The following is a 72,089-nucleotide window of genomic DNA, read 5'->3' on the forward strand; positions in this document are numbered from 1 at the left end:
TCAACTATGATTACTGCTCCAAAATTGTCTAAACTTTCAAAATCAAGCTATGGTGGACTTTGACAACTGTCCTGTTAGAAGGACCAATGATACACAAACTTCAACTTTCTCACACAAGACCTGAGGTTTTCTTCTAGGATTGCAGCAAAACAACCCCACAGCATGATGCTGCCACCCCCATGTTTCACAGTTGGGGTGGTGTTCTTAGGCTTACAAGCTTCTCCCTTTTTACTCCAAACATAACCATGATCATTATGCCCAAAAAGTTACATTTTAGTTTCATCAGACCACAGGACATGTCTCCAAAAATTAAGTTCTTTGTTCCTGTGTGCCAGCATTAATCGGCCTTTTTTATGTTTCTTTTGGAGTAATGATTTCTTTCTGGCAGAGAGGCCTTTCAGCCCATGTTGATACAGTACTCGTTTCACTGTGGTTAATGACACAATCTTACCAGCTTCCGTTATCATCTTCACAAGGTCTTTTGCTTTTGTCCTTGGGTTGATATGCACATGTCGGACCAAAGCACGTTCATCTCTGGGACACAGAACCTGTCTCCTTCCTAAGCGGTATGATGGCTGGACATTCCCATCTTGCTTGTACTTGCATATAATTGTTTGTACAGATGAACGAGGCACCTTCAGGTATCTTGAAATTGTACCCAAGGATGAGCCAGACTTGTGCAAGTCCACAATTTTCTTCCTGATATCTTGACTGAATTCTTTATTCTTTCCCATGATGCTACACAAAGAAGCAGTGTGTTTCAGGTGTGCATTAAAATACATCCACAGGTGTTTCTCTAATTAACTCAGATGTTGCCAAGAAACCTACCAGAAGCTTCCAAACACATGACATCATCATATGGGCAGTCCAAAAGTGGCATAGTAATCTTAGTGTATGTAAACTTTTGACTTTGCAGTAAGTAATAAAAATGCCTTAAAACATTCTCTCTCTCTCATTATTCTTGCATTTGGAAAATATTAAAAATGCTAGTAATCCTAATTGGCCTAAAATGGGAAAGGTTTATTCTGATTTCATGTACTGTAGATATCCAAAATTTTTTCACAGCGTTTAAAAAAAACCTTGGAGTTAGTGGTGTAGGGGGTCAGCCCTTACTGGACATTGAATGACACTGTGGCTTTAAGATACCATGCTCCCCTTTGATTATTGCTCTTGTACTAGTCGCCTCCCCCACTTGTTGTATTTGTGTGTGCTGTTGAAGGGAAAAGAACCAGGAAGTGTGAGAGACCTCCTGTGTGTCTGAGGTGACAGGACGTTTGCCTGTGTCCTGATAAGGAGAGATAATAAGAGGACCTGATGTTCTCTGGGGAAAAGATAAATACTAGACTATTGCAAGCTAGGTTGTCAGGACTGTGTCCAGAAGTAAAGAGCTGCATTGCTCTTCCGGAACTGCTTCCCTGAAGATTTGTGACCTGAGTTAATAGATAACACAGTGTGTCAGCCATCCCTTGTCATTGAGAGGTGAATTAGACTTGTCTACTGGAAGAGAGAAAGAGACCAATTCTACAGAAGAAAGAACTCAAGCATAACTCATCCGGCTCAGCTACAACAGAACCAAGCAGCAGCTGCCTATCTATTCCTGAACTGCACAATCGTGAGTGAACCACCAGTACAGTACTGTGTGAGGGAGTAGCTCAGTTCTCTCTTTATTTAGGAAGGACACTGTAACAGCTTGGCCTGATTAGCAGAAAAGCCAGATAGTGAATTAGCCGAGAGTAGTTTGTAGACCTGATTTCTACTGTTTGTATTGTACTGTCATTGCCATAGCTGGAGTATAGTTTTGTGACCCACTTCAGCTATTTTATTCTTATATTCATGGTATTAACATCATTGTTCTTATAAAGACTGTTATTTATATCTTCTGGCTTATATCCTCTTTTACTTAATAAAGCTGGTGTTTTGTTTCTGCCTCCTCGTCTCTGTGCCATACTTGAATCCTGTCTTGCGGTGTTCTTTGGACACAACTACAATAGTATGAAGAATCTTGTAATACTGATCAATCGTTTAGGACAGGACAATGGCAGATGGTTTCAAAGATAATAAATATGAAGAATCTTGTGATGCTGATCAATCTTCTAGGACAGGATGGCTTCCAATATGTTGTCCGTCAAAGTCCGCACAGAAAGGATGAAGACCCATCACGGAATAATCACCACATCATGACTAGTGTAAAGCATAAAGAATACAGTTAAAAAACAATAAAATCATAATAAACAATCCCAAAAACCCACCCATAAAAGATACCCTACAGAAATGCATTAACGCCTAAAATTTTCATTGAGGCCACCAAGAGCAACCGTACCCAATCTGTAAATCCATTTACTTTCTAATCTTTCCAATTTTATGACAATATCTCCTCCTGCTTAAAATGACGGGGTGATGTTTTTAGGGAACTAAGGTCAGTGCTTGTTTTAGATTTCCTTGTTTTATTTTTTATTTCTAGTTTTGTCATGTATTATCATTTAATACAAGTTATTTAATAAAAGTTATATTTTAAGAGATTTGTATGCATCATTTTGGTTCTTGTGTTGGTAGTCTTCATTTTGGGTTCATCTCTAGCTATATTACTGTCACGGGTGTGTCAAAAGTGACAGGCAGTCTCCCTGCAGTTGTTTGCAGAAGATCTCTGATGACCCTGACTGAGTAGCAATAGCTGAGTCTAGGGTACGTCGCCTTCAGCAGGGGAATCGGTCAGTGGAGACGTAAAGTTCTGAATTTCATAGATGGGCAATGGAATCTAAATGGAATGACTCAGCCCGTAGAAGTTAATTTTGAAAGGTTGAAAGATGCTTTGGCAGTATATGAAACCCCTCAGTCCTTGGAGGCTGCCATGTCATTGGCCATACGTCTTGATAGATGTCTTCGGGATAGATGGGTGAGACCACCTTCTCCAGGGCCTTCTTGTCGGGGCTGTGTACCTCTGCCAAGGGAGCGGTCTGGCTGTGAACCTGTACTGGGGAAGACAGGGGAGCCCATGCAGTTAGGGGATGTCTTTACATCTTACGTTTCCCCGGAGATTTGTAAGAAAAAAGGCGTATTTTTTTTTGTGGGAAAAGGGACATTTTTTTGGGACCTGTCCTTCAATTCTTAAACAAAGGGAGACTCGATTAATTCTTGGTAGTCTAGAGTTGGATAAACAAGGGGTGCATTTGTTGCCAACCTGAAGTTCCCAGTTTGTCCTGACAGCTGAGGTGGTGCTAGAGAACAAAACCAAGAAAATTTCTGTGTTTGTTGACAGTGGAACTGGAGTCAGCATTGTTGATGCTGGGTTTCTGAAAGCTCATCGTCTTGCTTGCTGTACTTTAGCTAAACCTATTTCCATCTTTGCCATTGACTCGTTGCCACTTGCACAGAAAGCATTTACTCAGATTGTACATAATGTAAAAGTGAGGATGGGGTCAGTTCATTGTGAAATAATTTGTTGCTATGTTCTGGACAATCTTCCCACACCGATTGTCTTGGGTATATCTTGGCTTGTTAAACATAATCTGCTGGTGGATTGGCAAACTGGGGAGATTATTAAATGGGGAGATTACTGCCATGAGAACTGTTTAGAAATTTCCTTTGCTACTGTCTCTATGGAAATTTTACCTGCTTTTCTGTCTGGTTTTGAGGACGTTTTTTGTGAGAGGGGGTGTCAGGATTTGCCTCCTCATCGTGCTTATGACTGTCCTATTAACCTGACCCCTGGAGCTAAACTACCGAAGTCCAGACTGTATAATCTTTCTGGCCCTGAGAGACAAGCGATGAAGGATTTCATTGCGGAAAGTATGGAGAAGGGACACATCAGGCCCTCATCTTCGCCTGTGGCGGCAGGGTTCTTCTTTGTGAAGAAAAAAGATGGCAGTCTACGTCCCTGTTTAGATGTCCGGGAATTAAATCTAATAACCTTCCGTGATCCATACCCTCTTCCTCTGATTCCTGATTTGTTCAGCCAGGTTGTGGGAGCTAAGGTATTCTCCATGTTGGATTTAAGGGGAGCCTACAACCTGGTTAGAATCAGAGAAGGGGACTAATGGAAAACAGCGTTCAATACCCCAGAAGGACATTTCAAGAGTCTGGTTATGCCTTTTGGTTTGACCAATGCACCTGCGGTATTCCAGCATTTCATAAATGATATTTTCCATCATTTGATGGGGAGGTTTGTGATGGTCTATCTGGATGATATTTTGGTTTACTCACCTGATTTTGAGACTCATCGAGGGCATGTTAAGCAGGTGTTCCAGATATTAAGGGATAACAAACTTTATGTCAAACTGGAAAAATGTGTTTTTGCCGTTCAGGAGGTGCAGTTTTTGGGGTACTTGTTGCCATCTTCGGGTTTTCGGATGGATCCGGAGAAGATCCGTGCAGTCCTTGACTGGGAACGTCCAACGTCCCGAGAACCTGAAGGCTCTACAACGTTTTCTGGGCTTTACTAATTTTTATCGGAAATGTATCCAAAATTACTCTGTTATTGTGAAACCCCTTACTGACATGACTAAGAAGGGGTCTGATTTTTCCAAATGGTCCGATGCTTCCCTCCAGGCTTTTTCTTCCTTAAAAAATCATTTTGCCACTGCACCTATACTCATTCAACCCAATGTTTCTCAACCCTTTATTGTGGAGGTTGATGCATCGGATGTCGGGATTGGGGCTGTGTTGTCTCAGCGTTCATTCCATGCGCCTTCTTTTCTAAAAAATTGTCTTCGGCTGAGAGAAATTATGACGTGGGTAATAGGGAGCTTTTGGCAATCAAATTGGCGTTCGAGGAATGGCAACATTGGTTGGAGGAGGCGGTCGATCCTATTACTGTTATTACTGACCATAAGAACCTGTCATATCTCCAGTCAGCTAAATGCCTTAACCCTAGGCAAGCCAGGTGGTCCCTGTTTTTTACTAAGTTCAATTTTGTTGTCACTTTTCATCCAGGGGTCAAAAATGTCAAGGCTGATGCTTTGTCCCAGAGCTTCCCTGGTAGTGGTGACCATGAGAACTCTACCCCGATATTACATAAAGGGGTAGTCATTTCGGCACTTTGTCCTGAACTGGAGGTTGAGGTGTTAGAGGCACAGGGGGACGCACCTGTCTCCTGCCCTTCAGGAAGTTATTTGTACCATTTGATCCAGGTGGTAAGGCAACCGTGGATCTCCTCTCTCGTCGTTTTTGGTGGCTGGGTTTGCATCGGGATGTGATTGAACACGTAGCTGCTTGTAGTATTTGCGGGCGTTCTAAGGTTTTGCATACCCGTCCGTCTGGTACTCTTCTTCCGCTACCTATCCCTAGTAGGCCATGGACACACTTGTCCATGGATTTTATTACTGACCTACCGGTTTCTGCAGACAAAACAGTGGTTTTGGTGGTAGTAGATAGGTTCAGCAAAATGGTTCACTTCGTCGCATTACCTGCACCTCCAAATGCCAAGACACTTGCTCAGGTGTTCATAAATGAGATTGTGGAGCTTCACGGGGTTCCCTCCGATGTGGTGTCAGGTCTGGGGACCCAGTTTGTCTCCAAGTTCAGTAAGGCATTCTGTTCTCGACTGGGGGTGCAGCTGTCCTCTGCTTTCCACCCTCAGTCGAATGGTCAGACCGAGCGTGTCAATCAGAACTTGGAGACCTAACTCAGGTGTTTCATCTCTGAAAATCAGGAGGATTGATCATCCTACTTACCGCTGGCAGAATTTGCTATTAATAATCATCGGCAAGAATCCACTGGCAGGTCACCATTCTTCGGTGCATACGGTTATCACCCAAAGTTTGGTATCTTTAGTGGGGGAGGAGCTTCAGGAGTTCCTGAGGAGGAACGGTTTGCTTCATCGCTTTCCTGGGTATGCACTGTGTTCTGAGTAATTTAAAGATCATGGGAGACAGGTATAAACGTATGGCTGACAGAAAACGCTTGCCCGGTCCGGACCTGAATGTGAATGACTTTGTGTGGTTGCCTACCAGGAATATAAGATTGAAAGCTCCTTCTTGGAAGCTGGGACCTAGGTTTATTGGTCCCTATAAAATAACCGCCATCATTAACCCAGCAGTGTTTTGTCTTGAACTTCCTCAGACCCTTAAGGTCCACAATGTGTTCCAGAGGTCCTTACTCAAAAAGTATGTGGAACCTCTTGAGCCCTCACCTCTACCACCACTCCCAGTAATGTAATGGTTGATGGTAATCTGGAGTTCCAGATATTGAGTATTGTCGATTCTCGTCTCCAATGTCGTTCTTTACAATACTTGGTGCACTGGAAAGATTATGGTCCAAAGAAGAGGATGTGGGTTTCAGCGTCACAGGTGAATGCTCCCAGATTGGTTTGCTCATTCCACACCTCTTTTCCTGAGAAACCCGGTCCTGAGTGTCCAGAGGCCACTCGTAGAGGGGGGTACTGTTACGGGTGTGTCAGCGGTGACAGACAGTCGCCCTGCAGTTGGTTGCAGGAGATCTCTACGTTTGGCATTACAGACATCTTCTTAGGCTGTCTCTAGGACCTAGCGGCTACTTCCCTCTGGTAATTAGCTCCCTGGCCTGGGTGAATATATACCTGGTTTGTCTGAGAGGGAGGTGCCGGCTATATTCTACTTGTGAAGGCTTAGCAAGAGCAGTACTTTGTCCTCTCTGGAGTTGAGGCCGAGTTCGTATTTGTCTGGAGTCATCTAAAGCTAAGCATTCTCCCCTGTTTGTCTACCCTTGTTGTCTATAGAGTTTAGTGGAGATCGACTAGTGCTCATCTCCTCCTATCCCTAGCCTTAGCCATATGCCAGGGAAAGGCAGGGCGAGGCACGCGTGCGACGGTAGTTGAGACAGGGTGACACTAGACCAGACTAAGAGGTCTCCACTTCCCCTTTTCCCTAGTGTCTGAGCCCCCTTTCCCTCTTCCCTCTGTGTTGCACTAAGTCTTTCCCAAACCTGGCGTGACAGGTGGGCAGGTTTGTAGTGGTCTATATGGATGAAATTTTGGTTTACTTACCTGATTTTGAGACACATCGGGGGCATGTTAAACAGGTGCTCCAAATATTAAGGGATAACAAACTTTATGCCAAACTGAAAAAATGTGTTTTCGCCATTCAGGAGGTGCAATTTTGGGGTACTTGTTGTCATCTTCGGGTTTTCAGATGGATTTGGAGAAGATCCATGTAGTCCTTGATTGGGAAGGTTCTACAACATTTTCTGGGCTTTACTAATTTTTACCGGAAATTCATCCAAAATTACTCAGTAATTGTGAAACCCCTTACCGACATGACTAAGAAGGGGTCTGATTTTTCCAAATGGTCGGATGCCTCTCTCCAGGCTTTTTCTTCCTTAAAGAATTATTTTGCTACTTAACCTATACTCAGTCAACCCGATGTTTCCCAACCCTTTATTGTGTAAGTTGATGCGTCGGATGTGGGGATTGAGGCTGTGTTGTCTCAGGGTCCGTCCCATGGTAAATGGCATCCATGCGCCTTCTTTTCTAGGTTAAGTTTTGTTGTCACTTTTCGTCCAGGGGTCAAAAATGTCAAGGCTGACACTTTGTCCCGGAGCTTCCCTGGTGGCAGTGACCATGAGAACCCTGCCTCGATACTTCAGAAGGGTTTTGTCATTTCGGCATTATATCCTGAACTGGAGGGTGAGGTGGGGGATGTCCTTGCCTCCTGCCCTTCAGGAAGGTTATTTGTACCATGTAATCTGCACTGCAGAATAATTAAGGAACATCATAACTCTGTGCTTACTGGTCATCCTGGTGGTAAGGCAACCGCGGACCTCCTCTCTCGTTGTTTTGTTTTTGGTGGCCAGGATTGCATCGGGATGTGATTGAACACGTATAATAATAATAATAATAATAATATTTAATTATATAGCGCCAACATATTCCGCAGCAGTTTACAATTAAGTAGAGACATATGCAGACAATATAAACAATACAATATATCACATTTCAACAGTTACAGGAGAAGTGAGGGCCCTGCTCACAAGCTTACAATCTATATGAAAATGGGGGGACACAATAGGTAGAACATGGTCATTAGCCAGTATCTGTCTAAGAGCAGTTACTGTGTGCTATTTGGTGCATGGAGGATGTGGAGACAGATGAATAGGCAGGGGCAGAGTAAGATTAACATTTAGGAGGGGACAGGGGAGAGTTAGGTTGGTGAGTTGAGATGATAGGCTTGTCTAAACAGATGTATTTTTAAAGCGCATTTGAAGACATGGGGGCTAGATATCAGTAGGATCGTTTGGGGCAGTGCATTCCAGAAAACTGGCGTGGCATGAGAGAAGTCTTGGAGTCAGAGGTGTGAGGTTAGGATTAAGAAGGATGTTAGTCTTAGATCAGTAGCAGAAGAGAGGGCACGGGAGGGGAGATAGAAATGAGGGATGAGATATAGGGCGGTGCAGAACTGTGGAGAGATTTGTGGGTGACAGAGATGAGTTTGTATTGTATTATGTGGTAAATGGGTAACCAGTGAAATGACTGGCACAGGGTAGAGGCGTCGGTGAAGCGGCCTGATAGAAATACGAACCTGGCTGCTGCATTTAGAATGGATTGGAGAGGAGAAAATATGTTTAGTTGGAGACCGATTAGAAGAGAGTTGCAGTAGTCCAGACGAGAGTGAATAAGAGCGACAGGAAGAGTGTTTGCAGTATCAAAGGTGAGAAAAGGTCGGATTCTGGAGATATTTTTAAGGTGCCGGTGACATGAGCAAGTGAGTGATTGTATATGGGGAATAATGGAAAGTTGTGTGTCAAATATGACTCCAAGACAGCGAGCTTGCTGCTCGGGAGTTATGGTGGCGTCACCCAAGGAAATTGAAAAGTCAGGTATAGGTAGATTAGTAGAGGGAGGAAAATCAAGGAGTTCAGTTTTGGAGAGATTCAGATTCATATAGAGGGAGGACATGATGTTAGAGACAGTGGACAGACAATCACTGGTATTTTGTATTAGAGTGGGGTGATGTCAGGTGAAGAGGTGTAAAGTTGGGTGCCATCAGCATAGAGATGATACTGGAAACCAATTCTCCTGATGGTTTGTCCTATAGGGGCAGAGGAGAACAGAAGGGGACTTAGGACTGATCCTTATGGAACCCCGATAGTAAGGGGAAGATTAGAGGAAGAAGAGCCAGCAAAAGATACCATGAAGGAGCGGTCAGAAACATAGGAGGAGAACCAGGAGAGAGTGGTGTCCTTGAGGCCTATAGAGTGGAGCATAGTGAGGAGGAGCTGGTGATCCAGGGTCAAAAGCGGCAGAGAGATCAAGGAGAAACAGTAGGGAGTAGTGCCCATTAGATTTAGCTGTTAGTAGATCATTAGAGACTTTAGTGAGGGCAGTTTCAGTAGAGTGTGAGGTGCGGAAACTGGATTGTAAAGGGTCGAGACGAGCGTTATCTGAGATATAGCGGATTAGACAGGAGTGGACCGGGTATTCCTGGAGTTTAGAGATGAAGGGAAGATTAGAGACCGGTCTGTAATTAGCAGTGCAGTTCTGGTCCACGGATGGCTGTTTCAGTAAAGGGGTTATGATGGCATGTTTGAATGAAGAGGTTAAATATTTTAGTTAGGTGGGTAGTGACAGCTGGGGAAAGGAACTGAAGGAGGTGTGAGGGAATAGGGTCACTGTTGAAGGTTATAGGGCGGGAAGAAGTAAGGAGTCTGGTCACTTCTTCTTCTGTGATCGGCTCAAAGATGGAAAGTGAACTTGAGGTGCGAGAAGGAAGAGGATCCAGACTCTGAGGGGATTGTGTAAAAATGTCTTGACGAATTTGATTCATTTTTTGTAGGACATAAGTGGCCAGATCGTCAGCGCTTAGGTTTGTGACGGGGGTCTGTACTTTAGGGCTCAGGAGGGAGTGGAAGGTTTCAAAGAGTCGTTTAGGATTGTTGACTAGAGATGTGATGAGAGTGGTAAAGTAGACTTGTTTTTCCAGATGGAGAGCATAGTTATAAGTTTTGAGCATGAACTTATAGTGGATGAAGTCTTCTGCCGAAAATGATTTTCTCAACAGACGCTCATCGCACCTTGAGCAGCGCTGGAGAAAACGTGTTTGCATCGTGTGCCAGGGCTGCCGTCTATGCCGGGTCATTCTGCGTGTAGCAGGTGTTGCTTCATCCAGGACACTCTGCAATGTGTTGTTATAGTATGACAATGCTAAGTCTGGACAGGTGAGGGAGAGAATGGGGGCTAAAGATAGGTAGGTTGTTCAAAAGTTGTTTGGGTATTAATGGCACGTAGATTTCTGTGTGTATGGTAAGTGGGGGTGTCCTGGGTGAGGAGACCGTTCTGCTTGTAGTATTTGCACGCGTTGTAAGGTTTCGCATACCCGTCCTTCTAGTACTCTTCCTCTGCTACCTATCCCTAGTAGGCCATGGACACACTTGTCCATGGATTTTATTACTGAACTACTGGTTTCTGCAGGCAAAACAATGGTTTTGGTGGTTGTACATAGGTTCAGTAAAATGGTTTACTTTGTTGCATTACCTGCACCTCCAAATACCAAGACACTTGCTCAGGTGTTCATAAATGAGCTCATGAATCTTCACGGGTCCCCTCCGATGTGGTGTCAGATCGAGGGACCCAGTTTGTTTCCAAGTTCTGGAAGGCATTCTGTTCTCGACTGGGGGTGCAGCTGTCCTTTTCCTCTGCTTTCCACCCTCAGTCATTTGGTCAGACCGAGCATGTCAATCAGAATTTGGAGACCTACCTCAGGTGTTTCGTCACTTAAAATCCGGAGGATTGGATATCCTACTTACCGCTGGCAGAATTTGCCATTAATAAATATTATAATGATTATAATCATCGTCAAGAATCCGCTGGCAGGTCACCGTTCTTTGGTGCATACAGTTATCACCCACAATTTGGTACCTTTAGTAGGGGAGGAGCTTCAGGAGTTCCTGAGGAGAAACATTTTGCTTTGTCACTCTCCTCGGTGTGGCGGGGGTCCTAAGTAATTTAAAGATCATGGGAGACAGGTATAAACGTGTGGCTGACAGAAAACACTTGCCAGGTCCAGACCTGAATGTGAATGACTTTGTATGGTGATCTACCAGGAATATTACGTTGAAAGTCCCTTCTTGGAAGCAGGGACCTAGGTTTATTGGTTACTATAACCAGCCATGTTTTGTCTTGAACTTCCTCAGGCCCTTAAGGTCTACAATGTTTTCCACAGGTCCTTACTTAAGAAATGTGTGGAACCTCTTCAGCCCTCACCCTCCACTGCCTCAGTAATGGTTGATGGTAATCTTGAGTTTCAGATTTCGAGGATTGTAGATTCTCATCTCAAATGGCATTCCCTACAATACTTGGTGCACTGGAAGGGTTATGGTCCAGAAAAGAGGATGTGTGTTTCAGCATCAGAGGTGAACTCTCCCAGGTTGGTTCATTTATTTCACACCTCTTATCCTGAGAAACCTGGTCCTGAGTGTCCAGAGGCCACTCATAGAGTGAAGGGTACTGTCACGGTTGTGTCAGAAGTGACAGACAGTCTCCCAGCAGTTGGTTACAGAAGATGTCTTCATTTGACATTACAGACACCTTCTTAGCTGTCTCATTCTAGGACCCAGTGGCTACCTCCCTCTGGCTAACTGACACCCTGGCTGGGTGTTTAAATACTGGCTTTTGCCAGAGTGAGGTGCTGGTGATATTCACATGTGACCCCTTGTGAAGGCTTTGAGCTGTTGCAGTTTGCTTACTTCCTCCTGTAGCTGAGAGGACGTGTTGTAATCTCTCTGAAGCCGACTCAAGTTAAGCTACTTCCCCCATGTCTGTCTCCTCTTGCGATCTTTCGTGTTTAGTGGGGACTGACTAGCGCTCATCCCCCCTTCCCTATACAGGGCCAAGCGCTAGGGAAGCCCTGGGTTTAGGTTCACATGGGGCGATTGGTGAGGAACCGATATAGGGAGGTTAATGGAGACAGGGTGATTCAGATCAGCCTAGGAGGTCTTCACTTTCCCCTTTCCCTAGTGTCTGGGCTCCCTTTCCCCCTTCCCTTCATGTTGCACTCAGTCTTTTCTACACCTTGCGTGACAATTATTTATATATCTGACTGCTCTTCATGTTGGTCCTAATGCATTTCATAGTGACAGATCCCCTTTAAGCTGACCATATACGTGGGATAACTGTTGTCCAAATGTTAATTCGAAAGAAAGGTATCTCTCCCTACTTTCCCATGCACAGGAATGCTCAGCTCAGGCTAGCGTTGATGTGGTTTTAATGGAGAGACAGGAGAAAATTTACTGCCAGACTCTTCTGGCAGTGGCTTATCTGCCCTTAAAACAAAAGGATTGGCTGTGAACATTTCAATGGCCCAAACCCTTCTTTCCTCAACATTATCTGTTGGCAGAGAGCCAAGAGGCCTGCTTGCACAGCAAATGGTCAGACAGTCCCCACCAAATTGGCAGGTGTGGCTGTCTATCATTTAGTTTGTATGGTGGCCTTTACTCTTATTGTAGTGTTGAACCCCAGAATCTTCCTTTTTTATCATGACATGAAAAATATTTTATGTTGAATTTCTAGATCTCAGCCCTACATCAGGACTGCTCCTGCACAGCCCTTGAACTGCTAAATGTAACTTAGTATTTTCTGTATTGTTCCTAACCTTGTCTTTTCAGCACAGTAGAGAAGAAGTATCAAAACTGATGAAAAGGAAGAGTGGAATAGTTACTCTTGGCAACAAATCAGATTATTGCTTTAATTTTCTAAAAGCCCTCTGAAAAGTACGAATTGAAATCTTATTGGTTTGCATGAGTAACAATTCCACTTTTCTTCTGGACCAGTTTTACTAGTTTTTCCCAGTGGGTTCCTTGTAATCATACCTTCTGAAGACTTTAGTGCGCCAAACAGTTCTACGGAAAAACTACTTACATAAATGTTGTTAATTGCCGTTTACCCAATTAAACACTGGTTACACAAGCACAAACACTTTGACAACATGATAATTTAGATTTATGGTACAATTTTGTGTTGAATACTTATATACAATGTATAAATTAGTCTTTTACACTATGCAAGGTAGAGGAGACATTCTCACATGACACTGAGACATTAATCATTCAATATCCAATCCCAATGTATGGAATGGGTATTATGGGAAATGCTTGCCTTACAAATATTCCTCGAGGTCACAACAACAAGCAGTGTTGGATTCACGCTGAATGTAGTATTTAACCTGCCACAAGGAAGGAAACTCTGTTATACTAATTACTCATTGAGTACTGGAAAATGTACCGAGGTGGACTACACCCAATCTAAGCAGCTTTATCAACGCAGCTCCTGTTTTTCAGTGGCATAAAATGACTCTAGATTAAGTCTAATGATTATTTTCATTGCATGAACTGGTAGTAATTTTCCCTTAGTGTAAAATGGTAAACTTTGATTAATTACTACAGAGAAGTAATGAAGCTAAAGGGTATACTCTTTCAGTTCAGACATACTCAACATAACATAAACAAAAGGGAACAAAAAATAAACTGCACAGAACTGCATAGAAATTAATTATACTGAATTCCTGAAATGTGAAAGCTAAGCGGGAATTCACACATGACTATACACACACAGACGCTCGCACACACAAACATTTCCTTTTAGGTAACAATAAACGATAGTGTTACATTCCTGTTCATTAAGGCGCTCAGCAAACCAAAGAGTATGGTATTACATAAATATTGACGATAAAAATCAAATCCCCACGGAATACAATTGGGTTATTGCAGTACAGTGGTGGAGAAGGCCGACATAGATGTACTGGTAGTAATGCTGGGAGAACCAATCACATCATTTAGTTGGCCATATTAGCACAGTATATCTTAATTCATGTATTGTACCATGAACTATTGTACTTTAATATAATTATGTGCATGTAATGGGCACTTGTCACAGCTGCCACAAACTCGTAGTAAAACATACATATTAGACAGCTGTCGACCTAATGACTGTTTGGCCATTTGTTGGCTGGCAGCCATCTTTGGCTTTCTTATACACAGGAGTAGTTGTTTGGTTGAGCGCTCTTGTGTTCTTTATGAGAGAGTCGCCGCCATACATGTCTGGTGGCGTCTTCTCTCCGGGATAACATAAGGTTTGTCAGACTGAAATTGGACATGCCAGATCCTTAATTGTCAGACAATCAATTATCCGGGACCCCCATACATAATAGACAGTCAGCTTGATATCAGTGGGTTCAGGTGACATTAGTCTAATATATGTGGTAATAGCTTCAGTGTTAGTCAGTGTTAGTCAACTGGCACAGAGATCTTGTTGTAGGAAATGATGTCATTAGGTAGCAAACTTACATAGCTACAGAGTTGTATAGGTTTAAAATAGACATAAATCTATAAGTTCAAGCCACTTGTTTGCCCCTAAAGATATCTTATCCACATCCTTTTGTAATGTTATACTGTCAAGTTCAATTTTTTTTATATTACATAGTTTTGTGTCATCAGTAAATATTAACATTTTACTTCCAGTCCCATCCATAAGATCATTAATAAAAAAGATTAAAAAGAATTGTGCCTAAAACAGATCCTTGTGGTACCCCACTGCTGGCCATATTTCATTTAGACATATTACTATTTAGAACGACTCTTTGCTTCCTGACTCTTAACCTGTTTTTTTTTCATGTGCATATAGTGTCCTCTAGTCCTTGCTTCTGGAGCTTCAGTATAAGGCTGTTATGTGGTACAGTATCAAATGCCTTTGCAGATTCCAGTTATATTACATTGGACGCATGACTAATATCCAGATTTGCATTTACCTCCTTATAGAAGTCAGCAAGTTGGTTAGACACAACTTATCTTTCATTAATTCATATTGGTTGTCAATTATTATATTATTCTCAACAATATATTTTTGCTATTTCTGTTTTAACACATTCAAAAATTTTGCGCACCAATGATATCAGACTTACCGGAGGGTAGTTGGATCCACTTTTTTACATTTCCTAAATATAGATACCTCCTCATCCATCCTCCAATCTTGTGGCACAAACCCTGTCATAGAGAGTCTAAAGAAGATGAAATGAAACTGTTTGTCAATCACTGCTCAGATGCCGCCAGACTACTTTCTGTGTTAATTTAGTTATATTGAGTGGTGAACTTTGATTTCTGCCATGCTGAATGATCCATGGCTGAGGCAATTCACTGAACACCAATGAAAAGTACACGTTTAATAACTCAGCCTTCTCTTTGTCCTCTTCTATATTAATATGATCATCTTTAAGCAGCCGATGGCATCAGGTCTTTTTTTCTTTTATTGTAATGTTGCTGGCGATTTGTTTCTCTGTAACCAACTTTATTAGCTTGATTTTTTTTACATTTCCTATTGAGATTTTTATTGTCTACATTGATCAATGAGACATTTGCCATTTTTTGCAATCTTTTGTATCTTCACAGTAAAGCCTTATCCAATTAACGTACCATCTGTGAAGACCATCTCCTATTTTATTTTAAGAAAAAGGACAGGTTGTTTCCATTGCCAGGAGATTTTCTATGTGGCAATATGGGGTTTCTCCCCAATAGAGAAACTAATTCTTGCTCAAACAGTTGGTTCATAGAATAGGTCTGTTTATACACAATGTTGCAGTCAACCAACAATTAACAAGAACTATGAAACCATTCTTAGAGAATTGCTACTTCACTGTCTTGTGCTGACAAAGTGAAACCTTCAGGGTTCTGTTCTCATGAAGTTAATTTGGTTTAGCGTCATGTTGAGCAGAAGTCACATTCCTCATTTTTACATGGAAAAAAAGCTCTGATGTTATGCAATTGTTTGTATACTTTGAAGGGAATGATCCTATGACAATATAGATGACCCTGTGCGTAGTACTAGCATCCTCTGTTAAGATACTGTATTGTTATCAAAAATGGCCTATGTCCAGTTTTCATACTCTGTGAAAAAAGCAAACAATAGAGATAAATTTAGCCACTGCTGGGAAAAAGAATCCACTTCACTGTCCATCCAGCCCTTTAAAGACGCGCCAGAGAAATACTTCCCTGCATCTTCCTCAGGGATATTTAGTTACAGGGGTGAATATTGAATTCTACTTAAGAACTGTGTGGTCAATCTTATGCGTACATTTTATCAGCAAAATAAATGGAATAAGGAACAGACTTTACATGGCTTCTAAGTATCATATCAAATATTATGTGTCATGTTTTTTTAATCTATTCAAATATGATAAGAATTGCAAATAAGTTTCAACAGTACAATTCCGATTTTGTATTTTAGTCACCTAAAACAAAAGATTATTCCTTTGAGGCTATGTGCCCACGATGCAGAAATGCTGCATATTTTTTCCGCTTCTCCCTGGCAGGAAAAACACATGCGGTTTTTACATGAGTTTTTCCTGCCAGATAGAAGCATTTGTCAAGCGTTCTTCACATGCATTTTCGCATGCGTGTTATCCAGTGCTTTTGCAAGCGATTTTCAGCATCACTTGGAAAAGTGCTTGACAAGTTGGTCACACTATATAAATCCATGCAACCGGCATGGATTTATATAGTGTGACCAAGTAATAGTTAAAAAAAAGAATAAGAATGGTAAAAATAAAAAATAAATAAAGCGGAGAAAACACCGGGGGCCATCGGAAGGTAAGTATAATCTTTATTTTTTATTTTAAATTATTTTTTTAACAGGTTCTATGGTACCCAGGTCTGGAGGAGAGTCTCCTCTTCTCCAGACTCGGGTACCATCTGCACATTAAATCGTATAATATCCGCTTGTGCACATGTGCTCATGCGGATACTATGCAATTCAATGCAAGTCAACGGCGGCAATTACGCTGCTTTTCCGCAAAATTAATGGACATGCTGTGTATTTTTCCGCAATGATAATCCGCAGCACATGCGGATTATCATTGGGGACCATGGGGCACGTATTACCAAGCGTTTTTTAAGCGTTTTTGCTGCGGAAATTCCACAGCAAAAATGCTTGAAAAATGCATAGTGGGCACTCAGCGTTACAGAAAGTGATGGAATTTTGATAGGATGAGACCACACTTTCCAAGTTCCAACTTCCCAATTTTGAGGAACCAGGATCCTGGGTTTGAAGAGGCTGCAGCGTAGTGACCTCTTCAATTCCAAGAAAAAGTGATAATTTATTCTAGAAATCTACCAATATTTACTGTTATTAGATAAACTAATTAAGATAATATTGGGATCTCATTTTTTATGGTCCACACATAATGTATATGGTGACATTCAATATCAAATCTATCAAGTATGCAATGCATGTCCCCATATATGCAATGCATGTCCCCATCTATTACATTTATATAACTAGCCCTTTCAAGCTTAAAAATATAAAGAAAACCTAATTATATTTGAACTATTCTTTTTCTCCCATGCTCCGAAATCTATATGTGTAATTTGCCAACCTCGTTAAAGGGTTTTTCCCATGAGAAAAGTACATTTGAATCAATAGTTATTGGAATAAAAATATGTACCATAATTGGATGTGTTAAAATAATGTTCCTGTGCTGAGATAATCTTATAAATGTGTCCATGCTGTGTACTGTGTAATGGCTGTGTCTGACAAAGCTCCAGGGCAGGGGAGGAAGGACAAGAATAAACAGACAGGACAGCAGGAGATCACAGCTGCTTTCTGTGAGGTATAAAATTTCTCTGCCTGTTTAAAAATAAGCAGCAAATGTTTTACCTCACAAAAAGAATCAGCTGCTTCCCCTGCTGTAATGTCTGTATACTCTTTTCCTTCCTCCCCTGCCCAGGAGCTGTGGTATGATCAGACCGTGTTCCGTACATGGTCAGACACAGCCATTACACAGTACACAGCAGGGACACATTTATAAGATTATCGCAGCACAGGAACATTTTTTTTAACACATCCAATTGTGGTACTTATTTTTATTCCAAGATCTATAGGTTAAAATGAACTTTGCGGAAAAAAAACCCTTTAACTACAGGATATGATCATATATTTCTCAAGAATGGCATATGATCTTTATGGCCAGAGATCATCTGCAGTTGTCACATGTCTTTACAACACGTTATCACTTCTGCAATGTAGGTATCGACCACAGGGAAAAGCTGAAGCTGCAAGGGATTTAAGCGGTGAGTATGTGCGTTTTTTGTTATGTTATGCCATCAGTAGCTGACAGATGTTTTTTTACACCCTTTGACAGCACGATTTTGTGATATTTTTTTTGTACCTTGATTTCCTAATTTCTACATCCGTATTTCTGACCTTTGTATTACAGTTTACAATGTAATAATAAACACATATATGGAGGAATTCTCTTGAAGTGGCTTTGCTTTGTTCTTGTTTTCTTTTTCCCTGAATCAACTATTGAGACATGTGGGTAAGTCAGAATTTCATTGTCTTGTGACTCCATGAATATTGTAATTGTAATTTCCTTTATTAATAATTCTAACCTTTATTCCTTACTTCCCTTCCTCCCGACCTCTGGACTTTGGAGCCTCCTACACTTGTCATCTATTTTTGTAAAAACTGCTGGCATAGACCTTATACCAATTGTTCATTTTAGGACTATGAATTATGAAAAGGGCAATGGGTACAGTTTTCTGATTACTAATCTCTTTAAACAATGGACCTCACATACAATTGACTAATTCCCAGGTCCATTTTTCTAACTATATTCTACATTAAGTCAAAATCAATTTTTCAGCTACTGCCTTAAGAAATTGGTTGTGTATGCGAATGATCGGGCAGTCAGCCAAGAAATAAGATCTCATTCTCGGTAAAGGAAGAACATTGTTCACTAAAATAGATTGTCTTTGTATGCCAAAGGAAATCAAATTGTAATCAAGGGCTGAGAATCCACTGCAGTCATAGAGACTGTCTTGCTTCTGTGTTTGGCAGCTTTACATGTTCCCAGGCATATTAAATATAATTTAGGTTTTCATGAGAAATTAACTTTATTATATTCAAATATAAATTGACCTCGATTTGTATTTCACACAATCTAAAAGTGTGATACAAGTGTGTTCACAGATGGCAAAGTTGAATTATGTAATAGGCATTCCTCTGTTTTTCTAAAACTTTTAGTATCTTTCCACTTCTGACCTCTCTTACTGCTAGGTGTTTTTTTTCGGCGCCATAATTCAAGTACCCCAACAGTTCATGTTTTGAGCATTTCCCAAATAGGAAACACCTCTTGTTACTGATAACATAAATGATGTAGTATTAATTAAATTCCGGAAAAATATCAGTTGGGTTTTTGTAAGGACTGCAGGATAAAACATCATGATCTGGATGTTTTCTTCTGGTCAGACTTTAAAGGAATATGAAAATATATCTTAGCCTAAGGGATGAATGATACCTTATAAGTCATTTATATTTCAGCAGTAGAGATGAGCGTTGTTCTACTCGAACTGTTCGCCAATCTCAAATTCGAGCTGTTTTGGGCGGTGTTCGAGCCGTTCGGCGAACACGAACAATTTGAGAAAAATTCGGCTGTTCGAGGTTATGTTCGATAACTGTTCGTGCACCAAAATCATAACTGGATTTTTTCTCAGTAATGATGAAAATTAATGTTAATACGCAGTTTGAGTGTACAGCGGGGTGGGGGGAGGGGCAGGGGATGGATCTCTGCAGGAACAATGAAGATCTCCATTTTTTTTTCTCTTTCCCGCATTTACAGTGGGGAGGTGCAATCTGTCAGCCTATCAGCAGCGCACACATGGAGCGAAGTGCTTTTTTTCACACAAGCAAGGGCATGTGTCATTGGCAGTGTATGTCACATGTCCTTGCCCTATAAGACCAAGCCATTTTCCCCGTCGCCACCATTTTCTCACTGCTGCAGCTGCGTGTTAGACGGCACCGCTGTTGCTGTGTGCGCTATACCTTGTTAATTTCAAGCCAATTTTCGCACAAATCTACAGATAGCTTGGGAGTAGGGAATAGTTGTGATTGCAGTCCTTTTAAGGACTAGGTTACAGCATTTCCTACGACTTTTATCAGGCAGGTCTGTGCTCTTAAATAGATAGATTGTGGGAGTAAAGACTAATTGTAATTGGAGTCCTTTTCAGGACTAGGTTACATCAGTTCCTATCAGTTTTTGGCAGGCAGGTCTGTGCCAGTGCTGTGCAAGTTTTTTTCACAGCATTTGGCTGAATCTAGCAAAGCTAATCCTTTTTGGCCTATTGCAGAGTGTGTTAGTCAGTGGAGTAGCCTATCTGTGTTGCAAGATATACCACCTGTGTATAGAATACCAATTTTTTTACTGCACCTAGTGAAGTAAAATCTTTTGGGCAGAGCATCATTCTATTAGTCCATCTATACTGACCTCCATCAGGTTGCAAATTGAATATAATTTTTTTCTGCATCTAGCTCTGAAAAAATATTGGGCTTCTAGCTGTGTGTGGGACTTGTTGTATTAGTCCATCTATACTGACCTCCATCAGGTTGCAAACTGCATATATTTTTTTCTTCATCTACCTCTGAAAAAATATTGGGCTTCTAGCTGTGTGTGGGACGTGTTCTATTAATCCATCTATACAGACCTCCATCAGGTTGCAAACTGAATATATTTTTTTCTGCATCTACCTCTGAAAAAATATTGGGCTTCTAGCTGTGTGTGGGACTTGTTGTATTAGTCCATCTATACTGACCTCCATCAGGTTGCAAACTGAATATATTTTTTTCTGCATCTACCTCTGAAAAAATATTGGGCTTCTAGCTGTGTGTGGGACTTGTTGTATTAGTCCATCTATACAGACCTCCATCAGGTTGCAAACTGAATATATTTTTTTCTGCATCTACCTCTGAAAAAATATTGGGCTTCTAGCTGTGTGTGGGACTTGTTGTATTAGTCCATCTATACTGACCTCCATCAGGTTGCAAACTGAATATATTTTTTTCTGCATCTACCTCTGAAAAAATATTGGGCTTCTAGCTGTGTGTGGGACTTGTTCTATTAATCCATCTATACAGACCTCCATCAGGTTGCAAACTGAATATATTTTTTTCTGCATCTAGCTCTGAAAAAATATTTGGCCTTCTAGCAGTGTGTGGGACTTTCTCTATTAGTCCATCTATACTGACCTCCATCAGGTTGCAAATTGAATATAATTTTTTTCTGCATCTAACCCAGCCAATAGTTTTGGCCTAATACCACAGTTTGGCCACTCAGCTATGCTCGGTTCCCATCCATTGTTTTTTTGTGCAAACAACTCCAGAGTTGTTAATTAGTTAACCACCAAAATGAGTGGAAAAAGGCCTGCTGCTGGTGGAAAGGGGAATAGGCGTGTTGGGAAGGGGAAAAAAGGTTGTGTCCGTGGGGTAGGTGTTAAAGCAACAGTAACATCTGCAGAAGAAAGACCATCTTCCAGCCAAACTAAAATGTCTACTTCTTTTAGCGGACAATGTGATAAGATCCCTTTCTTACGGCCACGCCAATCGCTACAAATTCCAGATGAGGCACAAAAACAGCAGGTGCTTCAACGGATATCAAGTGCTCCTTTAAGTGGGCTCTCCTCCACATCAACTTCAACATCACAAATACTCCAGTCCTCAAAGGTGTCACCCCAATCGCACTTGCTTCCTCACAGCTCCCAAATCTCCAGCTGCCCGTCTGAGTATGAGGTAGAACAGATGGTTGAGTCTGCAGAGCTGTTTACTCATACTATAGCCTGGGAATCAGAGGTCGACTCCAGCGCTTCTGTGAATCCAGACGAGGAAATGATCTGCACTGATGCCCAGAATCTTTATGAGTCGGATCCAGGACCAGACGCAGAAGGTTCTGACCATAATGTAGACCCTCATTCCCAAACTGTAACTCCTGTTGGTGGAGACAATGAGGAAGACGATGATAAGACTCAAATACCTGATTGGAGCGACAACTTTAGTTTTTTGTCAGGGCAGGAACAGGTTGGCTCTGAGGACGACGGGTGTGATAACGCACAGGGTAATGATGATGAGGTTGGAGATCCCACTTACTGTCAACCCACAGTCAGCCAAGAGATGAGGTCAGCAGAGGAGGTGGAGGAAGATGCTAGTGACGACGAGGTCAGGTTGCGCCTTCCTGGACAGAGACGTAGTACTGGAAGCACGTCAACAACTGCATCCTCAAACACAACTCTGCCTCTCACCACAAGTCGTGGTGGCTCTTCAGGTCGCATGGGTGCTAAGCCTTGCATAGCCTGGGCATTTTTTCAGATCGATAAAGATGACCCAACTCGTGTTATCTGTAACATTTGTGAGCAAAAGCTAAGTAGAGGCCAAAAAATACATAGTTTGAGTACTTCATGCATGAACCGGCACATGGACATGAAGCATAAGTTGCAGTGGGAAGCTCAGTGTGCTACAATGCGGCCTAGCCGGCCGGGCCAACCACCGTCTGCCATATCTTGTGCATCCGCGGCCTCTTCATCCTCTGTGACTGGGGGGACAGCAGTCACACTTGTTTTGGGGCGCAGACCTGCCACCTCTTTACCCGCAACAGCCAGCGTGATTGGCAGGTCATCATTTTCTTTGGAGGTGGTAACACCAGCTGGTGTTGAGCGCTGTCCGACATCGATAGCACCACCTTTGGATCAAGGCAACCTAACATGTCCGCCTGCATCTTCCTCACAGACCGGCAGTTTGCCGGGGACACCCTTATCAACCCCGTCTAAGCACAATAGCCAGCCCTCGGTCCCTCAGATGTGGACAAGTAAAAGACCATTTCCTCCTAGCCATGAGAAAGCTAAGAGGTTGAATTTCACCATCTGCAAGTTCTTGGCTACAGAAATGCTGCCTTTCCGCCTGGTGGACACAGAGGATTTTCGAGACCTTATGTCCGTCGCAGTGCCCCAGTACCAGATGCCCAGTCGGCACTACTTCTCAAAGAAAGGTGTGCCTGCGCTCCACCAGCATGTCGCACACAACATCACCGCTTCTTTGAGAAACTCTGTGTGTGACAGGGTGCATTTCACCACAGACACTTGGACGAGTAGGCATGGACAGGGGCGTTACATGTCGCTGACTGGGCACTGGGTAACTATGGTGACAGCAGGACAAGGGGCTGCTGTCCAAGTCTTGCCGTCCCCACGAGTTGTGCGTCAATCCTCTTTATGTCAAAGTTCCTCCACTGCTTCTGCCTCCTCAACCTCCTCTCGGTCTTCCACCTGCACCCAAAGCCTGTCTGGTCATGCCACAAGCTTTCTAACTGCGCAGAAGGGATCCTGCACACCTCCTTACTATGCTGGCAGTAGGGCTCAACGTCATCAGGCGGTTTTTACATTGAAATATCTGGGAAATGTGAGTCACACAGCTGAGGAGTTGTGGTCAGCTCTGGAGAACCAATTTCATGAATGGTTGTCTCCACTGGACCTGAAACCAGGGAAGGCCGTGTGCGACAATGCTGCAAACCTGGGTGCGGCCCTTCGCCGGGGCAATGTCACACACGTGCCTTGTATGGCTCACGTGTTGAACCTGGTTGTCCAGCAATTTTTAGCCCACTATCCCAGACTAGATGACCTTCTGCAGAGGGCACGGTCGCTGTGTGCTCACTTTCGCCGTTCGCATCCTGCAGCTCAGCGACTTACATCTCTACAGAAGTCGTTGGGCCTGCCACTTCACCGGCTAAAATGCGATGTGCCTACCCGGTGGAATTCAACTCTGCACATGTTGCAGCGACTGTGGCAGCACCGACAAGCCCTGGTGCAATACGTTCTGACGTATAGCCTGGGCCAACGAGATCCAGAGGTGGGGCAAATCACGCTGGAGGAGTGGTCTCAGATCAGGGACCTATGCACCCTTCTGCACAGTTTTGAAATGGCGACGAAGATGTTTAGTGCTGACGATGCCATTATCAGCATGACTATTCCGGTGATTTACATGCTGGAGCACATGTTAAACAGAATTCGGAGTCAGGTGGTGGCACAAGAGGAGGTGGAGGAAGTAGAGGAGGAGGAGTTGTATGCGGAAGGGCTAACATCTGCAAGGTCCAGACGGTCGGCAGCACCAAGGCGGCAGGCATGTGAGGGTGGGGGAGATGGTTTTACCAGGGCGCATGGTAGCAGCCAAACTAGTGAGGAAGGTGCAGGAGCCCAGGAAGAAGTGGAGGACGAACTGATGGAAGACTCATCAGATGAGGGAGACCTTGATCACATTTCTGTTGTGCGAGGTTGGGGGGAGAGGACAGAGGAAGGAAGCATGATTGTTACCTCGCCACCAACACAACAGGGACTTGGTGCTCCTGGATGTGCAACACACATGAGTGCCTTCTTGCTGCACTACCTGCAACATGACCCTCGAATTGTGAGAATTAGAAATAATCCTGACTACTGGGTTGCCACACTGTTAGATCCCCGGTACAAAAGTAAATTTGCAGAAATTATTCCTGCCATAGAAAGGGATGCACGCATGCAGGAGTATCAGCAGAGACTGTTGCAGAATCTTACATGTGCTTTTCCACAAAATACCAGTGGTGCACGTAGTGAATCTCACAGTTCCAACTTGCCAACCGTGGGACCGTCAAGTGTTCAGCACTCAAACCGTAACAGAACCACAGTATCTGCTGGTAACATCAATTTTGCAGAATCATTTCACCACTTTTTTAGCCCATCCTTTGCAAGGCCACAGGAGACAAGAAGTCTGACACATAGTCAACGCCTACAGACGATGGTACAGGAGTATCTCCAAGTAAACATTGAAGCCACGACTGTGTCACTGGACCCTTGCTCTTTTTGGGCTTCCAATCTGGATTAATGGCCGGAGCTAGCCACTTACGCCTTGGAGATCTTGTCATGCCCCGCAGCCAGCGTTCTGTCTGAACGTGTGTTCAGCGCTGCTGGTGGTGTGCTGACAAATAAGCGCACGCGGCTCTCCACTGATAATGTAGACAGACTCACGTTCATAAAGATGAACAAATCATGGATCTGAAACGACTTTTCTACCCCTGTGTCATCCTGGGGAGAGTAAAAGCTTGATGATTGGTTAAAATCACCCTACCAACCGTTTTAAGCTTTCAAATTACTAATCATGTTTATCTGTATCTTGGCTGGAAAATAATTTGGGCTTTGTAGCAGTGTGCAGCACTGATTCTATTAGGCCATCTATAATAAGCTCCACCAGATTTAAAATTACTAATCATGTTTATCTGTATCTTGACTGGAAAATAATTCGGGCTTTGTAGCAGTGTGCAGCACTGATCTTATTAGGCCATCTATACTAAAGCTTCACCAGATTTAAAATTAATAATAATTTTTAGCTGCATCTAGCCCGGAAAATAATTTTGGGGCTCCGAGATGCGCAAGACACATAAGTGCCTTCTTGCTGCACTACCTGCAGCATGACCCTCATATTGTCAGAATTCGAAGTAATCATGACTACTGGGTTGCCACACTCTTAGATCCCCCAAACTTTTCGATCAACCTTTTCATTTTAATAAAGACCAAAAAAATGGTCATTTTTGAAATTATAAGCATTAGCAGGTTGTTAGAAACTGAAATCAATCAGTTTTCAACTCAAAACTTTATTCTAGGTGATGTTACATTTTCACATAGGACCCCTTGTTCGAAAGGAGCTTCTGAACTCTCTCGTCCATTGAATTTGTCAGGTTTTGGATGGTTTCTGCTTCAATTGTTTTGCATGAGGACAGAATACCCTCCCAGAGCTGTTGCTTAGATGTGAACTGCCTCCCGCCATCATAGACACTCCTTTTAATGATGCTCCAAAGGTTCTGAATGGGGGAGAGGTCAGGGGAGCATGGGGGTCATACCATAAGTTTGTCCCCTTTTATGCCCATATCAGCCAGAGATGCAGATGTTTTATGTGCAGCATGAGATGGTGCATTATCATGCAGAAAAATGATCTTGCTGTGAAATACACGGTTCTTCTTCTTGAACCATGGCAGGAAGTGCTGTTTGAGAAAATCCACATACATTATGGAGTTCATCTTTAGCGCCTTCAGGGATCCTAAAGGGGCCGACAATCTCTCTCCCCATGATTCCAGCCCAAAACATTACTCCACCTCCTCCTTGTTGGCGCTGTAGCCGTGTTTGCGTGGGGTGTCCATCAACCAGCCATCCTCCACTCCATCCATCTGGACCATCGAGCGCTGCACGGCACTCATCCGTGAACAAAACAGTTTTGAAATCAGTCTTCATGTAATGTTTGGCCCACTGGAGCCGTTTCTGCTTGTGTGAAGTGGATAGAGGAGGTCGACAGGATGGCGTATGCACAGCTGCAAACCTCTGAAGGACCCTGCATCTTGTTGTTCGGGGGACGTTGGAGGCACAAGCAGCTTCAAAAACTTGTCTGCTGCTATGACAAGGCTTTTTTGCCGCTGCTCTTTCAACCTGACGGAATTGCCTGTAGGAAAGAGTCCTCAATTTGCCCTTATCAGCACGCACACGTGTGTACTGTGAATCAGCTACATACTTCTTGATTGCCAAGACACTTCATCCTGATCACCGCACAATGTTGATTGTAGTCATGCCTTGACCTAAACACTCCACAATTTGTTGCTTCTCAGCAGCCGACACATCCTTTTTCTTTCCCATTTTGGCAGAAAATGTAGGCTGCTTAATAATGTGAGACAGCCTTCTTAAGTAGTCTTGCCTTTCATTGGACACACCTGCCAAACTAATTAGCACAGGTGTCTGCAATTGCTTACAGTGATATAAAGAGCCCTGACACACATCACCATCAATGAGTTTAACTGACAAACAAACAAATTCTTCCCTTATCACTCCTAAACACTTTTTGCATAATAATTTGGAACACAGTGTACATGTGCTTTTCCACAAAACACCAGTGGTTCACGTAGTGAATCTTACAGTTCTAACTTGCCAACCGTGGTCTGTATGGAGTTGTTCAATAAAGGGCCCAAAATTAAGATAACATAGATGGGAGAGGTCTCTATGAATAGGAATTCCTAAGTATTTGATACCCTGTGAGGGCCAGGCAAAGGGAAAGTTGGACTGGATGGAATCCTATATGGATTTGGGGAGGGAGACATCGAGGGCCTCAGACTTCGCTGCATTGATTTTAAAATTTGACCATGTAACAAAGTGATCTATTTCAGCCATAACAGCATGGATGGATATATGTGATTGAGTGATATATACTAGGACATCATCAGCAAATAGAGAGCACTTGTACTCGGTGCCTCCCACCTCAATCCACCTAATATTGGGGTTATGGCGAATTGATGAGAGCAGGTGCTCCGTCACTAGGATGTATAAGAGAGGGGACAGAGAACATCCCTGCCTTGTCCCATTGGTGATTGTGAAAGGTGATGAAAATGTTCTGACGCGCCCCCTGGGCCTTGGGACACCCGGAGCTGGACCCTTTTTGGTGGATGCTGGTGGTTGTAGTCTCCGTGGCGGCAACCCGGTTCCGTGGCTCAGGGCGGTCAAACCAGTGGCGGAACTATTTATGTGGTTTTGATGTTTAAATGTCCGACTACGCCACCCGTGGATTGCGGTCAGAGTGAACCGCCGCTCCAGGGCAGACCGCTGAGGCTGGTGTTGTGGGTGCAGCAGAGCGTAGCATAACTCCCCACGGGAGGAGTATAGCCTCAGGGCAGTGTATGCGGAGGATGGGGGTGATGGTGCAGGGCAGCAGCAGTAATGACACGGAGTCAGTGATGCAGTCCAGGGCCTTTACTCACAGTTCTTATTATCTAGACCACGTCTGCAGGTAACGGCTGCCCACGTCGTACTGTGCTCACCAGGTGAGGAGCTCAGACAACTCCCAGATAACTTTGGAGTGCTTCACAGGACCCCCTTTGTGTGTCCTTTGTCTGGCCTTTCTTGCCAACCCTTCTGTCCGGCTGCCTCGGGCCTCCTCTTGGTAAACTTGGCGCCAGTTTCCCTGACCCTATGTGGTGCCTTCCTAGCGGGTGTAGCGAGGGGCTGCGCCACATAAAATGTCACAGCCTCCTGTTTCTAGCTGAGGGTCGTTTCCTGTCTCCACTAGTTTCGGGGACCGGTCTCCCCCTTTGGCCTGACCCCTCCACGCAGGTGGATTCGGGCGTGCGGTGGCGACTCGCCCGTCCGCACCCCTGAGATCCCTTCGTTCCTCGTTCCTGGAGCCTTCTCCGCTCCTCTTCCTTCCTTCTCCCTCTTCCAGGCCTGGGCCTCTGTTACTAGGCCCGCCTCCGGAGCAGAGCTCATGCAGAGCCCCTGCTCCCTGCACTTCTGCTCAGACTTCTCTGCACTGAACTAAGATGGTGCCCACCTTTTATACTCCCTTCTCAATGCACCCAGGAACTGCTTCCTCCCTGCTCCTGCACTACAGGGTTCCCCTTCCTCAGTGTTCCCTCCCCCCACTCCAGCCAGGGACAGGGACTGTCGTGCCCATCTCAGGGGCATATTGGTCGCCCTGCCCCACGGCAATGTGGTGCAATGCATGCAGGTGTCGGGTCCTGATCCACACTACATCCTTACCTGAGAGTGAGATATCACACCTCTGGGTGAGGTGCTATACCTCTGTAGCAACCGAGCCCTCGGGGTGCTACAGTTCCATTTATCTTCAGCCTAGGTGACGTATTGCGATACAGGGCCGTGATTTTGGCTATAAAAGGGTCCCCTAGACCCCTACCCCAAGCTTTTTAAGAGAATCATATATGGCGTGCCAGGAGACTCTATGGAATGCTTTCTCAGCATCCAACGAGAGTATCTAATTACAAATTTTTAACTGCATCTAGCCCAGGAAATACTTTGTGCCTAGTAGCAGGGCCTCCTAGTCAGCGGATTATCCCGGCTGTTAAGCAAACTACACCACCTGTAGTTTGGACACTTCATTTTTTCAAAGGAAATGCTTCGGGACCACGGGATACTCAGTGAAGAGCATCAGGAGGCAACCCAAGGCATAGGGGCTCGGACTGGCAGTAGGATGCCTTGCGGTGGACAGCCGAGCTCGATCCTTATAAAAGCTTTTTAACTGCAGCAGCTTTAGTGGACGCTACTGGAGCTGGAATTACGCGGCTGCTGGCATGAGACTTGCCCTCCAATAGATCCTTGTAAATGGATTTAAAGTGTATTTATTCAAATTAGAGAGACAATTTAAATTAAAAAGCTTAGAGCTGCCTCCACCACAGGGGGGCTCGCTCGACCCACCAGCGGACAGGCACCAGTATTGGGAGAGGGGGGCTGGCCGTCAGGGTTCACCGCGGCTCTGGCACAAACCCGGCGACACGGAGGTGGCACGGGCAGGAGCGGACTGAACGTGTCGGCTTCTCACTTTTTGGATTTTAGAAGGGCATGACATGCCTATATCTGTGTCTCCCCCTCCTTTTACTCCTCCACCTCTTTTCTTTTCGCATGACTATATGTACTTGTCACTTTTCCATGTGTTAGTTGTGTCTTCTGAGCAGTTTGTCAGCTTTTGGACACCTTTGAAGGTGTTTTCTATGTGTTTCTATGTGTTTTTGTTTGCCTGCCATTGGTTTTAACGGTGTTCGAAGGTGTTCGACGAACAGTTCGACGAACAGTTCGGCGAACACACGGGTGTTCGACGAACCGAACCGAACTCGAACACTACGGGGGTGGCTCAACACTATTCAGCAGATTACATCTGAAGTTCTTGATTGCTAGAGCCTCCACCAAAGTATAATGTCAAAGAAAAATAGATGTAATAAAGTAAGATTCTACCTTCCTCAATTCTGCTTTGGTGTTTGACAAGCTTTCTTGAAGATGTTTGACCTGCTTTATACAATTGACATGGAAGTTTGACCCCATTAAAGGGTTTTTCTCAATTTTATATTTTGATGTCCAATCCTTAGTAGAGATGAATGGATCAATCCAGGTCCCCGCAAATTTGAACACTCTGTGATTTGTTTAGTGCTATTTCACACACTGAACACTCAGTGAGTGAGCTTAAGGTGACTGACGAAACCACATGGGCTTCACCATGATGCCCTGCAGATATCGCATCACATGGTCTAGTGTAGCCAATTAGGGGGGTATCACAGGCAGTATAATAGATGGGGTTTGGCCAAGGAGCACCATTTTATGCTTGAACAGTGTAGGAAATGGAGGACACAGTGCCCATTTCAAATAGGGATAGAAAAAGGCCTAATCTGATTGTTGTGTACTATGGCAGTGCTAAAGAAGATTGAAATGGGAGTGGTAGTGTCAGTCTGTTAACTCCTTTGACATATCTATATGTCCAAGTCGCATGGTACTTAATGATCTTGGATGTATGGATAAGTAATGGCGATTTTGCGCACACAGAGGCTGTGTGCGTGCGATTGCCTCTGGGTGTCAGTTGATTCTGCTAGCTGACGCCCGGCTCTCAGTGCCAGGAGTGGTGCACTCTCTGCTCCCAGCACTTTAACCTCCTAAATGCTGCGATTGCAGCATTTAGTGAGCAGGCAGAGTGAGGAAAGTCCCTCTGCCCTTGAATCGGCACCCCCACAACATCATCACGGGGGCCTGATCATTGCCATGGTGACATGATGTCGTCATGACTACATTCGGGTCACCAGGCACTAGCATGTTAGTTAGATCATGTGCAGTGAATGATCTAACTAACTTGTGTCTGCAGGGCTGACCGGTTACAAGGCATTGCTATGCCTTATAACTGCGATCAAACTGCAGAAAGTGGAAGTCCCATAGTGGGACTAAGTAAAAAGTAAAAAAGAGTGAAAAAAAGTCATAAGAATATATTTTTAAAAAAATCACAAAATAATATATGTATATTGTACCCATTAATAAACATTTTTATAAAAAAAACAAAAAAAACAATAAAAGTACACGTTTGGTATCGCCACGTCCAGAACGACCCGACTTATAAAACTGTTCCACTAGTTAACTCTCTTAGTGAACAAGGTAAAAAATTAAAATAAAAAACTAGGCAAAAACAGATGCTTTATCATCATACCGCTGAGCAAAAAGTTTAATAAAATGCAATAAAAAAGACAAATATAAATAAAAATGGTATAGCTGAAAACAACATCTTGTCCCGCAAAAAACAAGCCACCATATACTGTAGCTCCATCAGCGGACAAATAAAAAAGTTATAGCTCTCAGAATAAAGAGATGCAAAAATAATAATTTTTTTCTATAAAATAATTTTTAATGTGTAAAAGCGTCAAAACATAAAAAAACTGGGGTATTGCTGTAATCGTAATCACCCGAAGCACAAAGCTGCCTTATATCTATGAAATATGGTGATGCAAAAACTAGTTTCTGCAAAAAAGAGACTTTTAGTGTGTGACAGCAGCCAAACATAAAAAAACTATATAAATCTGGTATCACTGTAATCGCACCGACCCGAAGAATAAAATAATCTAATCACTTATACCGCACAAAGAATGACGTAATAAATAAATAAAACCAATTCTTCACCTGCTGCTGATTTGTTCATTATGCCTCCCAAAGATCGCAGTAAGGTATGGCACACATTTATCTTTCGCTCTGCGCTGAGCGCTTACACTGGGGTTTCCGTGTAAATCTCTGTAAAACGTGATTCAGACGGAAACCCCAGGCAGAAGATTCCCTTTAATGAGGCAGATGAAGGCATCGTGGCCGCCGTCTGGCCTATGATTCAGTGGTGTCCGTCTTTTATCAGGCGTGAAGAAAAGCGCCCTGAAAAAAAGGACACAGCTGGACAGAGGTCAAACGGAGTCCAGAATAACTCCGCTGCCTCTTTACCCTCGAGGGTTTCATCTGAATAGCATCACTTGGAGATTTAAATGGAAACCCTGATATAAGTGCTCAGCGTAGAGTGCTGCATAAATGTGATCCAAAATGTTACGTAAAATATTCCTAACAAAAGCTTCAAATCAATCCACAAAAAAAGCCCCCACTCAGGTCTGTCATCTGTCAATGGAAATATAGGGGGCTTTCACACTACTGGTAGCGCAAAGGCTCTGGAAAAGCAAAATGGCACCTTGCTCCCTAAAAGAAATTCTGCATATTCTGTGCTCCTAAATCCAAATGCCCCCTCCTTTCTGAGCCCCAGTGTGCCTGAACCACATTTAGCATCCACATGCTTGGCATTTTTGTAGCGATGAGAGCTCCCCTAACTTACGGGTGCATGTCTCCAGAAGCATGAGCTGGGCACAACATACTGGACACTACTATGTACTGTGGACTACAACGTACTGTTCACTACAACGTACTGGGGGCTACAATGTACTGGTCACTACAACGGGAGTTTGCAATTTTCACTCAGCAACATCCACTGTTGCTTGTTTCTGGAAAACACCCATGTAGTTAAAATCCTCACCACACTTGTAGATAAATTCCAAAAGGGGTATAGTTTCCAAAGTGGGGTCACTTGAAGGGGGATTCTTCTAGCACATAGGGACTCTGTATATGGAGTGTGAATACTATTCTAGGAAAATCTCCGCTCCAGGAGGCAAACTGTACATTATAAACTTCTATAAAGCACCTGGGGGTTCAAGGTACTTACCACACATCTAGACAACTTCAATGAAGGGTATATTTTATAAAATGGTGTTACTTGTGGAGGTTTCCACTGTTTAGTCACATTAGCGGCTCTCCAAATTCGACATGGTGTCTGCTAATTATTACAGGAAATTTTGCATTCAGAAAGTCAAATGCTGCTCTTTCCCTTCTAAGCCCTGCCGTGCACCCAAACAGTGATTTTCCCCCACATATGGGTATTGGCATGGTCAGGAGAAATTGCACAACTTATTTTGGGGTCAATTTTTCCTGTTACCTTTGCAAAAATTAAAAAAATTTGGTCTAAAGTAGTGATGAGCAAGTATGAATTGTTAACCCCTTCGGCGAGCACGCTTGGGTACTCGCCGAGTATTTGCGGTGTGCTCGGCATCGACAGCATTTGCGGTGCGGCGACAGTAAAAGAAATGCCGAGCACGCCAAAATGCTTGGTGAGGACCTGAGCATGCTCGTTTAAAGGGTTAAATGATCACGCTCGCTCATCACTAGTCTAAAGTAAAATTTTTGTGAAAAAAAAAAGTTAAATGTTCATTTTTTCCTTCTGCGTTGCTTAAGTTCCTGTGAAGCACATGAAGGGTTAATAAACTTCTTGAATGTGGTTTTGAGCAACTTGAGGGATGCAGTTTTTAAAATAGTGTCATTTTTGGGTGTTTTCTGTCATATAGACCCCTCAAAGTAACGTTAAATGTGATGCAGTCCCTAAAAAAAATGTTTTAGTAAATTTTGTTGGAAAAATGAGAAATCAACTTTTAACCCTTATAACTTCCTGACAAGAAAAATTATGTTTCACAAATTGTGCTGATGTAAAGTAGACATATGGGAAATGTTATTTATTAACTATTTTCTGTGACATGACTCTCTGATTTAAGGGCACAAAAATAAAAAGTTTGAAAATTTAAATGTTTTTGCCAGTATTCCGGGTTTTTTTTCACATAGAAACGCAAAAAAAAATCAAACAAATTTTACCACTATCATGAAGTACATTATGTCATGAGAAGACACTCTCAGAATCAGTTGGATCTGTTGAAGCGTTCCAGAGTTATTACCTCATAAAGTGACAGTGGTCAGAATTGTAAAATTTGGTCCTGGTCATGAACGTGAAAACAGGCTTGGGAGGTAAAGGGGTTAATACTGATCCACAGTTTCAAGTGATATATGGGGGAATGCTGTACCTATTGTAATGCAGCGGCTTGCTACATTGCTAGAATGTCCAGGGTGTGTGCTCTAGCTGACCATTTACCTCCCCCTCAGGTGACTGATCACGTGACTGTGACATCATCACAGGTCCTGTGTGCACAAAAGGATATATAAACCCTTGTAGTTTTGAAACAGAGAAAGAGAGGCCTAGAGAGAGAGTGGCCTGGTGAGGCCTAGAGAGAGAGTGGCCTGGTGAGGCCTAGAGAGAGAGTGGCCTGGTGAGGCCTAGAGAAAGAGTGGCCTGGTGAGGCCTAGAGAGAGAGTCCTGGTGAAGCCTGGAAGGCAGAGGCTGGATCCCCTGTGTTTGAGATACCAGTAGCCTTGGAAGGTACGTGGCCTGGAGGCCCCATCTGGGAAGCCTTAAAGCCACAGCGGTGGCAGAACCGAGCTGACTGACGCAGCTACGACCCGGCAAAGGTAAAAATGCTGCTTGATGTGGACATTGATATTGTAACCTTGCTGAAGGCTGTATCTGGAGCCAAGTGGGCATGTCTGTCACTAGAAAGGCTCTGGGATATTATGTGTAACATGTCGGCGAGCCATTGAGATGGACTATGTTATGAGCGGTTTATGAGACGTAATAAACTGCTGGAAAAACGTTGCATGTGTGCTTTAATTGACACGGTGAAGCAAGTACCCCCCAACATGATGAATAGCGCTACCTCACACTATATAATTGCTTATTATGACTGAATTAATCTCTCCTTCTCCCTCTCTCTCTCTGCCCCCTTTCTCCGGGCAGATTGGGACTTTTTAGTATTGAGATTCGTGGCAAATTTATTTAGACACAAATTGATTTTTTGAGGAAAATTTGGCAAACTCGGTGAATATGAATTTCAAAATATCCACTCAACTTTAGTCGATAAGATAGACCATCAATATTTGACTGGTGGAGTATCACTGTGATCAGCACAACAAAGTGGAGCACCGTATGTGCACCGTGTCTCCTTGGAGCTGTACATATTATAAATATTTGATGAAAATTATTAATATAAATCATTTCCTTTGCATACCAGCAGTTCTATGTACATGTAGTAGACAGCAACTTTACTATATTTATCAGAAACCCTATGTTTGCAAGTTAACTTTCTTCATTTTAGCTTGCAGAAAAGTTATTGAATGAATCTTTGACTGTAGATGCAGAACTGAGAAATGTGTGCTGGCTAACGTTACTTGTACTTTAAAAAGGTTGTATCATCCTCAGTCTTCATGTGCACCTGGCTTCCCTACCTTCTGGATTCCTACTTCTTGGGAATTGGTGCGCTGCTGCTTGATTGATAATTTATTCAAGCGGCATCATCGCACCACTGGCCTGAAGAGTTTGCTTTGCCTCTGCAGCAACGTAAAAGCAAAGTGTCACTGAAGCTGCAATCTGATCAGCTTCAGAGCAGTGCTTACAAGCTCTATAAAAAAGAGATTGCAAGCCTTGTGCGCCTTGCTAGGACAATGGCCACCATTGATAAACAACAGTGGTGGCTGGTAACCTGGACAAGGAGCAGTGAATTAAAAATCACTTTTGTCCATGAGAATGGAGAGATTTTAGTAACGAGAACTGCAAAGAAGCTTGCTTTTACGATGATGAGAAAAACATTTTAAATCCATCCTAAAACCTACAAACTTAAAAATATTCTGAATACACATTGAATAATATAGACAAGTATTGAACTACCAGGTAGCTGTATATGCTGAGTAATATGGCTCTTGTACACATGTAGCCTGAAACACAAGAAAGATTCTGAAATATTTATATATATATGTATATATTTATATGTATGTACTGTATATTTTTATATATATATATATATATATAGATGTATATATATATATATATATGCACATAACTTTATTTCTTATTTAATATATACATATATTGAAACACTGGTATGGTAGATATTTCATATGATTACTTTATGTAAAGGTCTCCAGTAGTTAGTCTTTACTAAGTTCCCTGAGCTTCTTTGATAAAATTGTCTTTCTTCATTTATCCCATTGTGAACATAATTATGATTATCACACAATTATATACATAGCATGAAAAATGACAGTGCATGGCCTGAGATGTGTGGCTTACTATTGATAAGCATTGTTCCCTCTCAGTAGCCCATGACAATATCCTTGCAAGTAGTTAATCCATTTAATTCCACCCTAGGAGTCCAAGAATGTGTTTAACCCCTGCGATTCTCTTTGTTGATGTTCACTCATGCCTATACTGTAAAACCCATCTGTTCTATCAGTTTTAAAACCATTACATTATCAGTTACCACATATAAACTTATGTTTCCAAATTTTACACAAAGCCATATAAAATGTGCAACCGTAACATTAAATACTAAGTTTAATATTGTTTAGGTCTGCCTCTTGACACAAAACTGCTTGAACTTGTCAAGGCATAGACTCTACAAGACATCTGTAACTCTCCTGAGGTACTGGAGAAGTTTGCAGAAGATGCTGCAAGCTCTGTAAGTGAAGGAACAAACATCAGTTGATTTCACCTGTTGTTTAACCCTTTAACGCCCCATAGGTCGGGGTGTATGGAACGGGCTCATGTGCTGAGCCCACTCCACATGTGGCATATGCCTGCTAAATTAATTAGTTAGTTTCTGTATCTAATAGAGGTTGCAGAAACCGAGTTATTAACCATTTAAACGCTGCAGTCAATCTCTGTTAGTGTAAAAATAGATCTTTGTATCATGTTAGCCAGTAGATAGAAAAATGATAACATTTGAGAGACCTCAGTGGTTGATACATTTTAATGGCTAACTGAAAAGATGGTAACAAATAGAACTCAGGTCTCTTCATCAGGCATTGTATAATACAAAATCTGAAGAGTCACATATTTATACACAACAGGACACAGGAATAATGCAGTAAATAAGTGTTATGATAGTAGAGCAATAGGAAAAAATAGGAAATACACTAAAAACTGTGACAGACCCTGCTGGTTCCTGTACAGACTAGAGATCCTGACCCTGCAGTTCCCTGGTGGTTCTTGCATGAGCTGAGATAGCACAGGCTAAACAATGGCAACTTGGACCTATGCTGCATGAAAGGTCATTGAATTCTTCATATTCCTCCTAAAGAACCGGAGGGCAGAGCAGAGTGCAAATTACCTACAGAAGGGAAAGTGTGCTGAAATAGAAAGAGATCCCAGAGTGAGTGAAATAAACCACGAAATACAAAATAAAAGATTAAGTATGTACTGTTAGAGTATATGCAGCCTACTTCCTAAAAAAAAAAAAAAAAAAAGAAGATAGGTGCATGGTAAAGAACATAAAAAGCAAAAAGATAAACCCTAGCTGGTCTTTCACTGACTGGTAGTGATGAGCGAGCACTAAAATGCTCGGGTTGAGCAAATTGGAATGCTCGAGTGCTCGGTCCGAGTAACGAACCGAATGTAAGCTATGGGAAAGTCGAGCATATTTCTTGCAGCTCCCCATGGCAGTCTGCAGAGGGCCTAAAAATTGCCCAAATCGATGGGAACAGCGCTCAAATGACATGGGAACAGCATGGGGAAGACCCCTGGAAGCATTTCTGACTCCCAGGTCACTGCTGTCAACAATGTTGTCAGAGTTATCATGCCACTTTTATGGACTCACAATAAAACATACAAAAATGAAACCAAAATGGATTTTCCAAGGGAAAAATTTTAAGGAACATGCTTTCCGGGGTAATGACTTGTATATAAGGCAAAATAAATATACAAAAACAAAAATGCTCCTCCACACCTTGAGCTATGTTCACACATAGCATTTTGATGTGTTTTTGTACTTTTGCATTGCTTTCAACGGTGAAAAATACATTCACCGGTAAATGTAATTTTAACATTTTACTACCTTATCTTGCCATGTGGTGTGTGAGACATGATCAGACACATCCTGTTTCATTTATGAAGGAGGGACTCTGAAAGTCACAAAGACTATTTTCATAGGGCCATCAAGCAGCCCTTACTATTCTGAAGGGCCAGCAGTCGGCTATTATTTGTTGTTCCCATTATTAAAGCTTGTGTCTCTTATACTGTTATTATGTATGCAGTGACTGCAAGGGCTGCCAAAATTTAGGAAAAACCCCAATACCAATTTAAAGGCATATACAGCTTGGCCACAGAAACGACATGTTCCCATTAGAAAGAAGCGGGTCTGCTATATAGTTTTAGGTTATGCAGTGAGTCCAACAGCTGCCAAAATTTAGGAAATACCCCAATAACAATTTAAAGACACATAGAACTGGGCCACAGTAACGACATATTCTCATTATTAGGAAGTGGGTCTCCCATACTGTTTTCCTATGCAGTGAATGTAACAGCTGCCAAAAATTTGGAGGAACTCCAATGCCCCTTGCAAGAGACGTAGATATGGTGATATGGTAGATATGGTGGTGATATGGTGGTGGAGGATGAGGATGAGGAGAAGGAGGAGGACAAGAGCAAATAGACAAAATCAGGAAGCGTATACCCATGTCTGGGTGTGAAGACAGAAGTGCATGGGAATAGAGTTAGACCTCTCAAAAAAAGACACTGCATTTGAGTTTATGTTACGCTGCTATCATTCAGTGGTGTTTAGAAGTCTGGCCCAATCCAGCCCTTGTACATTTTTATAAGAGTCAGCCTGTTAGAATTTTCAGTTGACAGGCGGATGCTCCTATCAGTTATAATTCCACCAGCGGCACTAAACACTCGCTCTGACAAAACGCTAGTGGTAGGGGAGGCCAGGACCTCCAAGGCATAGAGAGCCAGTTCATGCCACGTGTCCAGCTTGGATGCCCAATAAATATAAGGCACAGAGGAATCATGGAGGACGTTGGTACGGTCAGCAAGGTACTCCCTCAGCAAACTTTGCACTCCTTGTGAGAGTACCCCACGCCTCAGGACCTGTGCGATGGGAGGGTCTGAGAAAACTGTCCCTGAACTTTGACAGTGTTCCCCTGCCTTTCCTGGATTGCATTTGTGTCTCTCTCGCCTGTACTTGTTGGTTGTCCAACGAACAGTGACCTCTGCCACCAGAGTTTTCAGATGGGAATTTTTTTTAATAATTCCGGAACAAGCGCATTTAGACTGCCCCAATTTATTAGGCCTGTTCGGCGTAGGAATGAGAGACAGAAAGTTCTCCTTGTAGCGTCGGTTTAGAAGTGTCATCAACCAGTACTGACTGTCAGCCAAAATGAATTGAGCGGCAGAGTGCATGATCAACCACTGCTCCATTCACATGAGCCCCGGTTCTCGGGATCAGTTGGGGTTCCAGTGGTCGGAGCCCAGCGATAAGGAAGTTATTGAACTTCCAAACTTGTGAATAAAAGTTTTTGTGGAGATAAAAATCAGAAATTTGTAAAAGAAAAAAATGTCACTTGTGTTGCAATGTTTTGTGACCAGTAACATTTCTATTTTTAGGTCGATGGATTTGAGTGAGATTTTATTTTTTGTACCCAGTCCACAGATGACTTTTCAATGTTACTATTTTGGGTTAGATGTTTCAAATGGTTCTCATTTTTTTGCAGTATTAGTGAACCTAAAAATGATAGTTCTGGAATTTAGATTTTTTTTTCTCATTACGCCACTGATCAATCAGGTTGATTAATTTTATATTTTGAGAGCTCAAAACTTTAATGGAGATACAACATTTTTTTTACTTTATTTTTAATGGGTAAAAAATGGATGTTACTCAAATTTATATATATTTTTACAATTGTTTTTCTTTTATTTTTTGATGTATCTTGTATTCCCCTTAAGAAACTTGAACCTACAATCTCTGATAGCTTATAGTTATATTGCAATTCCATGGTATATTGCAAAAATAATGGTTTTCTATTAAGCCCAGCTATGGACTTCATAGGAGCACCATCATGGCAGGCATGGGGATGTTCAGAAAACTCCTGTCTGTCATGGCAACCCATTGGCTCCTCACGAACAAGTTGTGGGAAGAGATGGATGCGTGGACCCCATGATGTGAATGCCCTATCAATCTGGGACTTGGCTGAAAAAGCGCTAAATAAATGTTACATAGAATGAACATATGCATTGCAATGTGAAAAGCACTTGCTGTGCATATAGGCAGTCTTTTGAGCTTTTTTTAACTACTTCAAGTCTCCAAAGACATCTAGTAGTTAAAAGAAGTGGCCTGACCCTTTTTCAAGGCAGCTCCCACTTGGAAGCCGCTCACTTGTTTATTCAATACAAGTTAAAATAAAAAAGTTGTCAGCTAAAGACATTGCAAAAAACTACCAAAAATACTCCAAAAAAGATGGTAAAGGACAAAAGATGAAAGGATGTCTTGAGGTTTCTCACTAAAAATCTTGCCAGTTTTGCACATGTCTAAAATAAGCCGTGTGCATATACCCCTGGAGGCAGATGATGACTGAATAACACAGCCATCATCTGCAGGCAATATGACAGGCACAGGTTCTCAGCCTGCTTTGTAGAAGGCGACCTGAGATATGACATAATAATACTTATGCATTGTAGTAAACTCTGCATGAATTCTTAAATCCATTTAGAAGCTGCAAAGCTAAAAATGTAGATGTGACTCCTCCCCAGCCCATGTCATGCTCCCAGGGGTCCAGGAAGCCAAGATATAGAGATTTGTTTGGCAGGATCTTGTTACGGTTAAACAAATTTGAAAAAAAGTTTGTTTTGACCATGAGCTGCTACTAGGAAAATAAAATCACCCTTGACCCTTTCTGACCACAAACATTTCTATGAAAAACCCATGTCTTCACACTTAATGTCTAAACAAACACAACTATATAAGCAGCTGCGGTCCTTAAAATCTTTTTTTCCCCACTGATAAATTTACAAATAGATGACCTTTCAATGCAGTTTAAATGAACATACACATATACCGAGTATTTTTGAGGAGGTCAAAAATGCAAATTTTTCTAGTAGAAGCAGCTTGAGGAAACGCTCCTTCTTTGGTAAGGTTTTGGATTGTTTCCCAAAGTAGTTTTGAAGAATTTTTGAAGTGTTTTGGAAGAGTTTTTTTTTTTATTTTTTTTTTGCACCTTCTGATTGGACAGGAATTAGTTTGGAGCCAATTCCATCAACATCAAGAAATGAAATGAATTTTCTTTTTCCACATCTGGAGTTTTTCAAAACATGAAGTTGAAAAAAATGCTAAAAAGGCTGAACTGATGAACAGCAAAGCGGTTTACAATATAAATTAATAGGTAGAGTCTTTCAACAGTTTTTTAATGACTTTTCAGATGTTTTTTGGAGCGAATCTGCTGCAAAGAAATCCTCAAAATCTCCATGTGTACATACCCTTAATACAACATATGTATTATAAAAATGAGCACATAACATGCGTGTGTTAATTTATTACACAATTTAAAACCATTACTTTTGGCCATCCTCGGCATAGCAAAATTTAAATTTTGTAACATCCTAATCATTTTTTAGTATACGTTTTAAGCAAAAAGCATTAAAAATCCTTATTTTACAACTCAGGTTCCTTTATTAACTAAGAAATATCTCAGATAATCTGTTGCACATAAAATGTAACTCCCCCCATAAAGCAATTACTCTTTACATTACGAACAGTTTTTCATTGTACAATATAGAAGTAAAGCTCTTTAGCCTCCAGTTCACATACAGCTGGTATATGATTTCTATCCATTAGTATGACATTTTATCATGTATTATATTAACTTTCCTCCATAAGCCTATAATTCTCTAATTTATCGCAGAGATTTTTCAGGTTTATATTGCACTTATGCTTATATTATTTAATTATAACCATATGCATTTTGCCTAAGTTTTATGGAAAACACATATTCTACTATGTATGATTCTAAAGCGGAGCCTTCTTGCTAAGATTTTTCGGATAATTTGATTGAATTTATGTTAATATATATTTTGTCCTGTGACTGGACTGGATAGAAAAATATGTTTTCTCCTTTGGAAACGTTATATATTATAAATGTATATGTTTCTGCTTGCCTTACATGTCTATATAGAACATTACACATTTAATAAAAAATGTACTAAAAGGAAGTAGAGGCAATAATTCTTTCATGATAGTGTGAAATTTATAGCCAGCTCTATACAGATTGCTATAGAAAATAAAGGATAGCAGCGAGCCAGCCGTACCACCAACAGAGACCTTTTTTATTCAAAACTCCCCTTGCTGTAATCTCCAATTCTTTTGCAAATCATTCCTTGGTTCACAACTTTATGACCTATTGACAAGCTACTGTGGGTGGCTTGAAACATCTGGAGAGCCTGTTCAATGGAGTGTGTTTGCGGGTTTGTAACAAACGAATAACACAGCCTGTAGATGTGTAGGAAAGGCTGGATGAAGAATCAGTCAGGGATAATAACCCTGCTTTAAACATATATTCATCATTAGACACACATAATTAAGGCACACGTGATGGCACAGCTCAGCCCTTCATGTCCTCTGAAATAAAGAGAGGGATGACAATAGTAACATTATTTTCACGTATGTCTAATGCAATAATGTCAGCTGTGTCCCACGTCAGGCGTATCATGGCTCCATCCATCATGATATAAATAATGTGGAGCTTTGAGAAAGTACCATGAAGGGACCAGGCAGCTAGGCAGCACACATAGAAGACTCAATGGAAAAAGATCAAGATCCTACAATTGCCTGACAAGATGAAGCACGTAGGGTTCATGGTTTTGAGTGAAGATGAAGTGGTTTGTTGGACTATTATACAATGACAAGCCTTATACCATTGTTTCTATTTATTGAGATCATTAATTTTCAACCAATAAACACAATAGTGTTTAGTGGAGAGGAAAAAAAATCATGGGATACTTAATTTAATGTGTTATGTAAGTGTCGTCAAATCAAAAGCTCTAGGAAAATGTTCCAGGAGATAGACACATTGTTGTTGGACCACAGCTAAATATACATTGTTTTTATTGCTGTATGGAAATCAGATGCATGTTTCAAGTTCTGTACTATATTATTTTTTAATAGCCTTCAGCTCTATCTTGAGCCATGGCAACTTGATGCTTGAAAGCTCTGTAGGAAAATCGATCTTGTGCAAGCCTAGATAGGTCCACCAGGGTCTTCCCCACAATTATCTTGATTGTATCAAGCCATCAGGTTGCTAGTTTTCCTCTTCGCCTTGTTCCTTCTATTCTTCCAAATCATAATGTCCTTTTCCAGTTATTGCTCTCTTCGTATGATGTGTCCAAAGTAGGCAAGTCATAGCTTGGTGATCCTTGCTTTGAGTGACATGTCTGGCATGATTTGTTGCAAATTTTTTTTTTTTGTTCTTCTTGCCATCCATGGTACTGATAACATCCTTCTCCACCACCACATTTCAAAGGCATTGATTCTTCTTCTGTCTTCTTTCTTCTTAGGTTTCACATCCATATGTTACTACAGAAAAGACCAGACTGTACGAGCAATGTCTTCATCGCCAGTGAAATGTTCCTCGATTTGAAGACCTTGTCCAGTGACTTCATTGCTGATTTGCCCATAGCTATTTTCCTATTGACTTGACTCGAGTAGGTTGAAGTCCTTTACAACTTCCAGTTCATCGCCGTCCATCTCAAATGAGTCCCAGTCGTACCTGGCAGTAGTCAATATTTTTGTCTTCATTGTATTGAGTAGGAGTCCCATGTTCTAGCTTTCCATCTTGACATTCCTTAATAAGTTCTTCATTCCATCTACGCTTGTTGATATCAATGTTCTATCGTCTGCGTATATAAGATTATTGATGTTTCGTCCAGCAATTTTGATTCCTTCTTGTTTTTTGGAAAATCCTTCCTGAAAATAGCTTCTGCATATAAATTGAAGAGAAATGGTGACAGGATGCAGCCTTGTCTCATTCTCTGCTCTACTTTAAACCATGCTGTGTCACCATAGTCCGTGTCACCGAACTGTTACTTTTTGGTCGACATAAAGGTTCCTAATGAGGCTGATACACAATGTAGACATTAAAAACACAATACAGACAACAAATACATAATGCACACAACAAATACATAGTAACCCAACACTATGGAGTGCTAAAATAATTCCCATATACAGAGCCCAAATAATGCCAAATACAGTGCTCAAATAATGAAAAACAAATAACAATTGTAACTAATGGCACCAGAGAGATCCCGCAGAATCCTACTGTTGCCACCACTTGTGATGGATCCACACCTTGCCACCAGCTTGACGTCACAATTACGTCAGACAGATCACATGACACGGATCTGCCTTTTGCACCAACATGACATTCCACACCCCCTCGGAGACGCGTAAGGTCAGATTGGTACAGTTCTACCCAGACACCCCCTGTCTACACAGGTACATCAAGGCACCGACAGTGAGAAGAGGTGGCCCACTCAGTCACTGATGTGGCACCACACTCACTCACACCTCTGACAGGCTGAGAGATTCCTTCACTAGCAGCATTGAAGCAAAACCTTGTAGAGCTGCCACCAGTTCCTATTAAATATAATTCCCCCTAGGACCGTGGGATTATATCGGGCAAAGAACCAGCCCCGGTAGTGTGGTCGTTGGACCGAACAATGGACGTGATGATTCGTGGATCGAGATAAAAGAGCAGCCCAAGGTTAAATTATATATTTAATCGCCTTAAGGGCACACTAGACAATACACTATATATATAAGCATTATACATACATAATGGTCAGAGATGCAAACACAATAGTAGGGGTACAAAAGATACAAGCAGTTATTGAGAGACAGTTACCAGTAAGATAGAAGGCCTGGCTTGTGGGGGAGGGGCTGCCACATGGGAGGTTGGTGGTCCCTTGCAGGACTTCTCCCACATGATGTGAGGTCGTGACCTCCCAGGGAAAAAGACACTGAGCTATGGCTGCTGGAGCTCTTAACCCCTCTGGATCACTCCCCTCTTGCCCCCTGGCTGGACCTAAAGCTCCACCCCTGGTCTTTGTCAGGTACAAACTCTAAAAACTAAAATGGGCTATAATTCCTTAATGGACGGTCATAGGGAGCCAGTTTTGGTGTCATAGAATGCAGCCAGGCCCCTGCTACGCGGGGAGACCAAACACAGTGGCCCTATGGGGTTTCCGAAAGACTGTGCCATGTATCTCCTCATCCCTACGCACTAGACTGTGCTGCAAGCTAGGGTGACATTCCTCCTGTTCGTGTGATTCCAAAAATCTATTTGATGTATCTCTGGGATATATCGTATTCCCATAACTTGGTATTGAATTATACTTGTCTGACGTAAAGGACATGCCGCATGGCTGGGATCCATTGGGGGTCTTCCTGTGGCAGCTCCACAGCAAAAGGTGGGGGTTTTGTCACTCACTGTCCCTCAGCCCCCTCCCTTCTTGTTTAGCTGCAAAAGTGTCTGATTACAGCTGTACATTGTAGACCTCTATAATCCCCCACCAAACAGGGCACAATGATTGACATAGGATAATATCTTCAATATTCTTCACACCAATATACAGTGAATTTCCATCAACATACAGTGCCCAAATACATACCAAAATCACATCAATTAATACCAGTATACAGTGCTAAAAAAGCAAAAAACAATCTAATATACAGTGCTCGAATAATGCAGAACAAAATCACTATTTTAGGCTAAAATAACATCAAAATGTACAGCACAAATACTAACAAGATATAAGGTATTTAGTGCCCAAATTTTACCAGTCAAATTTATATAAATATATATATATATATATATATATATATATATATATATATATATATATACCAGTAATTCTACTTTTGTCCGGCCCTTTTTTGGAGTTTTGTGTGAAATGATCAATGATTTGATTTTTGCTTCATTCTCTTTTGTGTTTTTTCCTTGCAAGCAAATTAAATGAAGAGAATAATACCAAAGAATTTGTGATTGCAATTATTTTCAGGAAGAAACTGAGTATTATCTGACAGAATTGCAGGGGTGCCAGCACTGTATATATATATATATATATATATATATATATATATATACACTGCTCAAAAAAATAAAGGGAACACTCAAATAACACATCCTAGATCTGAATGAATGAAATATTCTCATTGAATACTTTGTTCTGTACAAAGTTGAATGTGCTGACAACAAACTCACACAAAAATCATCAATGGAAATCAAATTTATTAACCAATGGAGGCCTGGATTTTTTTTAGTCGCCCCCAAAATTAAAGTGAAAAAACACACTACAGGCTGATCCAACTTTGATGTAATGTCCTTAAAACAAGTCAAAATGAGGCTCAGTATTGTGTGTGGCCTCAACGTGCCTATATGACCTCCCTACAATGCCTGAGCATGCTCCTGATGAGGTTGCGGATGGTCTCCTGTGGGATCTCCTCCCAGACCTGGACTAAAGCATCCGCCAACTCCTGGACAGTCTGTGGTGCAACGTGACGTTGGTGGATGAAGCGAGACATGATGTCCCAGATGTGCTCAATCAGATTCAGGTCTGGGGAACAGGCGGGCCAGTCCATAGCTTCAATGCCTTCATCTTGCAGGAAATGCTGAGACACTCCAGCCACATGAGGTCTGGCATTGTCCTGCATTAGGAGGAACCCAGGGCCAACAACACCAGCATATGGTCTCACAAGGGGTCTGAGGATCTCACCTCGGTACCTAAAGGCAGTCAGGCTACCTCTGGCGAGCACATGGAGGGCTGTGCGGCCCTCCAAAGAAATGCCACTCCACACCATTACTGACCCACTGCCAAACCGGTCATGCTGAAGGATGTTGCAGGCAGCAGATCGCTCGCCACGGAGTCTCCAGAGTCTGTCACATCTGTCACATGTGCTCAGTGTGAACCTGCTTTCATCTGTGAAAGCACAACCAACATTCAAAAGTGACCGAAACATCAGCCAGAAAGCATTGGTACTGAGATGTGGTCCGTGGTCCCCACCTGCAGAACCACTCCTTCATGGAGTGTGTCTTGATAATTGCCAATAATTTCCATCTATTGTCTATTCCATTTGCACAACAGCATGTGAAATTGATGGTCAATCAGTGTTGTTTCCTAAGTGGACAGTTTGATTTCACAGAAGTTTGATTTACTTGGAGTTATATTCTGTTGTTTAAGTGTTCCCTTTATTTTTTTAAGCAGTGTATATATATATATATATATATATATATATATATATATATATATATATATACATACATATGTGTATATATAAATATATATATATACAGATAAATCGGGAAGGGTTCTTTACAGTTAGAGCAGTCAAATTGTGGAATGCCCTATTGCATCAGGAAATAATGACAGATACTATATCAGCATTTAAAAGGGTCTGGATGCCTTTATTACAACAAATGGGGTATAATCTAGAGAGATATAGAATGTACAACTTGTCAAGAAAGGATGACCTTGATAGGTCTAAGTCTATTTTCAAGCTCTGTTACTATTTCATCTATAGATAAAATAGAATCCCGACACTCACATGCATTGAAGTTCATTTAATGCACATATATAAATCCAAATCACAGACTTTTCAGCCCATCCCAGGCTTTCATCAATCTGAAATGTCTGTGATTTGGATTTCCATATATGCATTAAATGAACTTCAATGCATGTGAGTGCCGGGATTCTATTTTATCTACAGCTATTTCTCCACGACCACCACTATGGAAAACATAGTGCCAACCACTTTCTTCTTACCATGTGATCTATACACTGTCAAAATATATGAACATCGTAGTTGTAATATTGATTTATACCTGCTAAATACTTACTTGTATTGCAGATAGGCATATTTCCTATCATAGGACTTGTTCACACTTTGATTTTTTTGCAGCATTTTTTTTGCCGTGATTTCTGAAATCTGTACATGCTGATTATTGCACATGCTGATTTTTTTTTCCTTACAGATTGAAACCATCAAAGCATTTTTTCAAATCTGCAGCATGTCAATTCTTTCAGTGTTTTTGCAGCATTTTTCACCCATTCAAATGAACGGGAAAAAAATGCATAAAAATGCATGTAAAAAGAGTAAAAAATGGTCCCAAAATGAGCATATTAAACGCAGTAGTACATAGTATTATAATACAGTATGGTTGTGTGCCCACGATGCGTTTTTTAAGCGTTTAGGTTGCATGGATTTATATAGTGTGACCAAGTTGACAAGCACTTTCCAAGTGATGCTAAAGCGCTTGTCAACCCGCATGCGGAAATGCATGTGAAGAACGCTTCACATCCGCATGTCCCTGGCAGGAAAAACACATGTACAATCCGCATGTACAATAAGCATGCGTTTTTTTCTGCCAGGGAGATGGAGGAACGCTCAGGAAAAATCTGGAGCATTTCTGCATCGTGGGCACATAGCCTATTAAACATACAGTATTTAACGTGCGTTTTTCCTGCTAATAATCTGAAACTCTGCTGCAAGTACTCAGTATGTGCACATAGTCATTTCGTAAGTTATTCCAAACATTAAATACAATTAACCGGTTCCCGACCGCCCACTGTAGATAAACGTCGGCGCTTGCCGGGCTCTGTGCAGCGCCGACGTTTAAAAACGGTGGGTGGTCTCGCAGTGCTCAGGACCCCCAGGGTCCTGCAAGCGCTGCGATTCCGGTGCAGAGCGTTAGCTCTGACAGGGGACATCATCGGGACCTGATTAGATCAGGTCCAAGTGATGTTAACCCTTAGCTGTCTTCTATATGCTGTGATCTATTGTGATCGCGGCATATAGGAGACAGCAGGAGGAGAGGGGGTCGTCAACTTACCTCTCCGAAGACCTCCGAGTCCTTCCAGGACCTGGGGTTGCTATGGCAGCTGGAGGTCACATGACCGCCTCCCGCTCTGCCATATATGGTGTCCTGTCTGGCTCAGCTGCAGCTGTAGCCAGACAGGAGACTCTGACTGAAACAGTCAGGGAAGATCTCATGTAATGTAATATATGTCTATTACATTACATGAGATCAGAGATCAGAAAAATAAAAATTAATGTCCCATACAGGGACTAAGAAAAAATGTGAAAAAAAGTAAAAAAAAAGTTTTTAAACTATTAATAAAAAAATCACAAAATAAATAAAAATAAATAAATAAAATATTAAACCAATAAATCCGTATATTTTTACAAAACCAAAAAAAGTACACATATTTGGTATCGCTGCGTCCGAAACAACCCGAGCTATAAAACTGTCACACTAATTAACTCCTTCTGTGCACACCGTAATAAAAATAAATAAAAAACGGAGCAAAAAAATATGCTTTTTCATCATATTGCCAAACAAAAAGTGGAAAAAAATGCGATCAAAAAACAAAATAGAAATAAAAATGGTACCACTGAAAACGTCATCTTGTTACGCAAAAAAAAAGCCGCCATACAGCTCCATCAGCCGAAAAATAAAAAAGTTATAGCGCTCAGAATAAAGCAATGCAAAAAAAATATTTTTTTCTATAAAATAGTTTTATTGTGTAAAAGCGCCAAAACATAAAAAAAATACAGTAAGTGTAGTATCGCTGTAAACGTACTGACCCGAAGAATAACGCTGCCTGATCACTTTTACCACACGCAGAACGGCATAAAAAAAAACTCAAAAAACAATTCCTGAATTGTTTGTTTTTGTTAATTTTACCTCCCAAAAAACGGAATAGAAAGCGATCAAAAAATATCACGTCCCCAAAAATGGTACCAATAAAAATGTCAACTCGTCCCGCAAAAAACAAGCCGTCACATGACTCTGTCGGCCGAAATATGGAAAAATTATAGCTCTCAAAATATGGTGATGCAAAAACTAGATTTTGCAAAAAAAGCGTCTTTTAGTGTGTGACAGCTGTCAGTCATAAAAACCCGATATCAATCTGGTATCTCTGTAATCACACCGACCCGAAGAATAAAGTAATCTAATCAGTTATATCACACTAGGAACGGCGTAAAAAATAAATAAAACCAATTCTTCACCTGCTACTGATTTGTTTATTATGTCCCCAAAGATCCCAGTAAGGCTCTGCCCACATTTATCCTGTGCTCTGCGCTGAGCACTTACACCAGAGTTTCCGTGTAAATCTCTGAAATACATGATTCAGCCGGAACCCATGACGGAAGATTCCCTGTAATGAGACAGATATAGGCCACTGTGGACGCCGTCTAGCCTGGGATCCCACGGTGTCATTTGTTTTAGGCGTGCATAAAAGTGCGGTTGGCCACAGTTTTGTGCACTTCTGAAAAAAAGGACACCGCTACACAGAGGCCAGACGGTGTCCAGAGTAACTCTGCTGCCTCATTACAGTGAATGGATCCTGCAGGGGTTTCATCTGAATTACATCACTTGGAAATTTAGATGGAAACCCCGATGTAAGTGCTCAGCCTAGAGCGCCGGATAAATGTTACGTAAAATGTTCCCAATAAAAGCTTCAACTCAGTCCTCAAAAAAAGCTAGTCCCCACTCAGGTCCGTCATCTGTTAAAAATATAAGGGACTTCCAAGTTACTGGTAGCAGAAAGGCTCTGGAAAAGCAAAATGACCCTTGCCCCCCAAAAGAAATTCAGAAAATTTTGTGCTCCCAAATCCAAATGCCTATTCTACAATAATTTGTTCTCCAATTGTCAAATAGCACTCCGTCCCCCCCAGATCTCACCGTATGGCTAAGCGGTACGATACAGCCACATATGGGGTATTGACACTTTTAGAAGAAATTGTGTGACACATTTTGGCACCATTTTTACCCATTGCCCTGTTTGAAAATGTAAAATCTGAGGGTAAAACATTTTTTTGTGGTAAAAATATAATTATGATTTTTTCACTGCCCAATGGTATAAATTTAAAAATTAAAAAATACTCACTACTTCCCTAGATGAATTCCTTGAGAGGTGTAGTTTACAAAATGGGGTCATTTGTGGAGGTTTCTGCTGTTTTGGCATGTCAGCGACTCTTCAAATGTGACATGGTGTCTGCTGCCTATCCCAGCCAACATAGAGCTCCTTTCTCTTCCGAACCCTGCCGTACACCAAAGCAGTGGTTTTCCCCCACATATGGGGTATCGGCATACTCAGGAGAAATTGTACAACAAATTTCATGGTGCAATTTCTCCGGTTATCCTTATGATAATGCAAAATTAGGGGATGAAAAACATTTTTTATGGGAAAAATGTGAAAATTTTATTTTCACGGCTCAATATTATAAACTTCTGTGAAGCAGCTGGGGGTGCAAGGTGCTCACCACACATCTAGATAAGTTCCCTAAGGGGTCTAGTTTCCAAAATGGTGGCACTTGTGGGGGGTTTCCGCTGTTTAGACACATTAGGGGCTCCACAAATGTGACATGGCGTCCGCTAATTATTCAAACAAATTTTACATTCAAAAAGTCAAATGGCGCTCCTTCCCTTTCAAACCCTGCCGTGCGCCCAAACAGTGGTTTTCCCTCACATATGGGGTATCAGCGTGTTCAGGAGAAATTGCACAACAAACTTCATGGTGCAATTTATCCTGTTACCCTTATGATAATACAAAATTAGAGAATGAAAAAGATTTTTTGTGGGAAAAATGTGAAAATTTTATTTTCACGGCTCAATATTATAAACTTCTGTGAAGCAGCTGGGGGTGCGAGGTGCTCACCACACATCTAGATAAGTTCCCTAAGGGGTCTAGTTTCCAAAATGGTGGCACTTGTGGGGGGTTTCCACTGTTTAGTCACATTAGGGGCTCCCCAAATGCGACATGGCGTCTGCTAATTATTCAAACAAATTTTACATTCAAAAAGTCAAATGGCGCTCCTTCCCTTTCAAACCCTGCCATGCGCCCAAACAGTAATTTGCCTCCACATATGGGGTATCAGCGTGTTCAGGAGAAATTGCACAACAAATTTCATGGTGCAATTTATCCTATTACCCTTATGATAATGCAAAATGAAGGGATGAAAAACGGTTTTGTGGGAAAAATGTGAAAATTTTATTTTTACGGCTCAATATTATAAACTTCTGTGAAGCAGCTGGGGGTGCGAGGTGCTCACCACACATCTAGATAAGTTCCCTAAGGGGTCTAGTTTCCAAAATGGTGGCACTTGTGGGGGGTTTCCACTGTTTAGTCACATTAGGGGCTCCCCAAATGCGACATGGCGTCTGCTAATTATTCAAACAAATTTTACATTCAAAAAGTCAAATGGCGCTCCTTCCCTTTCAAACCCTGCCATGCGCCCAAACAGTAATTTGCCTCCACATATGGGGTATCAGCGTGTTCAGGAGAAATTGCACAACAAATTTCATGGTGCAATTTATCCTATTACCCTTATGATAATGCAAAATTAAGGGATGAAAAACGGTTTTGTGGGAAAAATGTGAAAATTTTATTTTTACGGCTCAATATTATAAACTTCTGTGAAGCAGCTGGGGGTGCGAGGTGCTCACCACACATCTAGATAAGTTCCCTAAGGGGTCTAGTTTCCAAAATGGTGGCACTTGTGGGGGGTTTCCACTGTTTAGTCACATTAGGGGCTCCCCAAATGCGACATGGCGTCTGCTAATTATTCAAACAAATTTTACATTCAAAAAGTCAAATGGCGCTCCTTCCCTTTCAAACCCTGCCATGCGCCCAAACAGTAATTTGCCTCCACGTATGGGGTATCAGCGTGTTCAGGAAAAATTGCACAACAAATTTCATGGTGCAATTTATCCTATTACTCTTATGATAATGCAAAATTAAGGGATGAAAAACGGTTTTGTGGGAAAAATGTGAAAATTTTATTTTTACAGCTCAATATTATAAACTTCTGTGAAGCACCTTGGGGTTCAAGGTGCTCACCACACATCTAGATAAGTTCCCTAAGGGGTCTAGTTTCCAAAATGGTGTCACTTGTGGGGGGTTTCCACTGTTTAGGCACATCGGGAGCTCTCCAAACGCAACATGGCGTCTGCTAATTATTCAGACAAATTTTACATTCAAAAAGTCTAATGGCGCTCCTTCCCTTCCGAACCCTGCAGTGCGCCCAAACAGTGGTTTTCCCTCACATATGGGGTATCAGCACGCTCAAGAGAAATTGCACAAAAAAATTTGGGGTCCATTTTTTCCTGTTACCCCTGTGAAAATAAAAAAAATTGGGTCTAAAGTAACATTTTTGTGAAAAAAGTTAAATGTTAATTTTTTTTTTCCACATTCCAAAAATTCCTGTGAAGCACCTGAAGGGTTAATAAAGTTCTTGAATGTGGTTTTGAGCACCTTGAGGGGTGTAGTTTTTAGAATGGTGTCAATTTTGGGTATTTTCTGTCATAAAGACCCCTCAAAGTCACTTCAAATATGATGTGGTCCCTAAAAAAATGTTTTTGTAAATTTTGTTGGAAAAATGAGAAATCGCTGGTCAACTTTTAACCCTTATAGCTCCCTAACAAAAAAAAATTTTGGTTCCAAAATTGTGCTGATGTAAAGTAGACATGTGGGAAATGTTATTTATTAACTATTTTGTGTGACATATCTCTCTGATTTAAGGGCATGAAAATTCAAAGTTTGAAAATTGCAAAATTTTCTAAATTTTCGCCAAATTTCCGATTTTTTCACAAATAAACGCAAGTTATATGGAAGAAATTTTACCACTATCATGAAGTACAATATGTCATGAAAAAACAGTCTCAGAATCAGGGGAATACGTTGAAGCGTTCCAGAGTAATTACTTCATAAAGTGACAGTGGTCAGAATTGAAAAAATTGGCCCGGTCACGAAGGCAAAAACAGGCTCTGGCGCGAAGTGGTTAAGGCTGAAAACATGAAATAAGAATAAAGAGTTTTGTCTATATTGTCTTATCATCTACAAAATAAGGAAAATACATAAAAAAGCTCAAATTCAAATTGTCTCATCTGCATAATCCTGATTTACTGCTACAAAAACTTGTTGTGGTTTAGAGCATTTGTTGTCATTCTGTGGACAAAGGGGTAAACCTGTAGTTTGGATGCAGTACATTGTAGTTTTGTAGTAGGGACTGAGATGCATTGTTTGGATATCTGCATCACGTACACTGAGGGGCCACTATTGAAATGTGTGGACTAGGATTATCTAATTGTTATTACATTGTTATGTCTGATAGATTAGCACACTGACACTGATAATAAAAGCACCATCGCTGAGAGTTAGGCCTCATTCAGATGTCCATGATTTTTCACGTGTGCAAAAAATATGTTGGAGTGTCATCAGTGTTTTGGATTGAAGTTCCATCAGTGTTTGGTCAGTTTTACCCATCAGTGTTTCATCAGTGATTTTCACATATGGTAAAAAAAAATGAACTGTGAAGCCTTTCCTTTAAATTGCAATATTAATCATGGATGGCACACATATTGTACACTTATTTTATCCATTAGCTGTCAGTGATTTTCACGGACCCATTGACTTGTATGGGGGCTATTCATCCATGACGGCAATAAAAAAACAAACATGTCTGTGATTTTTTTGGAGACACATGGTCTACAAAACAACATGGACATGAGAACAGCCCTATAGACGTTAATGGGTAAATGTTCTATCCATGAAAACCACGATCGGACACATATATGAAAAATGAATGTTTGAATGAGGTCTTAGCTTTCTAAGGCTATGTGCCCATGGTCAGGAGCCGCTGCGGGTTTGAACCTGCATGTTATGCAGCGTCAAACCCGCAGCGTCCATATGTTACAGCATAGAGGATGGGATTTCTAGAAATCCTATGTCCACTATGCGTCCCTGTGCACCTGTGGATCACCCATGGTAACTCACATGTGGCGCGTTTTTCAGATCCGCAGCATGTCAATTTCTCTTGCGGGTCCGCATGTGGACTTTCCCCATAGACTTGCATCTATGACTGAAGTCCGCATGTAAAAAAAGAAAAATCGCACCGCTCATTTGCATAAAATGAGGGCGGAAGCAGCGCGGCTATCCTACAGCTTTGGGGCTGCAGGCAGCTCTGGATCGTGGGCACATACCCAGGAGATTAACCTAATGTGCATTAAGGAAATTTAAAGGCAACTTGTGACTCTCCCTACCCTTCCTAAACTGCCACTGTGACTATATGTAAATCAATTGTTACATTAAGACTTATTCACACACTGCATTTCTGATTATTTTTTTCCGTGCGTGTTTATGTGCAGGGAAAAACACAGTTTTCTACAGTAAGGCTATGTGCCCATGATGCAGAAATACTGCATGTTTTTTCCGCTTCCCCCTGGCAGGAAAAACACATGCGGATTTTACATGCGTTTTTCCCGCCAGGTAGAAGCGTTTGTCAAGTGTGTTTGCATGCATTTCTGCATGCGGGTTATCAAGCGCTTTTCCATCTGATTTTAGCATCACTTGGAAAGTGCTTGACAACTTGGTCACACTATATAAATCCGTGCAACAGGCATGGATTTATATAGTGTGACCAAGTAATAGTTAAAAAAAAGAATAAGAATGGTGAAAAATAAAAAATAAAGATTATGCTTACCTTCCGATGGCCCCCGGTCTCCTTCTCCGCTCCATCCGGTCTCCCTGGTGTTTCGCGGTGGTGTGAAGGACCTGCGATGACGTCAGCGGTCGCGTGACCTGTCACATGACTCAATGACGTCATGTCAGGTCCTCACACCACCGCGAGCCGCCCAACACCCTGCACGCATCGCTATGGAGACCGGGGGACATCGGAAGGTAAGTATAATCTTTATTTTTTATTTTTAATTCATTTTTTTACAGTTTCTATGGTACCCAGGTCTGGATGAGAGTCTCCTCTTCTCCAGGCCTGAGTACCATCCGCACATTGAATCGCTTCATATCCGCGTGTGCACATGTAGTGATGCGGATATCAAGCGTTTCAATGCAAGTCAATGACGACAATTACGCTGCGTGTCCGCAAAATTAATGGACATGCTGCGTATTTTTCCGCAATGATAATCCTCAGCGGAAATTTCCGCAGCATGTGCACAGCACATGCGGATTATCATTGGGGACCATGGGGCACGTATTACCAAGCGTTTTTTAAGCGTTTTCACTGCGGATATTCCACGGCAAAAACGCTTGAAAAACGCATAGTGGGCACGCAGTCTAACTGCAAAAGGAATGACATTTCTAAAATGTCTTTCACATGGTGCTTTTTATGCCTTGCATTTTTTGACCTGTAGTATATATTGTTTTAAAATGCGGCACACCAATACTTTCAGCTCATTTACTGCAGTTTTTCCACATTAGGCTGGGTGCCCACGATGAGTTTTTGAGGATGCAAAAAATTCACAGCGTCTTACAGTTCCAGCAAAGTGGATGAGATTTATAGAAATTTCCTACCCCTTGTGTTTTTTCTTTTACTCAGCGTAAACCGTCCTGTGGTGCGTGTTTATATCCGCAATATGTCAATTTGTCTTGCGGGTACGCTGAGTTTTCTGCGCAGATTTTCCCCCATACATTTGCATTAGATGTGGAAAATATGCAGGTAAAAACCGCACATGTGTGTGGCTTATATGCAGTCTTGGTTCTGGCAGTTTACGAGGGCTCAGGGAGTTGACAGGATCCCTTTAATTATGACCTCAAGCTGGAATTAATGTTACTGATTGCAATCTGTGTGCAGAGCACCATAATAACAATCGGGAACCAATAAATAAAATAAAAGATTCACAGTGACAGAGTTACATTCATCAGCCCATAACACCAAACTACCACCATAGTCACCCATTAATATAATGCTTTGAAAACTTGATGTTGTTTGGTAACAGTGCCGTTCTCACCCCTGAGATTTATCTTGTACCTATTTTTGTAATACTGTGTATCCGACAGGAAACGCATAAAGGAAAATCAGTGAAAATATCACTAGAAATAGCTTCTTTATCATAGAGTGGGACACACCCTTTATAACATTGAATTCTATGGCTCTTCCATGAGACAGCTGGAGCTTAGACTTTTTTTTTATATTTTACAGATCCACCCATCCTCAAATTCAAGCATGCAGCGTAAAATATAACATTTATTTAGAGAATTGCAATATCTAAACCAATATTATAATAAATTAAATTAAATGTCAGAAATTGTGACTTAATAAACTGTCCATCATGCCACCTTCACATATGCATAAAAAAAATCAGATTTTCATCCAAAAAAAAAAGGTGATTTTTGTCATTCATATGCCATCCATATAGAATTCATTTTTATACATCAGCGGTAATAATAATTTACAAGAGCAAATACAGTTTCCTTTGTTAATAGTAGCAATGTATCTGTGAAAATTAAATGCTATACGATTTATACATATGGGATCCCATTTTTTTGCACACCCATAGACTTGAATAAGCGAGTCTTAACCAAAATATGGAAGAGACAAGTGCATGCTAGAGCAGGATACACTAGTAGATAAAGCAGGGAGACAAATAGCTATATCACTAGGTGCAGGGTTGGACTGGGGCATCGGGACATCGGAGAATTCTCCAGTGGGCCCGGGTCCTCGGTGGGCCCCCGAGCAGGAAGCACCGAGGCCCAAAGGGGGAGGGGGGGCCCTTGCTGTGCACCTGATGAGGGCAATCTGGCCTGCTTCGGGGGCCCATGTGCAGATTGCCCTCTCATGTGAGGTGGCGGCGGCCAGGGAACGATCCCTCCGCTCCACTGCTGACAGGAGAAAATGGCAACGGAGCAGAGGGATCTGTCCTCTGCTTCCTGCCTGGCACTTCCTCCGTGACACAGGCTCGCGCTGCTTGATGATGTCATCATGGGAGAGAGATACCGGGCAGGAAGCAGAGGATGATGCTACGGGGGAACGAGCAGACAGGGTAAGTGTTGTTTTTTTTGTTTTTTTTAACTAGAGCGATGGTGCTGGAGGAGGTGGGGGGAGAAGAGGGAGAACAATGGTGCTGGAGGAGATGGGGAGAAGAGAGAGAGCAATGGTGCTGGAGGAGGTGGGGGGAGAAGAGGGAAAGCAATGATGCAGTAGCAGATGTGGAGAATAGGAAGAGCAATGGTGCTGGAGCAGGTGGGGGGGAAGAGGGAGAGCAATGGTGCTGGAGCAGACGGGGGAGAAGAGGGTGAGCAATGGTGTTGGAGGAGGTGGGTGGAGAAGAGGGAGAGCAATGGTGCTGGAGGAGGTGGGGGGAGAAGAGGGAGAGCAATGGTGCTGGAGAAGGTGGGGAGATATGGCAATGGTGATGGAGAAGGCGGGGGAGATATGGCAATGATGATGGAGGAGGTGGAAGAGATATGGCAATGGTGATGGAGGAGATGGGGGAGATGTGGCAATGGTGCTGGAGGAGATATGGCAATAGTGCAGGAGGAGGTGGGGGGAGATATGGCAATAGTGCTTGTAGCATCGGCGTCTCTGCCTTCTGCCAGGCAGAGATGCCGTCCCTCTCACCTCCCCACTCCCCGCGCGGCGTCCTCCAGTGCTCCTCATCCTGCAGCGGCCGGCGCGCGCTCCTTCCCGGGCACTGTGCTTAGGGCGCGCGCGCGCTCCCTCTCTCTTAAAGGTGCCGCACGCGCTGTCCTAAGGAGTCCCCGGCCAATTGCCGGAGGACCTCCCATATATAAGGCACCTCCTCCAAAATGGAGGTGCCCGAGCAAAAGTTGTTGCACAAGTATACTTACCTCTGCTTCAGCCCTCAGGTCCCGTTGCCAGCCTGACTACCAGTCCTGTCTTCCAGCTGGCAATGGTGCTGGAGGAGGTGTGGGGAGATATGGCAATGGTGCTGGAGGAGGTGTGGGGAGATATGGCAATGGTGAAGGAGGAGATGGAGGGAGATATGGCAATGGTGATGGAGGAGGTGAGGGAGATATGGCAATGATGATGGAGGAGGTGGGGGAGATATGGCAATGGTGATGGAGGAGATGGGGGAGATGTGGCAATGGTGCTGGAAGAGATATGGCAATAGTGCAGGAGGAGGTGGGGGGAGATATGGCAATAGTGCTGGAGGAGGTGGGGGGAGATATGGCAATAGTGCTGGAGGAGGTGGGAAGAGATATGGCAATGGTGCTGGAGGAGGTGGGGGGAAGATATGGCAATAGTGCTGGAGGAGGTGGGAAAGGTATGGCAATTGTGCTGGAGGAGATGGGAGAGATATGGCAATGGTGCTGGAGGAGGTGGGGGAGATATGGCAATGGTGCTGGAGGAGGTGGGGGGAGATATGGCAATGGTGAAGGAGGAGATGGAGGGAGATATGGCAATGGTGATGGAGGAGGTGGGGGAGATATGGCAATGATGATGGAGGAGGTGGGGGAGATATGGCAATGGTGATGGAGGAGATGGGGGAGATGTGGCAATGGTGCTGGAGGAGGTGGGGGGAGATATGGCAATAGTGCTGGAGGAGGTGGTGGGAGATATGGCAATAGTGCTGGAGGAGGTGGGGAGAGATATGGCAATGGTGCTGGAGGAGGTGGGGGGAAGATATGGCAATAGTGCTGGAGGAGGTGGGAAAGATATGGCAATGGTGCTGGAGGAGATGGAGGAGATATGGCAATGGTGCTGGAGGAGGTGGGGGAGATATGGCAATGGTGCTGGAGGAGGTAGGGGAGATATGGCAATCGTGCTGGAGGAGGTGGGGGGAAGATATGGCAATAGTGTTGGAAGAGGTGGGGGGAGATATGGCAATGGTACTGGAGGAGAAGGGGGAGATATGGCAATGGTGATGGAGGAGGTGGGGGGAGTTATGGCAAATGCGATGGAGGAGGTGGGGGTGATATGGCAATGGTGATGGAGGAGGCGGGGGGAGATATGGCAATAATGATGGAGGAGGGAGATATGACAATGATGGAGAAGGTGGGGCAGAACAATTATGGGCGAATTATTTGGACGCTATATGCTGTTAATATCTGGTCTGGTCATGGTGTGTTGGTATTTCTCCTTTGTATGTGGTATTATTCAGTCACTATGTGGTGGTAATATGTAGGCCAGTCATGGTGTGGCAGTATTTCTCCCTTGTATGTGTTAGTATTGGTGTTGGTATAGTGGATTGTGTTGTATATGGCAGTCATTTGTTCTCTCTGATATTTAATTAGGAGAAGATTCTTTATTTCCATTAGTGATTAAATACTTGGAACATGATGCACTTACAGGGGTTCTCCAGGGAAAACAAGTAATCACCTCTCCACAGGTGATAAATGGGGGTCTGAATTCTGGGACCTGCACCGACTGGTAGAATGTGGAGTTTTTATTCCCATTAGACTGGAGCTCATGTGCGACTTGAACACTGATCCATTCATTCCCTCAGTGGCTACTCTTGTTTTTTTTCTGGAAGCCTCAAAGAGAATGAATGGAGATGTGATCAGACGTCCCACCTGCCACTGTATTTTAAAATGGGGATAAGTGTCCTGTCAGGGATAAAACTTCCCCATTCTTTTGATAGCTGCCTTTTCCAATGTTCGGAGCCAAACGATCAATACATTATCACCGATCCTGTGGTGCTCATGGATCGGTGATAACTTGTTTTAACCAAAGAACCCCTTTAATGCAAACTATCATAATTGTACATCCCAGTTATAGTGGTGCACAGTAGATGTGCAGGAGCTGACTGTGATTTACAGTTGACGCTCCACTATAACAGGGATAACTGCTAACAGGTATTTGCATATAGCTGTAGGGTGGGCCCCAGGGATCAATTTCCCCTGTGGGCCCCAGACACCCCAGCCCAACACTAACTAAGTGGTGTCTATGGAACAGAAGCAGGTCTAATAATATACCTGGTGTTGTCTTATTATGATGCCAGTTGCACTGAAAACCTAAAGCCACCATAAAGAGGAGGTCTAACGCCTTATTTTATGACATGGTACCATAGGTATGGGTGTGACAGATACCCCTACAACTTCTATATCTACATCCCTGAAGTGGATGAACATTAAAGTACACCCCAATAGTGAGCTATAAACTTCACTGCAGCATTAATTAACCCAAAAAATATCCATTTATTTCCCTGATGTGCCATTTCCTAGCTTACATGTCTTGTCTTTTTCTTGGCTTAACCCCTTCATGACCTTGCGATTTTCCGTTTTTTGCGCCTTATCCTCCCCTTCATTCAAGAGCCATGACTATTTTATGTTTTCATCAATATAGACATATGATAGCTTGTTTTTTGAGGAAAGAGCTGTACTTTTGAATAACACCATTGATTTTGCCATAAAATGTTCTGGAAAACAGGGGAAAAAATCCAAATGCCATGCAATTGCAAAAAAGTGCAATTCCACAATTGTTTTTTGGGTTTCTATTTACCATGTTCACTGTATGGTAAATCTGACCTAGTAATATTATTCTCCAGGTCAGTATGAGTACGCAGATACCAAACATGTGTAGTTGTTTTTTTATTTAAGCTGTGAAAAGAAATTCTGAAATTTGTAAGAAAAATTTTTTTTTTGCTTGTGTCACTATCTTTCGACACCCGTAGGGTTTTCATTTTTCGAAATCTGGGGCTGGGTGATTGCTGGTTTTTGGCGCCCTGAGTTAACGTTTTTATTGATATAATTCTGGTGTAGATAACAGCTTTATCTTGAGCAGACTCGGTACGAGGAAAAAATTGGATATGTGCATGACCTCATAAAATAACATTGGTCTGAGTGCGATCCGATGTTTTGTCGGATTACACTCAGACCAAAAATACGTTTGTCTGCACGAGCACTTGGGAAAGGTTATCACTATCATATTGGAGGGATGTGAAATGGTGCACCCCCACCAATCAGCTGTCATCACCGGCAGGATGTAGACAGTGTACCGAGCCAGAAAAGCATGGCTCTGTATGCTGTGTAGTTGTCGATCCTATGTACTGCAACTTGGCTTTAATTGAAGTGAATAGAAGTTGAACTGCCGTACTCTGGAATGGCCATTACAAAGTGTTCGGAGCCATGCTGTTCTCTTTACATTCAGCAGCCGCATGGTAGGTCATTAATATCACAGGCCTCTGACAACCCCTTCAAATGAGAATACTTATGTAAAATAGTGTCCAAAAGAAAATGACAAAATCATTTTTGTGGCTGAATCCAGAAGGAAAACCTCCATATAGCCCTGTATGATGGAGGCCAAATTAATTCAGGCAAAAGAGTACATGCTTAATTAAATGTCTCTTTGTGTTAATCAATGAATAATTCAGGAGACGGTGCAGCCAGTCCAAGGGCAAAATAAAACAGGAAGTGAAAACGGAAAAATAGAGGAAAAAGGAAGACAAGACAGGAGGACATAAGCACGAGAACAAATATAGCACCACAGGAAACCCAAAGATAATAGCACAGAGGATATAAATACAGCTGTCGCTATCGTGTCTATTTTTTTTGGGGGGGAAGGAGGTTGAAATAGTTAAATGAACAGCTACAATGAGCAGATAAAGCTGAGTTTGGTTGACATCTAGAAAGAATACATACCCAACCATTGAAAATGGATGTATTCGCACTGGGAGCGGACATACCGCATATGCAGCTGGGGTGTATTACACATGATAGGGTCGGATACACAGCCAAAGCTCAGCAGGTTGTATAACACATCACCATAACACATAAAGCTCAGTTTAGGTCTTTAAACCTTATTCACATATACTATACTTTCTTTTGTTACAGACTTATCTACATGTGGTCTAAAACGGACAGATAAAAACTCTTTAATGTTTTTGATTATATTTAAAAATAGAGTCAATTTAATTATGAAGTCGCATAATAGAAAACATTGCCGTTAACCCAACTATTTACTGTAATCCCACAATGGGAACACTTCGATTTGTTTTTTATTCTTCAGATGCCAGCTAAAGGGAAACATATTCAGCAATATGAGATATAAGTGAATAGTAAAGTACTTCAAAGTCATCAGGATTATACAATTTATAGAAGATGAAATCACAATCTGATTCAGTACAATGAAAATCAGATGATTTCCTGCAGATGAACTGTACACTGTGAAACTTGAGTCTTCCCGAAATATTTTTATTCTCATTGCTGCTAAGATGAAAGAATAATAAAAGATGACCTGTAGGGTCTGCACATAGGAAATGGCCACGTTCTGCTCTAATGACTTGGCAACTTCCTTTTGGCCGGTGGGATTGTCTGTTTGTAGAGCAGCTATCTGGCTCTCAAAAGAAACCATTGAGCACATTCAACAACCATTTGGCATCACTGTACAAGATGTAATTGAAAATAAATAGAAAAGAGAACGTGGGTAATAAACAAACGGGTATGTGCAATTGTAGTAGTGCAAATCAATCAAAAATATATTTAATGCCTTACAATCTTTACAAATGTAGACATTTAAACAAATTACAATTCTTGACTGTACACATTTTTACAAATCTTTGAAAGAATAAGGGGGTAATTAAAAATGCTATATTCCATTTACGTTTCAATTTTTACTGTTTATGAGCCAAGAAGATCTGAAGAATAGTGAAATAGGTGATGATCTTCAATGTGCAGTGTAGCTTCTTTGAAGCTGGAAGGGATATCTAGCAATTTGTGCTACAGGACACCTATGTAAGGATAAGCTGGTCGCAAATGTACAGATTTAGGGTTCACTCACACGAGCGTATAAATTAGACGAATGCAATAAAATCCAATAAAAAAAGGGATTGCTCTCAGACCGCTGTTATTCAATGAGGCAGAGCAAATCTGCATTTTTTTCTCAGCTGTATTTGGCATGGGAAAAAAATCGAAACATGCTGCAATTTCATTCTGTATTCGGATGGGTGCGAGAAAAAAATCGGATGCTATATGGACCAACATTATAGCATCCTATTTTTACGAATACGTTACAATTCTGTAGCATAGGAAACTGTAAATAGTTCTTTAAAAGATTAATAACTGCTGAGTAGAAATTAGTGTTGAGCCACCCCCGTAGTGTTCGAGTTCGGTTCGGTTCGTCGAACACCCGTGTGTTCGCCGAACTGTTCGTCGAACACCTTCGAACACCGTTAAAACCAATGGTAGGCAAACAAAAACACATAGAAACACATAGAAAACACCTTCAAAGGTGTCCAAAAGCTGACAAACTGCTCAGAAGACATAACTAACACATGGAAAAGTGACAAGTACATATAGTCATGCGAAAATAAAAGAGGCGGAGGAGTAAAAGGAGGGGGAGACACAGATATAGGCATGTCATGCCCTTCTAAAATCCAAAAAGTGAGAAGCCGACACGGCCAGTCCGTTCCTGCCCGTGCCACCTCCGTGTCGCCAGGTTTGTGCCAGACGGCCAGCCCCCCTCTCCTAATACTGGTGCCTGTCCGCTGGTGGGTCGAGCCCCCCGCGGTGGGGGGGGAGTAACATCTGCAGAAGAAAGACCATCTTCCAGCCAAACTAACATGTCGACTTCTTTTCGTGGACAATGTGATACGATCCCTTTGTTACGGACACGCCCATCGCTACAAATTCCAGATGAGGCACAAAAACAGCAGGTGCTTCAGCGGATATCAAGTGCTCCTTCAAGTGGGCTCTCCTCCACCTCAACTTCAACATCACAAATACTCCAGTCCTCAGAGGTGTCACCCCAATCGCACTTGCTTCCTCACAGCTCCCAAGTCTCCAGCTGCCCGTCTGAGTATCGGGTAACACAGATGGTTGAGTCTGCACAGCTGTTTACTCATACTATAGCCTGGGAAACGGAGGTCTGCTCCAGAGCTTCTGTTAATCCAGACGAGGAAATGATCTGCACTGATGCCCAGAATCTTTATAAGTCGGATCCAGGACCAGATGAAAAAGGTTCTGAGCATAATGTAGACCCTCGTTCCCAAACTGTAACTCCTGTTGGTGGAGACAATGATGAAGACGATGATGAGACTCAAATACCTGATTGGAGCGACAACTTGACTTTTCGGTCAGGGCAGGAAGAGGTTGGCTTTGAGGACGACGGGTGTGATAACACACAGGGTGATGATGACAAGGTTGGAGATCCCACTTACTGTCAACCCACAGTCAGCCAGTCGATGAGGTCACCCGGGCCTTTGCCTGGCCTTTGGGATGTCGCGGTGGTCGGATCCCTGGCCCGTACCCTGGGGTCACTCTTTAAAAGGGTGGATAATTGTTAATTTTATAAGAGTTTGTGACACCACCTGTGGTATCTGGTGAGAAGCACCAGCGCTGCAGCAGTCCACTGAGGCCCGTGATAAGGCAGCTCGATGGTATAGCTCCCCACAGGTGGAGCTAGGTCTCAGGGCAGCGTATGCAGGGGGAATGCAGGACAGGCGAGACCCAGCTGGGTCAGAGCAAGAGATGAGCGTTGTTCTACTCGAACTGTTCGCCAATCTCAAATTCGAGCTGTTTTGGGCGGTGTTCGAGCCGTTCGGCGAACACGAACAATTTGAGAAAAATTCGGCTGTTCGAGGTTATGTTCGATAACTGTTCGTGCACCAAAATCATAACTGGATTTTTTCTCAGTAATGATGAAAATTAATGTTAATACGCAGTTTGAGTGTACAGCGGGGTGGGGGGAGGGGCAGGGGATGGATCTCTGCAGGAACAATGAAGATCTCCATTTTTTTTTCTCTTTCCCGCATTTACAGTGGGGAGGTGCAATCTGTCAGCCTATCAGCAGCGCACACACGGAGCGAAGTGCTTTTTTTCACACAAGCAAGGGCATGTGTCATTGGCAGTGTATGTCACATGTCCTTGCCCTATAAGACCAAGCCATTTTCCCCGTCACCACCATTTTCTCACTGCTGCAGCTGCGTGTTAGACGGCACCGCTGTTGCTGTGCGCGCTATACCTTGTTAATTTCAAGCCAATTTTCGCACAAATATACAGATAGCTTGGGAGTAGGGAATAGTTGTGATTGCAGTCCTTTTAAGGACTAGGTTACAGCATTTCCTACGACTTTTATCAGGCAGGTCTGTGCTCTTAAATAGATAGGTTGTGGGAGTAAAGACTAATTGTAATTGGAGTCCTTTGCAGGACTAGGTTACATCAGTTCCTATCAGTTTTTGCCAGGCAGGTCTGTGCCAGTGCTGTGCAAGTTTTTTTCACAGCATTTGGCTGAATCTAGCAAAGCTAATCCTTTTTGGCCTATTGCAGAGTGTGTTAGTCAGTGGAGTAGCCTATCTGTGTTGCAAGATATACCACCTGTGTATAGAATACCAATTTTTTTACTGCACCTAGTGAAGTAAAATCTTTTGGGCATAGCATCATTCTATTAGTCCATCTATACTGACCTCCATCAGGTTGCAAACTGAATCTAATTTTTTTCTGCATCTAGCTCTGAAAAAATATTTGGCCTTCTAGCAGTGTGTCGGACTTTCTCTATTAGTCCATCTATACTGACCTCCATCAGGTTGCAAATTCAAAATAATTTTTATCTGCATCTACAGTACCTCTGAAAAAATATTTGGGCTTCTAGCTGTGTGTGGGACTTGTTGTATTAGTCCATCTATACTGACCTCCATCAGGTTGCAAACTGAATATAATTTTTTTCTGCATCTAGCTCTGAAAAAATATTTGGCCTTCTAGTAGTGTGTCGGACTTTCTCTATTAGTCCATCTATACTGACCTCCATCAGGTTGCAAATTCAAAATAATTTTTATCTGCATCTACAGTACCTCTGAAAAAATATTTGGGCTTCTAGCTGTGTGTGGGACTTGTTGTATTAGTCCATCTATACTGACCTCCATCAGGTTGCAAACTGAATATATTTTTTTCTGCATCTACCTCTGAAAAAATATTGGGCTTCTAGCTGTGTGTGGGACTTGTTGTATTAGTCCATCTATACTGACCTCCATCAGGTTGCAAACTGAATATATTTTTTTCTGCATCTACCTCTGAAAAAATATTGGGCTTCTAGCTGTGTGTGGGACTTGTTGTATTAGTCCATCTATAGTGACCTCCATCAGGTTGCAAACTGAATATAATTTTTTTCTGCATCTAGCTCTGAAAAAATATTTGGCCTTCTAGCAGTGTGTCGGACTTTCTCTATTAGTCCATCTATACTGACCTCCATCAGGTTGCAAATTCAAAATAATTTTTATCTGCATCTACAGTACCTCTGACAAAATATTTGGGCTTCTAGCTGTGTGTGGGACTTGTTGTATTAGTCCATCTATACTGACCTCCATCAGGTTGCAAACTGAATATATTTTTTTCTGCATCTACCTCTGAAAAAATATTGGGCTTCTAGCTGTGTGTGGGACTTGTTGTATTAGTCCATCTATACTGACCTCCATCAGGTTGCAAACTGAATATATTTTTTTCTGCATCTACCTCTGAAAAAATATTGGGCTTCTAGCTGTGTGTGGGACTTGTTGTATTAGTCCATCTATACTGACCTCCATCAGGTTGCAAACTGAATATATTTTTTTCTGCATCTACCTCTGAAAAAATATTGGGCTTCTAGCTGTGTGTGGGACTTGTTGTATTAGTCCATCTATACTGACCTCCATCAGGTTGCAAATTGAATATAATTTTTTTCTGCATCTAACCCAGCCAATAGTTTTGGCCTAATACCACAGTTTGGCCACTCAGCTCTGCTCCGTTACCATCCATTGTTTTTTTGTGCAAACAACTCCAGAGTTGTGAATTAGTTAACCACCAAAATGAGTGGAAAAAGGCCTGCTGCTGGTGGAAAGGGGAATAGGCGTGTTGGGAAGGGGAAAAAAGGTTGTGTCCGTGGGGTAGGTGTTAAAGCAACAGTAACATCTGCAGAAGAAAGACCATCTTCCAGCCAAACTAAAATGTCTACTTCTTTTAGCGGACAATGTGATAAGATCCCTTTCTTACGGCCACGCCAATCACTACAAATTCCAGATGAGGCACAAAAACAGCAGGTGCTTCAACGGATATCAAGTGCTCCTTTAAGTGGGCTCTCCTCCACATCAACTTCAACATCACAAATACTCCAGTCCTCAAAGGTGTCACCCAAATCGCACTTGCTTCCTCACAGCTCCCAAATCTCCAGCTGCCCGTCTGAGTATGAGGTAGAACAGATGGTTGAGTCTGCAGAGCTGTTTACTCATACTATAGCCTGGGAATCAGAGGTCGACTCCAGCGCTTCTGTGAATCCAGACGAGGAAATGATCTGCACTGATGCCCAGAATCTTTATGAGTCGGATCCAGGACCAGACGCAGAAGGTTCTGACCATAATGTAGACCCTCATTCCCAAACTGTAACTCCTGTTGGTGGAGACAATGAGGAAGACGATGATAAGACTCAAATACCTGATTGTAGCGACAGTTTTTTGTCAGGGAAGGAACAGGTTGGCTCTGAGGACGACGGGTGTGATAACGCACAGGGTGATGATGATGAGGTTGGAGATCCCACTTACTGTCAACCCACAGTCAGCCAAGAGATGAGGTCAGCAGAGGAGGTGGAGGAAGATGCTAGTGACGACGAGGTCAGGTTGCGCCTTCCTGGACAGAGACGTAGTACTGGAAGCACGTCAACAACTGCATCCTCAAACACAACTCTGCCTCTCACCACAAGTCGTGGTGGCTCTTCAGGTCGCATGGGTGCTAAGCCTTGCATAGCCTGGGCATTTTTTCAGATCGATAAAGATGACCCAACTCGTGTTATCTGTAAAATTTGTCAGCAAAAGCTAAGTAGAGGCCAAAAAATACATAGTTTGAGTACTTCATGCATGAACCGGCACATGGACATGAAGCATAAGTTGCAGTGGGAAGCTCAGTGTGCTACAATGCGGCCTAGCCGGCCGGGCCAACCACCGTCTGCCATATCTTGTGCATCCGCGGCCTCTTCATCCTCTGTGACTGGGGGGACAGCAGTCACACCTGTTTTGGGGCGCAGACCTGCCACCTCTTTACCCGCAACAGCCAGCGTGATTGGCAGGTCATCATTTTCTTTGGAGGTGGTAACACCAGCTGGTGTTGAGCGCTGTCCGACATCGAGAGCACCACCTTTGGATCAAGGCAACCTAACATGTCCGCCTGCATCTTCCTCACAGACTGGCAGTTTGCCGGGGACACCCTTATCAACCCCGTCTAAGCACAATAGCCAGCCCTCGGTCCCTCAGATGTGGACAAGTAAAAGACCATTTCCTCCTAGCCATGAGAAAGCTAAGAGGTTGAATTTCACCATCTGCAAGCTCTTGGCTACAGAAATGCTGCCTTTCCGCCTGGTGGACACAGAGGATTTTCGAGACCTTATGTCCGTCGCAGTGCCCCAGTACCAGATGCCCAGTCGGCACTACTTCTCAAAGAAAGGTGTGCCTGCGCTCCACCAGCATGTCGCACACAACATCACCGCTTCTTTGAGAAACTCTGTGTGTGACAGGGTGCATTTCACCACAGACACTTGGACGAGTAGGCATGGACAGGGGCGTTACATGTCGCTGACTGGGCACTGGGTAACTATGGTGACAGCAGGACAAGGGGCTGCTGTCCAAGTCTTGCCGTCCCCACGAGTTGTGCGTCAATCCTCTTTATGTCAAAGTTCCTCCACTGCTTCTGCCTCCTCAACCTCCTCTCGGTCTTCCACCTGCACCCAAAGCCTGTCTGGTCATGCCACAAGCTTTCTAACTGCGCAGAAGGGATCCTGCACACCTCCTTACTATGCTGGCAGTAGGGCTCAACGTCATCAGGCGGTTTTTACTTTGAAATGTCTGGGAAATGTGAGTCACACAGCTGAGGAGTTGTGGTCAGCTCTGGAGAACCAATTTCATGAATGGTTGTCTCCACTGGACCTGAAACCAGGGAAGGCCGTGTGCGACAATGCTGCAAACCTGGGTGCGGCCCTTCGCCGGGGCAATGTCACACACGTGCCTTGTATGGCTCACGTGTTGAACCTGGTTGTCCAGCAATTTTTAGCCCACTATCCCAGACTAGATGGCCTTCTGCAGAGGGCACGGTCGCTGTGTGCTCACTTCCGCCGTTCGCATCCCGCAGCTCAGCGACTTACATCTCTACAGAAGTCGTTGGGCCTGCCACTTCACCGGCTAAAATGCGATGTGCCTACCCGGTGGAATTCAACTCTGCACATGTTGCAGCGACTGTGGCAGCACCGACAAGCCCTGGTGCAATACGTTCTGACGTATAGCCTGGGCCAACGAGATTGAGAGGTGGGGCAAATCACGCTGGAGGAGTGGTCTCAGATCAGGGACCTATGCACCCTTCTGCACAGTTTTGAAATGGCGACGAAGATGTTTAGTGCTGACGATGCCATTATCAGCATGACTATTCCGGTGATTTACATGCTGGAGCACATGTTAAACAGAATTCGGAGTCAGGTGGTGGCACAAGAGGAGGTGGAGGAAGTAGAGGAGGAGGAGTTGTATGCGGAAGGGCTAACATCTGCAAGGTCCAGACGGTCGGCAGCACCAAGGCGGCAGGCATGTGAGGGTGGGGGAGATGGTTTTACCAGGGCGCATGGTAGCAGCCAAACTAGTGAGGAAGGTGCAGGAGCCCAGGAAGAAGTGGAGGACGAACTGATGGAAGACTCATCAGATGAGGGAGACCTTGATCACATTTCTGTTGTGCGAGGTTGGGGGGAGAGGACAGAGGAAGGAAGCATGATTGTTACCTCGCCACCAACACAACAGGGACTTGGTGCTCCTGGATGCGCAACACACATGAGTGCCTTCTTGCTGCACTACCTGCAACATGACCCTCGAATTGTGAGAATTAGAAATAATCCTGACTACTGGGTTGCCACACTGTTAGATCCCCGGTACAAAAGTAAATTTGCAGAAATTATTCCTGCCATAGAAAGGGATGCACGCATGCAGGAGTATCAGCAGAGACTGTTGCAGAATCTTACATGTGCTTTTCCACAAAATACCAGTGGTGCACGTAGTGAATCTCACAGTTCCAACTTGCCAACCGTGGGACCGTCAAGTGTTCAGCACTTAAACCGTAACAGAACCACAGTATCTGCTGGTAACATCAATTTTGCGGAATCATTTCACCACTTTTTTAGCCCATCCTTTGCAAGGCCACAGGAGACAAGAAGTCTGACACATAGTCAACGCCTAGAGACGATGGTACAGGAGTATCTCCAAGTAAACATTGAAGCCACGACTGTGTCACTGGACCCTTGCTCTTTTTGGGCTTCCAATCTGGATAAATGGCCGGAGCTAGCCACTTACGCCTTGGAGATCTTGTCATGCCCCGCAGCCAGCGTTCTGTCTGTGTGTTCAGCGCTGCTGGTGGTGTGCTGACAGATAAGCGCACGCGGCTCTCCACTGATAATGTAGACAGACTCACGTTCATAAAGATGAACAAATCATGGATCCGAAACGACTTTTCTACCCCTGTGTCATCCTGGGGAGAGTAAAAGCTTGATGATTGTTTAAAATCACCCTACCAACCGTTTTAAGCTTTCAAATTACTAATCATGTTTATCTGTATCTTGACTGGAAAATAATTTGGGCTTTGTAGCAGTGTGCAGCACTGATCCTATTAGGCCATCTATAATAAGCTCCACCAGATTTAAAATTAAAAATAATTTTTAGCTGCATCTAGCCCGGAAAATAATTTTGGGGCTCCGAGATGCGCAAGACACATAAGTGCCTTCTTGCTGCACTACCTGCAGCATGACCCTCATATTGTCAGAATTCGAAGTAATCATGACTACTGGGTTGCCACACTCTTAGATCCCCCAAACTTTTCGATCAACCTTTTCATTTTAATAAAGACCAAAAAAATGGTCATTTTTGAAATTATAAGCATTAGCAGGTTGTTAGAAACTGAAATCAAACAGTTTTCAACTCAAAACTTTATTGTAGGTGATGTTACATTTTCACATAGGACCCCTTGTTCGAAAGGAGCTTCTGAACTCTCTCGTCCATTGAATTTGTCAGGTTTTGGATGGTTTCTGCTTCAATTGTTTTGCATGAGGACAGAATACCCTCACAGAGCTGTTGCTTAGATGTGAACTGCCTCCCGCCATCATAGACACTCCTTTTAATGATGCTCCAAAGGTTCTGAATGGGGTAGAGGTCAGGGGAGCATGGGGGTCACACCATAAGTTTGTCCCCTTTTATGCCCATATCAGCCAGAGATGCAGATGTTTTATGTGCAGCATGAGATGGTGCATTATCATGCAGAAAAATGATCTTGCTGTGAAATACACGGTTCTTCTTCTTGAACCATGGCAGGAAGTGCTGTTTGAGAAAATCCACATACATTATGGAGTTCATCTTTAGCGCCTTCAGGGATCCTAAAGGGGCCGACAATCTCTCTCCCCATGATTCCAGCCCAAAACATTACTCCACCTCCTCCTTGTTGGCGCTGTAGCCGTGTTTGCGTGGGGTGTCCATCAACCAGCCATCCTCCACTCCATCCATCTGGACCATCGAGCGCTGCACAGCACTCATCCGTGAACAAAACAGTTTTGAAATCAGTCTTCATGTAATGTTTGGCCCACTGGAGCCGTTTCTGCTTGTGTGAAGTGGATAGAGGAGGTCGACAGGATGGCGTATGCACAGCTGCAAACCTCTGAAGGACCCTGCATCTTGTTGTTCGGGGGACGTTGGAGGCACCAGCAGCTTCAAAAACTTGTCTGCTGCTATGACAAGGCTTTCTTGCCGCTGCTCTTTTAACCTGACGTAATTGCCTGTAGGAAAGAGTCTTCAATTTGCCCTTATCAGCACGCACACGTGTGTACTGCGAATCAGCTACATACTTCTTGATTGCCAAGACACTTCATCCTGATCATCGCACAATGTTGATTGTAGTCATGCCTTGACCTAAACACTCCACAATTTGTTGCTTCTCAGCAGCCGACACATCCTTTTTCTTTCCCATTTTGGCAGAAAATGTAGGCTGCTTAATAATGTGAGAGAGCCTTCTTAAGTAGTCTTGCCTTTCATTGGACACACCTGCCAAACTAATTAGCACAGGTGTCTGCAATTGCTTACAGTGATATAAAGAGCCCTGA

The 72,089-nt window shown here is 42.7% G+C and overlaps 1 long non-coding RNA gene across 1 annotated transcript; it reads left to right on the forward strand.

Moving 5' to 3' along the window:
• The first annotated feature begins 17,951 nt into the window (after positions 1-17,951).
• On the forward strand, positions 17,952-44,534 carry LOC141251755 (uncharacterized). The gene is made up of 3 exons (XR_012313375.1): positions 17,952-18,021; positions 18,168-18,269; positions 42,812-44,534. It is a non-coding gene; the product is annotated as an uncharacterized lncRNA (long non-coding RNA).
• The last annotated feature ends 27,555 nt before the right edge of the window (positions 44,535-72,089 follow it).

Source organism: Phyllobates terribilis, unplaced genomic scaffold, assembly GCF_046119375.1.
Source record: "Phyllobates terribilis strain yellow unplaced genomic scaffold, ASM4611937v1 Scaffold_2__4_contigs__length_985480577, whole genome shotgun sequence".
NCBI lineage: Eukaryota > Metazoa > Chordata > Amphibia > Anura > Dendrobatidae > Phyllobates > Phyllobates terribilis.